At 35.1% G+C, this 72,089-nt stretch overlaps 1 protein-coding gene across 1 annotated transcript; it reads left to right on the top strand.

Annotated features, from left to right (window-relative positions):
• Nucleotides 1–35,841: 35,841 nt before the first annotated feature.
• On the top strand, nucleotides 35,842–70,312 carry LOC111390685 (actin-related protein 4-like). Its single transcript, XM_023015751.1, has 20 exons — nucleotides 35,842–35,945; nucleotides 36,027–36,118; nucleotides 39,432–39,578; nucleotides 39,669–39,742; nucleotides 39,907–39,987; nucleotides 45,992–46,052; nucleotides 46,194–46,243; nucleotides 47,503–47,557; nucleotides 49,400–49,477; nucleotides 49,592–49,645; nucleotides 49,926–49,979; nucleotides 50,054–50,114; nucleotides 59,507–59,558; nucleotides 59,852–59,918; nucleotides 61,820–61,882; nucleotides 61,996–62,058; nucleotides 63,284–63,346; nucleotides 68,809–68,873; nucleotides 69,740–69,808; nucleotides 69,937–70,312. The coding sequence occupies exons 1-20, from the start codon at nucleotides 35,933–35,935 to the stop codon at nucleotides 69,980–69,982; spliced, it is 1,308 nt and encodes a 435-aa protein (XP_022871519.1). The 5' UTR covers nucleotides 35,842–35,932; the 3' UTR covers nucleotides 69,983–70,312.
• The last annotated feature ends 1,777 nt before the right edge of the window (nucleotides 70,313–72,089 follow it).

Below are 72,089 nucleotides of genomic sequence, written 5' to 3'. Positions count from 1 at the left end.
CGTTCTGTTGATTTTTCCTATATTTCACATCATTTCCACCACGTCGACCTCAAGGATCCGACCTCCTAACTTAAAAAAGGCAAAATTATTAATTACGTGATGAATAACGGTAGAATTGACATAGATTGTAGATGTCGCGTTGGAGAAATCACAAGTCACCATCCATATTCATTGGAAAACAAAAGTAATGAGAGTATCTCTCAAATTATGTGAGTGAAATGTTCATCTAGAGACTTAAATGGGTTCAAATTTTGAAATATCAAGGCCCACAAGGCTCGTGACTGCTCATACTTGTGTTTATCGACAGAATGACACAAGTGACGTTTAACGACACCTGTATCGTTATGTTGATTTTTCCTATATTTCGCTTCATTTCTATCGTGTCGACCTCAAGGACCGAATCTCCTAACTTAAGAAAGTTGGAATTATTAATTACGTGATGAATAACAGTAGAATTGGCATAGATTGTAGATGTCGCGTTGGTGAAAATCACAAGTCAACACTCACATTCGTTGGAAAACAAAAGTAATGAGAACATCTCCCAAATTATGTGAGCGGTATGTCCATCTCACGATTTAAATGAGTTCAACTTATCGAATATCAAGGTCCGGAAGGCTCATGGCTGCTCATACTCGTGTTTATCGACAGAACGACACATGTGACGTTTAACGATACATGTGTCGTTCTGTTGATTTTCCTATATTTCGCTTCATTTCCACCGCGTCGACCTGAAGGATCAGTAAGAAAGTCAGAATTATTAATTACGTGACAAATAACGGTATAATTGGCATAAATTGTAGATGTCGCGTTGGTGAAATCACAAGTTACCATCCACAGTCGTTGCAAAACAAAAGTAATGAGAGTATCTCTCGAATTATGTGAGCGGCATGACCATCTCGTGACTTAAATGAGTTCAAATTATGGAATATCAAGGCCCGGAAGGCTCGTGGCTGCTCATACTCATGTTTATCGACAGAACGACACTAGTGACGTTTAACGGTACATGTGTCGTTCTTTTGATTTTTCCTATATTTTGCTTCATTTCTATCGCGTCGACCTCAAAGATCGAACCTCCTAACTTAAGAAAATCAAAATTATTAATTACATGATGAATAACGGTAGAATTGGCATAGATTGTAGATGTCGCATTGGTGAAATCACAAGTCACCATCCACATTCGTTGGAAAAACAAAACTAATGAGAATATCTCGAGCGACATGTTCATCTCACTACTTAAATGAGTTCAAATTATCGAATATCGAGACCCGAAAGGCTCGTGGCTGCTCATACTCGTGTTTATCGACCGAACGACACGTGACGTTAAATGGCACCTGTGTCGTTCTATTGGTTTTTCCTATATTTCTCTTCATTTCCATCACGGCGACCCGAAGGGTCAGATCTCCTAACATAAGAAAGTCAGAATTATTGATTACGTGGCAAATAACGACAGAATTAGCATAGATTGTAAATGTCGCGTTGGTGAAATCACAAGTCACCAGCTACATTCGTTGGAAAACAAAAGTAACGAGAGTATCTCCTGAATTATATAAGTGACATATTTATCTCGTGACTTAAATGAGTTCAAATTATCGAATATCAAGGTTGAAAAGCTCGTGACTGCTCATACTCCTGTTTATCAACAGAACGACACAAGTGACGTTTGACGGTATCTGTGTCGTTCTGTTGGATTTTCCTATATTTCGCTTCATTTCCATCGCGCCGACCTCAAGGATCGGACATCCTAATTTATGAAAGTCAGAATTATTAATTACGTGATGACTAACGATAGAATTGACATAGAATGTAGATGTCGCGTTGGTGAAATCACAAGTTACCATCCACATTCGTTGGAAAACAAAAGTAATGAGAGTATTTTCCGAATTATGTGAGCGGCATGTCCATCTCGCGACTTAAATGAGTTCAAATTATCGAATATCAAGGCCCGAAAGGCTCGTGACTGCTCATATTCGTGTTTATCGACAGAACGACACATGTGACGTTTAACGGCACCTATGTCCTTTTGTTGGTTTCTCCTACATTTCACTTCATTTTCACCCAGTCGACCTGAAGGATCGGACCTCCTGACTTAAGAAAGTCACAATTATTAATTACGTGATGAATAACAGTAGAATTGACATAGATTGAAGATGTCGCGTTGGTGAAATCACAAGTCACCATCCATGTTCGTTGGAAAACAAAAGTAATGAGAGTATCTCCCAAATTATGTGAACGGCATGTCCATCTCGCGACTTAAAGGAGTTCAAATTATCGAATAACAAGCCCCGGAAGGCTTGTGTTTGCAAATTATCGACTTAATGGCACCTGTTTCATTCTGTTGGTTTCTTTTATATTTCGCTTCATTTCCATCGCGTCAACCTGAAGGATTGAACTTCCTAACATAAGAAAGTCAGAATTATTGATTACTTGGCGAATAACGGCAGAATTGGCATAGATTGTAGATGTCGCATTTGTGAAATCACAAGCCACCATCCACATTCGCTGGAAAACAAAAGTAATGAGAGTATCTCCCAAATTATGTGAGTGGCATGTCCATCTCGCGACTTAAATGAGTTCAAATTATTGAATATCGAGGCCCGAAAGGCTCATGGCTACTTATACTTGTATAGATAGAAGATTTATTTTATGTATTAAATCTCATAATTTTTTTGGCAATTCCAGCATACTCGAAAATACAAGAGAAAAAAGAAACTGTGTCTGCACACACAAATATAGTCTGCATACTGCACAATTTTTCTGTCCATATATGTAATCTCGATTTCTATACAGACGACGCCAATCTGATGACCCAAAAAAATATGTCAATAGAATTGTGACCTCGTCCCCTCCATTTAGACATCACCTACACATTGAACACCCCATTAGAAAGAAAAAACTATTGGTCGAAAAAAAAAGGTTCGACGATCGTTTGCACTTCGATTGTCTAGTCAATGGCCAAACAAAATATAAAGAGTACAAGAGACTGGCGAGGGGGTTTGGCTAGAGGGTTGGTTACAAAAGACTGGAGAGGGGGTTTGGCTAGGATTAGAAAACATATCTTATGTAAAAATGGATTCACATATATATAGAGAAATGGATGAGTCAAGTGCACTAATGGGCTGAGTTCCAAGCCATTACAAAGTAATTTAATTAAATAGTTGACGGCACATCAATATATATGGAACGGTCTGTAACATCGTATGCCACATAATTTATAGATATAACAATACACAATTTGAATTTATTAATTATCAACATTTGTTAAAAATGTGTGGTTCATAATGTTGTTTTTAAACAAATACTATTAAATTATGAATGGTAGAGATTTTTCAAATTTAGTTAGTAAAGTATATTCGTTGCAATTTCCTCCTTTTCATAGACATTCTCCTTTTCATTGTCTTTCTTTTTTAATTTTGTTTATAATTTAGTGATTACCTTATATATGGCCCTTAATAAAGGGATAACCTAAACAGTGATTCCTATAGACCTTCCCTCAACCTTCGCATTGTGCCGCCCACAATCCCTAACCTTTGGAAAATTGGCACATGAAGGACAAAATAACAGAAATTGTCAATTCATCTGTTAGTTGACCAGAAAAATTAATTTTGACCACATTTATACAAATTCTAAAAGGGTAAAATGGTAAGTTTATATTTCCACAAATAACAATTGAAATAATGAAAAAAACCCCAAACAAAAAAAAAAACAAAAACAAAAAAAGAAATGGAAGAATACGTCTGCTTCTTTCTCCCCTCCACCCCGCCCCGCAAAACCAAACCAAACCCACACCACCCACCGTTGCAAACTATGCACCGAAAATCACATCTAACGAAGGTTGGCAACGGGGTGGGGCGGGCTCCCCTATCCCTAGCCCCGCTGAGCATTTTCCCACCTTGTACTTGCCCTATTACCTGTTTAAGGTGGGGCACGGTGCCTCGTTTATGTACCTGTTTAATTTTTTTTTTTATAATTTTTGATAATTTATTTTATTGCTTTTATTCATTCAAGTGAAACAATAATATAGTTATTAAATTTTTAAATTAATTTGTTTATTTTTAAAAGTTAAATTGTTCACATATATTTTGGTAAACTATGATTTTTATTGTTTATTTCCTTAGATAATCTAAGTTGTCATCTTCTATTTGAATTAATGAAATTTCGTATAATTTTTCAATTTAAAGTATTGAATTCTTTTAAAAAATTAAACAGGCAGAGGCGGGGCCCCTATTACCCGTACTCGCCCTGACCTACCTCGAGATGGAATTTTTCACCTTGTACTCAATTCGATTACTAATTAAGCGGGTAGGGCGGGACTTGCGGATATTGGGTTTGACGAGTATTTTTGTCATCCCTACCTCTACCACCATAAATTTCACATTGATGGCACAAATTTCTTCTTTCTTTGAGCCATTTTTATAACGATTATGGTATCTATATGTATCTTTATGTATTTGCATGAATATGTATGTATCTGTATCGATTTGTATAAATATGGAAGCTTTGAAATGGTAAATTTAGCCATACCCAGAGTTGGAGCTCTCAAGTTTGGTTATGGTCATTGTGATATTAACCTTCAGAACACTCTTTCAAGCCCAAACGGTGATGTAAAAACTATGGATTTTAGTATAGTGAAGAGGGTTGGAAGAAAAAAGTGGGTGATTTTTGGTGTGAATTGAGAGGTATACCGTTGTATATGTCGTTGAAGACGGCCATCAGAAACAAGTAGGGTCCTTCGAGTTGAGCTTGCCTAGGTGTAATATTTTGTAGCATTTGTTAACATAAATTCCACGTCAAGAATCCTTACTTGAAATGATGAACTCTCATTTTTTTGAATGTTTGAATTACCTTGATTTCCAAATCCTGATCAAAATGGAAGGAGATTCTTATCAACAATCTAAATGCCTAATGTTGTGAATTTGCATGCCATATATGTGGTTTTTAGGCACTTTTCTATTTTTGAGTCATTTTCTATACGAATTTTCATCATTTTCTTTCCTCCTCTTTTTCATAACTTCAATTAGGAGGTTACAAGGAGTTATTTAGGATTTGTAGGGAGTTAGAAAAGTTATAAATCTGAATTACATTCAAAACATTCCCTCCTATCCACTTTTAAAATCTTGCGGGTTGGGTCACCCCACATGGGCAACCTATGATCCGTATTTTCCAATATCTCTCACTTCTACATGATGGGATTGATCCGAATCACAAGTGACAACGAATATCACATGTTTGATACTTCTCTTAGTCTATCTCACAAAAATTCATGCGGTAAATAAATCTTGTGACCAATGAGTAAATTAAAGCTCATAGGTTTTATAAACCTGTTAAGGATAGATAGTAACTTTACTAGATGAATATTACATCTCGCTATAATCCAAACTTATTTTTCAACATTAATTCAAGTATTTCCGATCCCTCGAGTATTTATGGAACATACATGATGAATATAAATATAAATGTTGGTCAAAAAATAGTTTTCATTTCCTACTCGAACCTTTCATCTTTAAATCGGCTACTTTCCTATACATGTCCCATCAATCCAAATCAATTTTAGTCATTGATAACAAGTTAAAGTAGCAACATTGAAATAAAATCTCAAGAAATAGTCAAAAATCATAAGAATATACATGAGGTTATATAAACCTCAATGTCTCACACAATGAGAAAGCAATGGATATTCACTCATTTACCTAATATTGGTTATAAAAGCACACGTGGTATGAAACACGTGCTATGATGTTGTCCCATTCTTAAGGCGTTTGTCATATTTTTTATAAGCAAATAACATCATACAGATCCTAGTTCATGTGTTCATTGATACTACCTAACTTGAGTCTCCTTATATTCATTTCTCTAGGCAATCTAAAATCGATAACTCCATCTTACTATTAAACAAGCTTAATCGATAACAAAATTCATTTCGATTACTTGTAATCTCATCTTAATGTCTTATCAAGGCGATCGGATTATGTACACAACATGATCACTTTGTCTCATCTTAGTACATCTCAAAGTGTTTGAGGTGATTTTTCGTGTGAGTGAACCAATGTTAACCTGCTTGACATATTTTATACGTGCTTACAAATTATTTTCTCGTAATCGCAATGATAGATTATATAAAATTGTTCATCTTTGGACACAAAAAAACTCAAAATAAGAGTTTTTTGATAAGCTAAGAATCATATTCTATGTAATTCTAGAGACTCGACATTACTAACAAGTATATCTCTAGACATCTCCAGAATATGACAATTACAAAACATCATGGTATACCACAATGAAACTTTCTTTGCTAATGTCTCTCACAGAAATAGCATTGGATGTTTGGTTCGAACCTGATACTTGAAATTGTCAACACATTAGATAATGGTGTAACTATCATGAATCTCATATTTTTAACTAGCATCATTAAATACACAATATATATGTACCAAATAATCTCTTTAGTTGCTAAGATATATACTATAAGATATGCTTCTTACTACTCTATAGAGCTAGATTGCACAAGTCTAATAACTATTTGTGCTCAACTTACTCTCATCATTAGTAGACATTTGCTTATCTATTCTAATCACAAGTTATTTCTTCGACAACAAATAAAATAACTTACAACAGCACCCTACTGATATCGCAATATCCTTTCTAAGGATAACGTGGATACCTTCTAACTAAATTCATCGAATGACAATTATTAGGATATACATCATAGCATACTTCTAACCTCTAATTGTACTAAATATGGTTCTATGGATTTTTTTTTTTTGTGTTCTCTTATAGAGTCTTTGGACATATATGAAGACTCATACGACCACCTTCTGTTATAGAAGTATCAATAGTATATCAATCCACTTAAAAATTGATTTTAGAGTCTTTATAGTATAAAACTCAAGTTACAGGTAACAAGACTAGAATAATCTTATTAAAATAAAATGCATAGTTTGCTAAACACATGTTCTTCGTCTCAAAGATTGAGGACAACCATTTCAAAATGGTCTCAATACACTCCTTCTCATGCTTAACGAGTATAATGTCATCAATATTAAAATTAGAGTTACAAAATATCATCAAACATTTACTTAAAAATACAGTGATCTTCATCCGTATGACGAGATTTTGTACTAGATTTAAACACTATTAAATCTCAAGTACCACTATCAAGATGACTGCATTAGGCTACCAGTGTAACTATAAAGTTACCACAATACTTAAAGGCATTTAATATGAAATCTACAAGTCGATACATGTGGATCCCTTTGATCAATTCTAATTGAGAATAGAAATATAGTATTTAGGTCTATTTGGCACTATAAATTTTAAACATACTATCACGGCTAGCAATAATCATACAATAATGAATCCTACTTATAAGAAATAAGTTTATTTAACTCAATAAAATCATATTCAGTATAACATTTTTCCAAAAAAATGAGTTTTTATCTATCATAAACTCATTATTCTTCTCTTTAATTTTTAAGAACTCGAACGCTCGCAATAAACATAATGTCCAATTAGAATTTTCTCCATATCTCAAATTAAAATTATGCAGTCCATATATATACTTTCATCATTTTTCTTAAAATTCTCCACTGATTTTTTGAACCAAAAATCATTGACATTGAAGAGCTCTTAGCTCCCATTCAAAACCAAGAATCATTGAAATTAAATAGCTCTTGGCTTCCACTTGGAACCAAAAACCATTGAAATTATATAGTTCTTTGATAGCTCCTACTCGAAAACAAATTACCACCAACTGAATCAGAAGTTTAAACCAACACTTATGTATTCAAAAACTGATTCATCCATACGCATAATAACAATTTCAATAATAATCTCCAAAATTTTCTCCCTTATTAGGAAAAAATGTCAATGTCACATATTATGACCCAATATCCATCCAAAATTTCACGTAGGTATCTTTTTGGACTGTCATGTGTATATAAGATATACGTCTCGTCCTTAATAGACTTATCCCAAACTCATTATTAAGAATTATATAGTCAATTATAAATCTAAGATAACCCATATTTGGTTATCTACGTGTACAAAGCTTATATATATTCTAAAGGTACCAACATTAAGAGAGCTCTATTAAGTGATAGTTACAGTCAACCAAACACATAAATTGGACTGTATTATCTCAAGTATCATCACATTCAATAATATTCCATTCATTCTACCCAATAGACCATATAATTATTGGTAATTGAGCTCTATTAATGATCTTTATATTGTTGGAAGGTCTAAAGATGATCTATCTAATTGTCAGTCCCTTAAAGGCTAACATGTGCGATGCATGGCACGCCTTGCCCTCATGTCGAAATATTGCGGACAAGTGTGTTGATGGTAGGCACTTTGGGTCTCGGGAGCAAGGCAAACGTAGGTTTTCGACTTGTGGGCATTTTGTTTCAATTTGGCTGGTGTCAAAGTGTTGCAAGTTAGCGGAATTTAGCAAGGCATGAACGGATCCAAACTGCTGTTCAGTGTGCTGTTGTCAACAAATTCGGGTGTCCAGTCAAGCACAAGTTTGACATCTGTGTTTGGGAAGTTTTCATGGTCTATACTAGTGAAAAGTATGGGCAATTGCTAGGAAATGTCATGGAAGACAGTTTCTGGCAGTTTTAGCCTTAGTGGGTAGGTTAACCCTTTGGCAATTAAGGGAGTTAACTGCACACGAATTTTGACTTATGAATAAAAGGGTTCGGGCTGATGAGACACGGACTTGTTGTGTTCCAATAGTGTTTCCTTTGTTTCTTATATTATTGTGGAGTAATAAATGTGTTGGTTGTTTACCCGTAAAAATCTGTGTTCATTCCTTCACATTGCTGCCTTGATTATTTTCTCGTGTGCATTGTGCAAACTCGTGGGCTGACTATATGAGAACCTTAGTGCCCTCACAGGCGAAATTTGTCGAAGTATTCTCCCAACTTTGTCCCTGTGATAATTGGTATCAGAGACCAGTTGGTGTGGACAATAGGTTTCATTTGTAGGCATGGCTATAAGTCAGAATCTAAAAGATCGAGTTGCTACGTTGGAGGATTTCATTGGTGCTTCTATGACTGAGATGTAGTCAATTTCATTGCACAAATTCATGCACATAATGATGTGCACACGGAATTGAGGGTGTAGTTCGAAATGTATGCTAGTGGGATAGACAAAAAACTATCTTCGTCCATGAAAGATCTATTGGATCCTACTAATAGCTCGAAGGCTTAATTCGATGCCCTTGAAAGAGAAATTTCCTTATTGAAATTCGCCCTTAATAGTGCTACTGTGTGGGATTAGTGGTGGCAATGGGCTCGGCCCTTAATCTCACGAGCTCGGCTCGCACTCGTGGCTAGCCGAGCTCGTGTAGCTCGTTTTCAACGAGTCGAGCTCGGGCTCGGCTCGTTGAATTTTGGCGCTCGTGGGCTTGTCCTTTTTTTTTTTATAAAAGTTTTACAAATAAATGAAATAATAGAAAACACTTTTAAAAAATAAATAAAAAGTGTTAAAAAATACAAATAATTTAATGAAGACAATTTTTTAATTTTTTATTTATATCATATTGTAATATTTTTTATGAAGTATAAAATAGTTATATAATGAAGACGAATTATTTTTTGAAATATATTTACAAAAAAATATTTTTTTTTTGATTTCTTTTAAAGTAGATAAAATGTAAATTATCATCCTTTATCCGGGTTTGAGACGGGCTACATTAAGTAGGTGGAGTTAAAAATTGTACACGAACAACTTGCTGTAACGTGTACAATTTTTTTAAAAAAAGTTAAATTTAACGATTGAAAATAAAGAAATTTTGATTAATATAATTAAATCAAATATTACTTACTTGACACATTCAATTTCAACGTATTTATCTTGTAGTCGAAAATGAACGTCCTGTCAATCCTTCACGCACATTAACGCTTCCAAAACATCTTCTTTCAGTCGACTCCTGACATCGGTCAAAATCCTTTTACCTGCATTAAAAGTAGACTCCGAAGCAATAGTGCTAACCAGAGGTGTCAGCAGATCTTTCAGAATTGCAAAAATAATTGGCCAACGTCTTTCATACTTTCGCCAAAATTCAATTACTTCTTCTGAACTTTTTTTAATTGTTCTGTATATTGGCATATTATAATTGAAGTAATCAATTAATTTGACAGGCATCGCATTTTGATTTTCAACTGATATTTGATGAGATGCAAATGTAGAAGACATGACACTAGATGAACACATTGCAGTTGCATCATATCTAAATGTATTAATGCCTTGAGATAAATTCATTATTTCGACATCATCTTCTTCAATTTCAGCAGAAGGAATAGGTGCAGAGGGTACCCGACTAACATTCGCACCCATTCTTTCCGTATATAAATCATACATTCCACACAATGTTTGCTCTAAATTCTTATAGGTGATAGGTGTATCAAGTATTAAAGCTTTATTGATTTGATCAATTACGTATTTAGTTCCCAAAATATTATATCGGTGGTCCATTACGCATGCTAAAGGAAATAACATAGGCAGTTCTTCCCAATATTTTCTAAACTTTAATTTCATAGCAATTATAATTTCACTAAAATTAGGATCATTTTTATATTTATGGAATATTCTTGCAATTATATAAAAGAGTTCAAGCACCATACAGCTTGTGGGATAATAAACGCCGGATAAATCTTTGTGGTCTCATAAAAAGATGTCAAAAATCGTTTAACTTTCAAAACTAAAATCCAATCGGATTCATTTAACATATCATCATCATCACTTCTAACGTGTCTATTGTTACAAAAGTCAGTTATTAAATTTTCAAAACTTTCACATGACTTTAATAGCAAGTAAGTAGAGTTTCATCCATGGCCTACGTCGCTAACAAATGTTTTAGTAGTCGTCACCCCTAGTTCGACACAAAAATTTTCAAATGCTTGTTTTTACTAGGAGAGATCGTAATATATACTAATGCATTCCTAGTCCTTTGAAATTAATTCTTTATATGTTTTAAGTCATCTTGTACAATTAAATTCAAGATATTACACACACAGCAAATATGAAACAAATACTCACCAAAATCAAGTTGAAGTGTCCTACACAATTTATCGACGACTACCTTATAAACACTAGCATTATCAAAAATAAAATATCAAATTTTAGTCTCGCAATTATATTCTCTAACAATATTAATAATAGCATTATATGTATTATTAGCATTGTGAAGAAACTCAATAATTCTAAAACCAATAATTTTCTTATGCATACACCAAAGTGGGTCTATATAGTGTGAGGTTGTAGCTATGTATACTATTTTATTAACCATTTCCCATATATCAGAAGTTAAAGATATAACACTCCCATATTATTGCAAATTCATAATTAATTGTTGTTTTGAATTATTGAAATATTGTATTGTATCGGCACGAAGAGTATTTCGACTTACCCCAACGTACCTTGTTTGCAGATATTCTTTCACGATCGAGACAAAGTGTTGGTTGTCTGCAATAACCAGAGGTAACTCAGTGGTGGCAACAAATTTCACCATTCCGGTTCGAGTATTGTCCTCCGAATACACCCACGTGGATAGGGGTGAAGTTGTAGAACCAGCGCCTGGACTGCCACATGCTTTGTAGTGGCGGTTGAGATGGGTGGTACAAATTCCTTTTTGTCATACCAATATTTGTTGGCAGTATTTACATACTTCTTTAGATTCTGCAAGGCCGTCGACGACTTTTCCCGTTGAAATCAACTTAAAGTAATCCCAACATTTTGCTTTTTTTTGACCTTTCACTTTTCCCTCGCATCTGGAATGTTTAATTCTACATCTTCATCCTCATGTTCCGCTTCATGAACGTTAATATCATCCAAATCAATTGGATTGTGACTTTTCTGACCGTGAATGTGAACATCTTCAGGTCTAGGTATGTCATTTAGACCGATAAATTCATTTGGAAATTGACTTTGCGACGTCCTAGGCGATTCACCATGATGTGGTCCACATCCTGTATCGAATGAGCTCTCAACAAATAAGCGTTGATCCATTTGTTTGATTGTTTATGATGAAATTCAAATACAATAACTAGAAGAATATAAATGTAGTGAGATTGTGAGAATTGAGAATTGGATTAGTGATTGCAACGGGGCGGGTTTGGATAGGGCGTCCTCACCCCGCCTCTCCCGTCCCACGCCCTGCCCCGCCCCGCACCCACCCCGTCCGGCCTTCGACGGGGCAAGGCGGGGCACTTTTCTTGCCCCGTTTAATTTTTTTTTTTTTTAGTTTAATAAAATAGGATAACATTCAAATTGAACTTTTAATAAAGAATGCCCTTACTTTATGTAAATTTAAGTTTTTGTTTTAGGATAAAATTATTTATAGTGTAAAATGATTTTTAGAGAATGTGTGAATAAAAAGTATGAAAAAATTATAGGTCTACATTTAAATTATGTTATTAAAAAAATTGTGATAGAAAATAAGTTTAAAAAGTGACCGTTTTGGTCACTTTAATAGGGCTCAACTCGTGGCTCATCATTTGAACGAGCCACGAGCCGCTCGTGGCCTCGCCCACGAGCGGCTCGCGCTTGGGCTCGTGATTTTACGTGCTCGAGCCACCCACGAACCCTATTTTCACGAGCGGAGCCATCGAGCCGACGAGCAGCTTGACCCTTTTGACATCCCTATGCGGGATGCTGTAGGTGTTTTTAAAATTCATGTCCCTGAACAAAAGCTATTTAATGGTGCTTGTAATGTCAAAAAGTTGGAGAATTTCCTGTGAGATATGGAGCAGTACTTCAAAGCTGCTCGTATTCCAGAGGATGAGCGAGTAAACATCACTTCGATGTATCTTTCAAGCGATACAAAGTTGTAGTGGCGGGCTTGGGTAAAGGATGACGAAGCTACAAGTCGTTTAATGGTGCTTTTAAAATTCATGTCCCTGAACAAAAGCTATTTAATGGTGCTTATAATGTCAAAAAGTTGGAGAATTTCCTGTGGGATATGGAGCAGTACTTCAAAGCTGCTCGTATTCCAGAGGATGAGCGAGTAAACATCACTTCGATGTATCTTTCAAGCGATACAAAGTTGTAGTGGCGGGCTTGGGTAAAGGATGACGAAGCTACAAGTCGTTTAATGGTGCTTTTAAAATTCATGTCCCTGAACAAAAGCTATTTAATGGTGCTTATAATGTCAAAAAGTTGGAGAATTTCCTGTGGGATATGGAGCAGTACTTCAAAGCTGCTCGTATTCCAGAGGATGAGCGAGTAAACATCACTTCGATGTATCTTTCAAGCGATACAAAGTTGTAGTGGCGGGCTTGGGTGAAGGATGACGAAGCTACAAGTCGTTTACCTGTTGTTACGTGAAAAATGTTGCAGAAGGAATTGAAGGGTCAGTTTCTACCTTGCAACACAGCCTTGGTTGCAAGGGAGTCTCTTAAAAAGTTGAGGCAATTGGGTAGTGTCTAGGAATACGTGTCACACCCCCATTTACATAGATAACCATACCTCAGAATACATTAATCTATGTGGGAATGTAATTGATGATTCGACCTAAACATAGAATTCCACATATACATTTTTTTCCACCTGATAAAATGAAATAAGCATCCAATTATGTCCCTGTTGTTAATTCCTAATCACCTGTGATGATCATATAGGATATTGAAACCAAAGATCATAATCCAACACATATGTTCTAATGTTAGAAACATATCTATAGGCCATTTCAAAAGTTATACAATATAGAATCCCCAAAATTAACATAATAGACTGTAAGCTCCAAACAACAGCCCACAAAATAACCTACAGATCGTCATCCATGTACATCAAACTTTGGAAAAGCTTCACAGTTAGCCATTGTCTCTACGTAGTTTCATGCTCACCTACAATGCAAGGACTACATAAGCTAATACTTTGTAAGCAAAAAAAAATGTATGTCATGAGAATGAGTAATAATGATATAGGACACCATGTTATTCATTTTAAATATTATGCTAAAGATGCATCATATTTTGATATTCATCAAAGTCAACTCGAAATCATTTCATTTGAAAGTTTTCATTTTATTGGGCCCTTGACCCACCTGCTATGCATCAGATAGAGCTTTGCATAATATCAATAATTAATAATCAAATGGCCAATATGAAATCAACATCGACAAGTGGACCATTCTCTCGTGACCACTATAGGCCCATCCCCCTAACTACCTCTATGATCCCCAAGACGTATCCCACCCGACAGTGTCAATAATCATAATATCACAAGGGCATAGTCGAGTGATCCACCCTCCCGTGATCACCAAAGGCCCATCCTATGTCTACCTTTGCAATCACCCAAGAAGTAATACCTGTGATGCCAAAACATATCACATAAACATGTCTCACATATCTCGTGTCCTAGTAGTGGTCAATAAAACATTTATAAGGAAAATTCAATTTAAAATCATGTTTCACGTGTAGTATTTTCAACTATGATCACATGTCGTGCATGCAGATGAAAATGCCCATGAATGGCATATTTAATTAAAATAGATGTCAATAAGTTCTGCAACTCCATACTCAACGATTATAACCATCATATGATGTGCTATAAGCCTCTTATCAAAGTTATGCAAATATTCCAACATTGCCATATCACAAATACTAGAGTCTTGCATCATAGTTGGAAATGAATTTTTACTTACCTAGCTTTTGTGTGTGATCTTTCCATGGGATGTAAGTTAAGTCTCCTTTTCACCTAACATCAGAAGATAATCTATATTACCATCAAATATTAAAGACAACCCTCCATTTAATAACCTTAACACATGCAACCAAATTAGGTCCATTCAAGCCAAAACAATTTAGATGAAATTATAATTTTAAGTTGCCGAAGTCGTTACTAACTAGCCCAATAAATCTCGCTATTTCTCGAGTCCAATTATAACCCTCAACGTCATGCAATTGTTGTCAACAACCTAGTACTCCTTAGAATCTATATTCTAGGCCCAAGAGATGATCAATGGACATGTGAAGGTTGAAAGTACATCAAACATGTAAATGGACAGAATTTGTTTTTCAATTTTCATCATCGTCCAATTATTCTTCCAATCCTTTCTCACGCCCTTAACTATATCCAACGACTCCCAAATTTTTACCATACTTCTATAACATGTATGTGAAGGTAATCATGTCATAAGGTTGTGATAAGTGAAGGGTTTTCAGTCTCAAAAATAGTCCATTTTCCACGACACCAAATCAGGCAATTTTCATTGTGACAGTCTTTCGATTTTCCATTGTATTAGTATGCCACCAACAGAATTCTCGGCCACTAAAAATCATTTCTATACTTCTTGCTTGCATAAAAAAACATTCATACTGATATATATAAGTTATACTCTTACTATCATCCAAAATCAAGGGTTGGATAGGTAGAACCCAGCAACTATGAAATTTCTATCCTTACTTGTTTTCCTCAATATATTTCCAACAATTGTCACTCTTTTTGCCATAATAACGTCCCAAACACCAACCCCAACATAATAATCAAGTAATTTTAGAGGCTCAAAAGATTATAATACTCTCAAAGACAATGAAGACAACCTTCAAAATCGTGAGCTAAACTTACCTATACAGAAATTCAGTTGCAGCTCCTTGTTTCTGCTTCTCTCTATTCCTTTTTGCTTTCTCTTTCAATTGGTGGTCAGTTGAGGATAACTTGGGAGGCTAAACATGTTGATAGAAGATGTATATAGTCTTGAAGGGGTTGGGGACTGATTCTTCCTTAAGGATTAAGAAAATGTGGGATGCAACCAAGTTACCAAGTGTTAAGCATGAGGTGGCCTCTTCATGCTATATTTGACTTTTCTCTTGTACTATTTTGACCTATATTGGATTATATATATATGAAATACCAAGAGGCAGAGGACATGCTGAATACCTTAAGGATAAAGGAATTGGATGTTAAAATAACAAATATTCCAAGCATAATGTGTTCAAGCATGAGATGGTCTTTTGTGGTAAAAATCTGATTTTGTACCAATCATTTCTGGTACAAATCAAGTGTTCTTGACTTATTTTAATGTGTTTACAATCCATTTTACTTACCATAAGGTCCCAACATATTTTATAGAGCTAATTCCTTAACCGTTTATTCGATTACTTACTCGATTGGCACCCGATTCTCGATCGATTTCAACAATTCGCACCTCAATATTTATAACGTGATATGAGACATATATTATTATTTCGTGATTATGTCACTTTATCCCTCATGTCCCAAATATGTCAATTATCTATCTAGGGTTTAAGGGGGACCTTGATCAACCGAATGGAAAGTTTGAATCTCTATCAATACTAACTCCAACCTTTTCGATATTCTCATTACTTACCAAGCCAATCTCCAAATTTAGTTAACTCAATTTTCTATCATAGCCCAATGTAAAACTCACCACCTAGGTCGAGAAGTCGAAGACTATCACCACATAAAGATCTTAAAGTCTCGATAATTGAATGCATCATTTTAAAATAAAGCAATTAGGACATTGATGCAAATGCCAATGCAATTAGCATGAAATGCATAAATAATATTGGCCAAATGTATAACATGAAGCTTGGGGTATTACAATACGTGAAGGAATTCAGTAGCCTAATGCTAAATATCTGATGAGTGCTCTACATTCATGATAATTATGTCACTTAATTCATTATTTTGTTCCTGTTGAGAGCATTTTAGGGCATTTAATGTGTGTTCTGATGTTGTGTTATAGGTTAATGAAATTAAAAGAAATAAGCAAGCGTTGAAAAAATTGGAGAAAAGGGCCAATTATAAGAAATCCAAAGTTTGAGAACTAAAATACAAATAATCAAAAGTTGTGTCGAACATCACAATGGAAATCCGAGAGTGCTAAGAGTCAATTGGTTGAAGAAAGACATCGAAAGTATCAAATTTAGTCAAGGTATGATCATATATCAACTTCCAACCGAAAAAGTTATGCTCCGGATTTTCAATCTCACATTGAGACTCATTTTTGACATAGCAAACAATTGAATTAGAGAATGATGTCTGAATCAAATTTGTATCCCTTTGAGTGATCTTTCCAAAACATCTTGAATCACCTCAATCAAATACTGGGATAAAAAGTTATGCTAAAAATACTAAATGATATGCAGTTAGTCTTTTTGGCCAAACAGAGCGCTCATGTGACTGAAAAGAGCAGTAGGGGCGGCGCCCACAGAGGTGTCGACTATGCAGGAAAAGAATTTTTTATGTTTTGGATTCTTTTCTTAGCCTAACTCAAGCCTAATTTGTTCAAAAACTTTAAAATACTATAAATACCATTAAAAAAGACCTATTTTCTCTAACAATTGAGGGGGCAATATTGAAGAATTTAACCACACAATTCGAAGGAGGTAAAAATTGCAAACACCAAAGGGAGGCAAGAACAACATCAATAAGAAGATTGAAGATCTACCCAAAAGGTTAGTTTTTCTATCCTTTTCCTCATGTTGTTTATTATGAATTTCATGTTCCATATCATGAACTAAATAATTTATCTAGGGTTTGATGTAGCCGACTTGAGATTAGGGTTTGATGATTTTATAATTATTTCTTTGATTTTCCCACATATATTTAATTGTGTCATGATTTTATTACTTTCCATTACTTGATCAATAATTGAATGAATAGATTCTAGTCAATTCCAGTGCTCAAGAGAAGGAAATTTAGGCATTATCATAATATTGACATGACATAGTTTTTATGGATTTCGAGAGAGTATAAAATCTGTGAAACTTACTTCATAAAAGAATCGGGACTTTTATAAATTCTTATTTTCAATTCGAAATAGAGATATTGGAATTGGAATCTAGGATTAATTTCTAGCCAGTACTCGAGAGAGGGGAGAGGAATATATTAGGATGCTTGCTTTTAAATATGGGAAAATTATCTGGAATAATTGAAAATCGTCAAATCATAATTGAGGGTAAGGTGAAATCAACCCCTAGGCCTTCTCATATTGATAAATTGCCTTCATCAACTTTGTCATCACATTACATTAGTTTGAAACATCCATTCAATCATCCATTTATAATAAAGTAGAAATTACACAATTATAGTACTTAGTGAGAATAAAACTACAATTCATGTGGGTTCGACACTCTTAACTTCCATACTATATTACAAAACCTGACACCATACACTTGTAATAGTTTCACATTGTGGAAAACGCATGGCAATATTCAAAATATGTTCGAGGAGGACAAGTTTTTCAATTTTATGTTGGGATTACAAAGTTGGGTGTTAGCGGAATTGTGAAGGCAAGGAAGGAGTGAAGGACCTTCCTTCAGCAATGGCTACAACGGACTATTTTGTTGACTATAAGATGAGCAGCAGTTCCTCTGTTCAGAGGAAAGGCAATGATAAATAGGCTGTCACGTCGAAAGATGGGAAGAAAAATTTCGAGGCTCCTAAATCGAAAGATGGTGATCAGTCTCAACTAAAGTCAAAAGGATTCATCGATTGCTTTATTTGCAATGATCCCCATCATGTAAAGGACAGTCCAAAGAGGAAAAGCTGAATGCCTCAAGGATAGAAGGTTATGATGATAACTCAAATGAGGCCCCATCTAGAATTAATTCATTGCAATTCGTGAATGCCATTACTACACTACAGCGGTGACTTGATATACATTCATGTTACTGTTGATGGTAAAGAAGTATTGGCAATGATGGACATGGGTGCTACCAACAATTTTGCAGCACAACTTATGAAGGGAACTACTGAAATCACCCTTCGTGTGGGCCAGTGAGAGAAAAGTGCAATCTGATGACCATTCCCTTGGATGATTTTGACTTGATCCTTGGTATCGATTCTTTGTCAAGGTAAAGGCATCTGTGGTATACCACATTTGAATGGGTTGTACATTGCAGATGAGGGGAATCCTTGCTTTGTGCCAGCGAGGCCTCTTGACAGGAATAAAGGAATGCAGGTTCAGAATGATATGCAATCTGCAAAATAGCTTAAAAGCCAGATTGAGGAAATGAGAGAGGACTTTTGTTGCAGCCTTGGTGGAAATTAAATAAGATTAGGTTATAGAGGTGCCTGATTAGGTTATAAGTGTCTTGGAAGAGTTTATTGCACCCCCCCAAAACTTCCAAGAACTCTCCTACCTCATCTTACTGTGGATCACAAAATTGAACTCAAACTAGGTGCAAAAGCTCCAGCGCAGACCCCATATCGAATGGCTCCATCTGAGTTGGCAGAATTAAGAAGGCATAAGGAGGTAGCTTGATGATTTGCTTGATGCGAGATTCATTTAGCCTTCAAAAGCTCCTTACAGTGCCCCAGTTCTATTTCCTAAAAAGCATGATGGTTCCATAAGGATGTGTGTATCATGCTCTGAATAAGGTGAAAGTGAAGAACAAATACCCGACTCCCAATGTTGCTGATTGATTTGATCGGTTGGCAAAAGCTTCTTTCTTCACCAAGCTGGATTTGCAATCAGGCTATTGGCAAGTAAGGATAGCTGAAGGGGATGAAGCAAAGACGTGACTAGGTATGGTTCCTTTGAATTCCTAGTTATACCCTTCAGACTTACGAATGTACCTGCTACATTTTGCAATCTGATGATTGATGTGCTATACAAGTTTTTGGATAATTTTGGGGTAATATACTTGGATGATATTGTGGTTTATAGTCAATCATTGGGTAATCATGTTGCCTACTTGAAAAATTTGTTCTCATGACATAGATAACACCAACTGAATGTTAAGAAAGAGAAGTGTGAATTTTGCTATTCGGAGGTAATGTTCTTGGGACATTAGGTCGGTCAAGGAAAGATCAGAATAGATGAAAAGAAGGTAAAAGCCATTTTGGAGTGTCCATGCCCAATTAAGGTTGTTGAACTACGTTCATTTCTTAGGTTAGCTAACTATTATCGACGTTTCATTCAAATTTTTCCAAGAAGGTGAACGTTTTGACAGACTTACTGAAAAAGGATTGGAAATGGGAATGGACCAATAAGTGCCAACGAGCTTTCAAGAAGTTGAAACAGGCTATCTCTATTGAGCCGGTGCTGTAGTTGCCTGACTTTGAGAAGCCATTTGAGGTACACAGATGCATTTGACAGTGCTATTAGGGGTGTATTGGTATAGAAGGGCCATCCGATCACTTATGAAAGTTGGAGATTGAAAGAGGCAGAACAATGTTATTCAACTCATGAAAAGGAGATGACTGCGGTTGTTTATTATCTTAAAACTTGGCTCCATTATTTGTTAGGAACAAAATTCACCTTTCTAACAGATAATGTAGCCAATACATACTTCAGGTCTCAAAAGAAGTTGTCGGCAAAACAAGCTAGATGCAGGAATTCTTGGTTGAGTTTGATTTTGTGTGGGTTCATAAACTAGGCAAGCAGAATCAAGTTGATGCACTCAGTCTGAAATTCATGGAAGCTTATGTTTTGGCTTTGATGATGGTCGAATCTAATTTTCTTAATAGAATCAAACAGTGGGCTGAAAATGATGTTGCTTTTGCGAAGTTATCTCAGGAAATCAAAGATAGCTTGGTGAGACGGTATTGGGTTGATGTGCCCTTGGGTGGGGGACTAAGACAAGAACTGTTGAGGAAAACTCATGATCTAGAATAGGCAAGCCATCCAGGCATCAAAAGGATGTTAGCTCTGCTCTCAAAATCGTATTACTGGCCAAAAATGGGTGAAGAGGTCTAGGGATATGTGAAATCTTACTTGGTGTGCCAACAAGATAAAACAGAAAGAAGAAATGAGGCAGGTTTGCTAGAGCCTTTGCCAGTTCCAGAATGACCTTAGCAGTTGATTTATATGGATTTCTTCTCAAGTTTCCCGAAGGTTGATGGGTTTAAGTCCTTTATGGTGGTGGTGGACAGATTTTCAAAATATTTGGTTTTCGCTCCTGCTTTGCACGAATGTACAACATATGTTGCTGCTGAATTTTTCTTCAAAAACGTTGCAAAGTACTTTCGAACACCTGAGGATATTGTGAGTGATCGGGATTCCTGGTTTACAAGCAAGTTCTAGATCATGTTGTTCAACATGATGGGCTCTGAATTAAAGTTCTCTACAGCAAATTATCCGCAAACTAATGGTTAGACGGAAAGGATAAATGCATTGTTGGAAGAGTATCTCAAACATTATGTGTCAACAAGCCAGAAAAATTGGGTTGCCTTACTTGATATAGCTCAGTTTTGCTACAATCTACATCAACCCTCTGCAGTGGGTATGTGTCCGGCTGAGTTGACTATACGGTACATGCCTAAGACACCGTTGGAGATCATAAAACAAAGAGGATGCAGTGTGCATCCAGCTACTTTTTGGTTTACTCAAGATAAGCAAAAAATGATTGAGCAAGTTAAGGACACCTCGCAAAGGTCGCACGATGGATTAAGAAGTATGCTGATCAAAACATGAGGGATGTGTAGTTTTAGGTTGGGGACAAAGTGATGCTGAAATTACTCTCCAAATTTGGAAAAAGATCAGTAGCAAGACCGTGCATCGCAGACTGGTTCAAAAGTATGATGGTCTATTTGAAGTTATTAAACGTATTGGAAGGGTAGCATACCAGCTAAAGCTACTTGATCGTTTGAAGGTTCATCCTACCTTCCACGTGAACTATTTGAAGCCCTTTAATGAAAATTTGATGGGAGAAGATCGTTTCCAGGCCAAGAGGCCCCTCCTATGATCTAGAAACAATATGATAAAGAGGTGGCAAAGATTTTGGATCATTGAACAATGGGGGCGAGCAAGAAAAATAAAAGGACTTATTATCTAGTCTAGTGGAAAGGTAGTTTGAGGATAAGATGAAGGAGTATCTTGATTCTTTTCCAACAAGGACGTCAGATTCTTCTGGTGGAGGAGGTTGGTCAGTCCTTTAAAGGCTTACATGTGCGATGGCATCAGCACGCCTTGCCCTCATGCTAGAATATTGCAGACAAGCATGTTGATGGTGCGCACTTTGGGTCTCGAGAGCAAGGCAAACATGGGTTCTCTGCTTGTGGGCATTTTGCTTCAATTTGGCTGGTGTCAAAGTGTTGTGAGTTAGAAAAATTTAGCAAAGCATGGACGGATCCAACTTGCTGTTCAGTGTGCTATAGTCCACAAATTCGAGTGTCCAGGTCAAGCACATGTTTAACATGTGTTTTGGGTAGTTTTCAGGGTCCATACTAGTGGAAGTATGAGCAATTGCTAGAAAAGGTCATGGAAGGCAGTTTCTAGCAATTTTGGCCTTAGTAGGTAGGTATAATCCTTTAGCATTTAAGGGTTAACTACATACGAATTTTGGCTTATAAATAAGAGGGTTCGGACTGATGAGATACAGACTCGTTGTGTTCCCTTTGTTTCTTGTATTATTGCGAAGTGATAAACGAGTTAGATGTTTACCCGTAAAAATTTGTGTTCGTTCCTTTACATTGATGCCTTTATTGTTTTCTCGTGTGCATTGTGCCAACTCATGGGCTGACTAAGTGAGAACCTCAGTCCTGTCACAGGCAAAATTTGGCTAAGTATTTTCTCAAACTTCGTCCCTATGATACTAACTGATTATGCCCAAAGTATAACCCGAAAATTGCAGTACAGTTTTGGGGTATCGTATCCACTGGGAGATGGAAAATAATCCAAAGGTCATGGTTCTCTCAAAATTTGTAATGATTTTACGGTTTGAATGAAATCAAAGTTTACGTAGTGAAATTAAATCGATGTATATGAAAGTGAAGTGTTGAAATTTCCCCAAATGATTTGTCTCATTCAACATCATCAATTCATATGTTTTCACTCGATTAAAAACATTAAATGTAACTTTTTAATCGGAAGATATAACATTAAGCACAAATTCAATTCCATGGTAATTCTAGAAATCAAGTTTCCTAAAAACAAATTCGCACAATTAATTATTGAAATCAGATTCAAAAACGACCATATACGAGGCATAAGGCAGTAGAGAATCACACTAATAATTTTAAGTAATTGAAATTGCAATTCAACAAATATTTCGAATATTTGATAGAAAAAACATGGCTAAGTCTATGGAAATTCTAATAAATGTTAACTAATATCAAAACTCATTCAAAACATGGAAATTTGATTCTAAAACTGTTTTAACAATGAAAAACTCAATTACATGAATTAAAGGATGTTGAAATCACCAAAATCGATTGAGTTCCTTTGTAGTTTCACCAAATTCCTTAATTTTTCATGGAGTTTCTTGAGTACCAAGGTGAAAAGAATGGGTCTGGAGGCGTCTCTCTATGTTCTGAGAAAATTCGGGATTTAAAAGTCGTGAAAAATTCAGTTACCATAAAAGTTTGACTGAAAATAGGAAATTGAGATTCGACCCTGAATGAACCGTGCGTATGCATGGTTTTAATGGTGTGTATGCACAGCAGATTTTTTTAGACCTCAATAGTAGATTTTTGGAATCTTGCGTACGCAAGGCCTGCTTGCAGGCCTATGCGTATGCATAATATAAATTTTTCTCCGCTGGACAGCTTTCAGTATTTTGAACATATCTTCATCTCCTGATGTTCAATTGAGGTGATTCAAGTTGCATTGGAAAGCTAACTCAAAGAGCTGCAACTTTTTTCAAATATCATCTTCCAATTCAATTATATGATATGTCAAAAAGGGGTCCCAATATTAGGCTAAAAATCAATGCATAACTTCTTCGACTGGGAATTGATGTGTGATCATACTTTGACGATATTTCATCCCTTTAGATCTTTTCTCATCCGCTTGACCTCTAACACTTTCAAATCTTCATCATAAGATTAGGCACAAGTGTAGAGTATTTGCACTTTAGTCCCCGAACTTCATTTCTTCAATTTTTGACTTCTTTTCTTATTTTCCTTGGTCCAAAACTTTAATTCTTTAATCAATTGGTCTTCAAATCTTTTGCATTTTCATTTTGCCTTTCGGTTCAACTTTTGGGGAATTGCAATTTAGTCCCTGAACTTTTGCTTTCCTCCATTTTGGTTCTTTTTCACTCTTTTCTCCTAATTTTCACTATATTCATTCATTTGCAACCTAAATCAAACTATAAGGTACTTAGTGCATTTAGGCATCAATAAATCATACAAGTGCAAGTATAAATGAATGAATTACTTAACAATTTGTGATATTATCATACCCCCAACTTGCTTATTGCTAGTCCCCAACGATTTTTAATGTAAAACAAAACAACTGAATTAGTGGATCATGCTTCAATTCAAATTGTTAAGTCTTAATAACAGTCCATGCCCTTTTCAAACTCAACACCACAAGAGATTAACTATGTGATGATCATCAAGACATCAAAAGCACTTACAAATTGTGTGAGAATGTGTCAAGCCATATCTATCTTACCGCCAACCCTAACACATGCAACATCGAGTGTGTCTCGAACTAAAGGTCCAGTCCCATAACTCACGGGTATCAAAGTGTTTAGTACAGAGTTTCTCTCTATGGAGTTAGGAAAGATGTACACTCAGAACGTGGAGGCTTAAACATTTATGGACAAGTAACAAGCAAACATTGATCACGTGATAGGCATACTACCAATTGAGAATTCATCAACATCTTACCACAGGCCGACTTGAGATCAAAACAGTCAATTGAAAGGGTGTGAAAATGGTTAAGTTGGGTTATATAAAGAGTAGGGCAGAATGAATTTAAGGACTTCTAAGTATCTAGCTAGTCATCTCAACAAGTATTTCAATATATCAATCCTTACATCAATGCATTCTCAACATTTCAATCCCCAACAACAATTTTTTTTCTTTTTTCTTTTTTTTCATACTTTTTCACCTTCTTCTTTTTTAAAAAAAGTTTCTCTTCTTTTCGTATCTTCTCGCTTCACCTAAGTACTTATCAATTCTTATTACCTTTCTCTTTCTTCTCACATAATCATTTTATACCCACTATACACTTGGAAGCGCTAAAGGTGGAAAATAAATGTTTATAAGCTTTATTCCAATGTGAAAAGATATGAATAACTTAGGTGCATGAAAAGAAATAATATGTATGTGTATTGGCTCAAAGTGGTTACTAAGGGATTATGAAAAGAAAAACTAGTCTGAAAGCTCAAATTCAATCCTAAATTGACTGTTATCATTTTTCAAGGATAATTCATCGTCTTACTACAGACCGTGTAATGTTATTATCAAGAGTTTCCACTTCACATAATTAATGAACAATTATTACCATTTTAAGTGTATGTGGCTCTCAGTCCTCATCGATTCTCTCACAAGAAAGCTCTAGTAGGAGATTCCTCTAGTTAAATGTGTTAAACTACCATCTTACCACGAGACTTGTGTACACAAAAAGAAATTTAGCAAGTTTCCTGATATCCAAATTTTCATAAACACAATCAACTCCTAATGGCATATTTTGTGCTACTAGGTGATAGACATGTAGCAAGTTAGAAGTCCAAGCAAAAATTTTCACCATTCCATGATTACACAATTTGCTATGCAATTCACAACAAAATGTATCATCCTCTCAACTAAATGTTACATTGTCCTCTATGCATAAACATATCTTCAGAAAAAAGAAAGGTATCACCTAAGTACTGCAGTGAATTAACTTGAGCTCGAAGGATGGGAAGCCTGAAAGATCTCAATGGATAAATAATGTAAGGAATAAAAATAAACCTAAAAATGAATTCAAAACATAATAAAAAGGAAAATCTAAAACTAATATCTAGAAAAGCAAAGTGAAGGATGAACTTGAGTGAAGCTAAGGGTGGTAAACAGGGTTTGCAAGAAGAATTTCTTCCGCTGCAGGCATAGGTTGCCCATAAGCTATTTTGAAACGCTGTCCATTAACTTTGAACACTCGAACATCATTAGGATCCTCAATTTCAACTGTCCCATTTTCAAAAGCTCATCTGACCACAAAGGGGCCAATCCACCTAAAACAAAGTTTTCCAGGATTCTTGTGGAGTCTAGAATCATACAAATACACCTTTTGATTTGGTTCAAAAGTCTTTCTCAAAATGTTTTTATTATGAAAAGCTTTTATTTTTTCCTTGTAAATTCTAGAACTCTCATAGGCCTCATTTCTCAACTCCTCTAACTCAGCCAATTGAATTTTCCTAAGCTTCCTTCTCTCTTCTAGGTCGAAATTAAAATGTTTAATAGCCCTATAGGCTCGATGTTCAAGCTCCACAAGTAAATGGCAAGGCTTTCAAAAAATGAGTCTATATGGTGACATGCCTAGGGAAGTCTTAAAAGTCGTACGGTGCCCAAAGTGCATCACTTAATCTTAAAGATCAATCTTTACTATTAGAGTTCACCATCTTTTCCAAAATTGTTTAATTTCTCTATTAGCCAATTCTACATGTCCACTAGTTTGAGGTGGGTAAGTAGTGGAAATTTTATGAATGAATCCATATTTTTTCAATAGTGCTTCGAAGAATCAGTTGCAAACGTGTATGCCTCTGTTTCTAATAATGACACGTGGTGTGCAAACCTAGACAAGACATTTTCTTTGAGGAATTTAACAACCATTTTATTGTAATTAGCCCAACAAGCAACTACCTCTACCCATTTAGACACATAATTCACTGCCACAATAATGTATAATAACCAAAAAAAGGTGGAAAGGGTCCCATAAAGTCAATCCCTCAATAAACAAATACTTTTATCACTAAAATGGGGTTTAAAGGCATCATATTATGTTGAGACACAACACATAATTTTTGACATCTTTCACAAGATCTACAATAGGTATTAGTGTCTTTAAATAACGTAGGCCAATAAAAGCTACATTTCAAAATTTTTGCAACAGTCTTTTTTATAGAAAAGTGGCCACTACATGCCTGGGTATGACAAAAACTAAGTATGCTAGGTATCTCTTCGTTGGGGACACAACGTCTTAAAATTTGGTAAGGGCAGTACTTAAATAAGCATAGGTCATCCCAATAAAAATTACATACCTCAACCAAAAACTTTCTCTTATCCTATGCACTCCACTCTTTCGAGATTTTACCTGCAGCCAAGTAATTCACAATGTGAGTAAACCATGGTAGAGAAGAAACAGAAAATAAATTCTCATATGGGAATTCATCTTTGATTGGCAAGGTGTTTGTATTATCTTCAAAGATCAGCCTTGACAAATGGTCTGCTACGACATTCTCCACTCCTTTCTTATCTTTGATGGAGATGTTAAACTCCTGCAAAAGTAAAATTCACTGTATTAACCTCTCCTTAGCATCCTTCTTTGTAAGACGATACTTAAGGGCTGCATGATCTGTGAAAATTGTAATAGGAGAACCAATCAAATAAGATCTAAACTTGTCGAGTGCAAAGACTACAGCTAGTAGTTCTTTTTCAATTGTGGAATAGTTAATCTAAGCATTGTTGAGAGTTCTACTAGCATAGTAAATGACAAATGCTTACCCTCTCTTCGTTGTCCTATTATAGCACCCACTATATAATCACTCGCATCACACATAATTTCAAATGGAAGGGACCAATCAGGTGGTTGCATGATCGGTGCAAAAGTGAGTTTATTAATTAGTGTTTTGCATGCCTTTGGGCATTCTGGGGTAAAAGTGTAGAAGGTTACACAATGGTCTAGATATGGATGAAAAGTTTTGTATAAACCTCCTATAAAAACCTGCATAACCTAGGAATGATATGATATCTTTAATGGTCTTAGGTGTAGGCAATTTAGAGATTAGTTCAATTTTTGATTTATCGACCTCTATTCCTTCAGAAGAAATTATATGTCCTAAGACAATTCTTGAGGGAACCATAAAATGGCATTTCTCCCAATTCAAAACTAATAATTTTTCCACACACGGGGTCAAGACTCTCTTCAAGTTAAACAGGCATGCATCAAACGAGACTCCAAACACAGTCAAGTCATACATGAAAATTTCTATGCAATCCTCTATCATGTCAATAAATATGCCTATCATGCATCTTTGAAATGTGGTAGGGGCGTTACAAAGCCCAAATGGCATCCTATGAAATGCGTAAGTACCAAAAGGGGCAAGTAAATGTGGTCTTCTAAGGCTATTTCGATTTGATAGTGACTAGAGTAGTCGTCCAGAAAAAGTAAAAGGGATGGCCAGTCACACGTTCAAGGATTTGGTCCAGAAAAGAGAAAGGGAAATGGTTCTTGTGAGTGGCAGCATTTAACTTCCTATAATCAATGCATATGCGCCATCCAGTCACTGTTTTTGTGGGGACCATTTCACCTATTTCATTTTTTACCATTATAACACCTGACTTTTTAGGTACTATTTGTGTAGGACTAACCCATTTACTATTTGCAATAGGATAAATGATACTTGCATCTAACAGTTTTAGCACTTCATTTTTCACAAATTCTTTCATTGTGGGGTTTAGCCTACGCTATGGATCTCTTTTAGGGGTGGTTCCTTCTTCCAAGTGAATCCTATGTGAGCAAATTAGACGACTAATACCCTAAATGTCAGCTATGGTCCACCATAATGCAGATTTATGTTCATTCATAATGTTTAAAAGTTGCTTACATTGCAATGCATCCAATTTTGAAGAAATAATCACAGTAAAAGTATCACCTGGTTTTAGGAATTCATGTTTTAATCATGGGGGCAGCAGTTTCAACTCCAGTTTGGGGCTCTTAACGTTTGATGGTTGTTGTCCTCCTGTCCATTCTGGAAATTCTTCAAACTTAGGTTGCCATGGTGATGTCAGTAGTCCTAAGATTTTGCAAAAATAGCACAAATGTTAGCAAATTTTTTATCATTAAAACTTGCTGGAATTGCAGAATTAATATATATATGTGTGTGTGTGTGTGTGTATTCAAGGGGTTAGAATCCATAGTTTCAGATGCTTCCTCCTGAGTGAGTGCCTCAATCATATATGTGTGGTAGCACTTATCATTTTCCATTAGTTGCTTAGCAATGTGGAAAATGTTGACTTCTAAAGTCAATTTCATTAGACTATTCCTATAATTTATAAGAGCTTTAGCAGTGGCAAGGAAATGTCTACCAAGAATAATGGAAATTTTATAATCAACATTCACATCTAAGACTAAGAAATCAACAGGGTAGTAAAATTTATCAATTTGAACCAACACATCTTCAACTACTCTCCTAGGTCTTACAGTGGACATATTAGCTAGTTGTAGAACCACAGAAGTGGGTTTAATTTCACCTAGATTCTGTGGTTTAATTTCATCTAGACCTAATAGCAAGTATATGAAATGGGGCATGAGATTAACACTGGCTCCTAGATCAAGGAGAGCTTGTGCAAACTCATGGTTCTCAGTGATGTAAGAAACAGTTGGACAGCCGGGATCCTTATATTTCGGTGGATTCTTTGTTCAATCACAGCACTTACCTGTTCGATCAAGAAGGCAGTCTTCTTGGCAATGTGTCTCCTTTTCACAGTGCACAAGTCCTTTAGCATATGTAGGAACTTGTAAAATTACATGCAAGAGTGGTAGACTGATTTTTACTTGCCTAAGGTGTTCTAGGATCTCACTCTGTTGATTGACTGATTTTGGGGCTAAGCTTAAGAGCTTGAGGAAAAGGCACTCTAGATGGATTTCCTACTACCTCATCATTAGGTCTACTTTTTTCAGACTCTCTAAACTCCTTCTCATTTTTCCTAGGTTTGGAAGTTGGTTTTATAACCTTCCCAGATCGAGTGGTGATGGCGTTCACTTCCTTAAGTTGCTCTCTCCCGAACCTAAGGTTTGAGCCACGTGTTGTCCCTTAGGATTTGGTTGAGCCTATGTTGGAAGTTTTCCACGTTCCCCTACAGCTAAGGCATTGGTCAATTTAAATACATGATTTTTTATCTCCTTATTTTCCTCTACTACCTCGTTAATCATAGCCTCAAACTTCTGATTGGTCTTACCTTATTCCTCTACGAATGCATGTAGGGTATCTTATAAGGAGTTCCTAGAGAGTGTGGGTTGATATGATGGTGCACTGTAAGCTCTATTTGATTGGGCAGTTTGTTGGTTTTCAGATTTCTAGCTGAGATAGGAATCGCCACTCTGGGTTATAGGTCTCAGAGAGAAGAGAATAGGGCTTCTTATATGTGCCGAAGGCATTACAATGTTCTTTATAAACCCCTCTCATCTCAATCAAAGTAGTACACTCTTGGGCTAGGTGATCTAGTCTACTGCCCTCAAAACAAGGTCCTAAAGATTCAACACGGGAAACAATTTGTGCAGATTTAGACCCTTTAGCACATAAGGTTTCAAGTTCTTTTGTGAGAGCTTTCACTTTAGCTTTAAGACTATCATCTTCCCTAAGTTGATAGACACCTGTACTAATGGAGTTTTCTATGGGTCGTGACCTATTAGTACTATCAGTAGGTCTAAGTCCAATCCAAGTATGAGCTTTCTCAACAAGGCATCTAATACTCTATGGCCTCATCTGAATCTTTTTGTAGGAAGTCATCGTTACACATCATCTCTACGAATTGATGCTCCCTAGGTGTTAATTCCTCATAAAAGTAACTCACTATACGTCAGCTCTCATAACCATGGTGGGGGGTAAAAGGGTTGTAGTTCTTTAAATCTTTCCCAGGCGTAATATAGGGTCTCACTATCCATTTGAATGAAAGATGAGATTTGTTTCTTAAGGGCGCTAGTCTTATGGTGGGGAAAGTATTTATTAAAGAATGCTTACTTCATTTCAGCCAATGTACCAATCGAATGTGGTCTCAACGAATATAGCCAAGTCTTTGCTCTCTCTTTAAGTGAAAACGGGAAAATTTTTAACCTGACTGTATCTGTTATACCATGTTGATTGTGGAAGGTTGCAACAACCTCATCAAATTCCCTAATATGCACGTATGAATTTTCACTGTCAAGTCCATGAAAAGTGAAAAGAAGTTGAACCATTTTCGATTTTAGTTCCATACGTGGCATATTTGACAGAAACATAATACATGATGGTGTAGATGTGCGCGTGAGGTGCAGATAATCGTGCAAAGTCCGATAAGGCTCATCGCCATGCTTACTATCAGACATTGTGTTATGTGTTGAGGTGTTCGTGGCAATTGATGTAGTAGTAAAATAAGGATTATATCGAGATTCAAACATTGTAAAATGTGCTCCAGTAAGACTCCCTTGATCGCCTCAATCCCTACTCATCAAACACAAAAAAAAAATAATAAATAAAGAAAATGTGTAAAGACAAAATAAAAATAACACTAAAAAAATTAAATCAATGAAAAGAAAGGAATGATGTCACCCTTTTCGATCGATCCCTTCATTATTCATACCGTCTTCCCGGCAACAGTGACAAAATTTTATTACACCCAAAGTATAACGCGATAATTGTAGTATAGTTTTGGGGTTTCGTATCCATAGAGAGATGAAAAATAATCCAAAGGTCTAAAAGGTGATGGTTCTTTCAAAATTTGTAATGATTTTACGGTTTGAATGAAATCAAAGTTTACGTAGTGAAATTAAATCAATGTATATGAAAGTGAAGCGTCGGAATTCCCCAAACCGATTTGTGTCAGTCAATATCATCAATTCATATGTTTTCACTCGATTAAAGATATTAAATGTAACTCTTTAATTGGAAGATATAACATTAAACAAAAATTCAATTCTATGGTAATTCTAGAAATCAAGTTTCCTAAAAACAAATTCGCACAATTAATTGTTGAAATCAGATTAAAAAACGACCGTATACATAGGCATACGGCAGTAAAGAATCACACCAATAATTTTAAATAATTGAAATTGTAATTCAATAAATATTTCAAATACTTCATAGAAAAAGCGTGATTGAGTCTATGGAAATTTCAATAAATGTTAAACTAATATCAAAACTAATTCAAAACATGGAAATCTGACTCTAAAATTATTTGATAATGAAAAACTCAATTACATGAATTAAAGGATGTCAACATCACCAAAACCGATTGAGTTCCTTCGTAGATTTACCAAATTCCTTAGTTTTCCATGGAGCTTCTTGAGCACCAAGGCGAAAAGAATAGACTTGGAGGCATTTCTCTGCGTTATGGGTCGATTCAGGGTTTAAAAATCGTGAAAAATTCAGTTATCATAAGAGTTTGATTGAAAATAGGAAACTGAGATTCAGCCCTGAATGAACCATGCGTATGCATGGTTCTAATGGTGCGTACGCACAGTAGACTTGTTTAGGCCTTAGTAGTGGATTTTTGGAATCTCCCGTACGCATAGTATAAATTTTTCTCCGTCAGACAGTTTTCAATATTTTGAACATATCTTCCTCTCCCGATATCCAATTGAGGTGATTCAACTAACTCAAAGGGCTACAACTTTTCTTCAGATGTCATCTTCCAATTCAATCGTATGACATGTCAAAAATGGGTCCCAATATGAGGCTAAAAATCGGTGCGTAACTTCTTCGACTGAAAATTGATGCGTGATCATACTTTGACCTCTTTCCTCATTCGCTTGACCTCTAACACTTTCGAATCTTCATCATAAGGTTAAGCAAAAGTGTAAATTATTTGTACTTTAGTCCCCGAATTTCATTTCTTCAATTCTTGACTTCTTTTCTTATTTCCCCTGGTCCAAAACTTTAATTCTTCAATCAATTGGTCTTCAAATCTTTTGCATCTTCATTTTGCCTTCTAGTTCAACTTTTTGGAAATTGCAATTTAGTCTCTAAAATTTTACTTTCCTCCATTTTTGTCCTTTTTCGCTCTTTTCTCCTAATTTTCGCCATATTCATTCATTTACAACCTAAATCAAAATATAATGGTACTTAGTGCATTTACGCATCAATAAATCATGCAAATGTAAGTATAAATGAATGAATGAATTGCTTAACAATTTGTGATATTATCACTAACCATACCAAATGGGAAGAATGAAATGAAATGTAGAAGAAGTTATCATGCGATGAAGTTTCGAAATTTACAAAATTTCAAACAAAAACAAATCAAATTTTTATACAAACTTGAAAACCTCAAAACTTCTTCATTTTAAATTCAAATTTTAAGTTCTTTTTATGATTAGAAACATTTTTGAAAATACCTTTCTAACCATAATAATTTTACTACATAATTATCAGTGTACAAAAGTGGTACACTATCAAAAGCTGCCATAAAAACTACGTAAGGATTAAACATGTATTAAATAAGGAATTCAACATTATAGCTTTGATATCAATGTAAAATTTCATAGCATCCTTAACATAAATTCCAGGTGAATAATCCTTACTTGAAATGATAAATTCCAAGATCTTTTGAATGGTTGAATCACCTTACTTCTCAAATCTCTAAATCTACAATTTTCTTGCACTTAATGGCCGCAATCCCAATCATAATGGAAGGAGATTATTATCCACAATCTAAACGCCTAATTTTGTGAGTTTTCATGTCATATATGTGGTTTTTTGGAACTTTTCTATTTTTGAGTAATTTTCCATAATAATTTTCATCATTTTCTTTCCTCATGTTTTTCATAACTTCAATTAGAAGGTTGCAAGGAGTTTATTTAGGAGTTGTAAGAAGTTTAAACAATTATGGATTTGAATTACATTTAAAATAATCCCTCTTATTCGTTTTTGAAATCTTGTGAGTTGGATCACCTTACATGGGCAACCCATGACCTGTATTTTCCAACACTAGGATTCAATGTTGCAAATCAAGGATGGCGAGGCACTGGGAGAAAATACAAGGCAAATTACTTGTCTTCCATTCCAAGCACCATGTGCTGAGAGGAGACAATACATTTTTGAGATGTTTTCCACCCAATAGAAGTTGTAAACATATTATTTGGGCAAAAGGCTTTCGATGGAAGCAAAGATATGGTTTCCATTTAGATTTGGGAAGAAGGATGGAGGGACTGATAGCGACGATAATGGTAAACAATGGCATAAGTGGTAAGAATGAGTTAGGCATAAGAAGAAGACGAAGGAACAAGTGTGGTAAAGAAGATGAAGTAAGCATCGTGGCAAATTGAGTGTAACCAGGGTGAAAAAGAAGAAGAAAGTATACTCTCTTTTATTTAAATTTTTTTAAGTCTTTATATCATTACTTTAATTTTTTATGTGCAAAAATTTAACTTACCATTTTACCATTTTAAATTTGTCTAAACGTGGTCAAAATAATTTGTTAGGTCAATTAATGGATGAATTGACGTTTTTCATCATTACATCCTTTAGTTACGAATTTTTCAATGGTTAGGGACCATAGATGACACAAAGTAAAGGTTGAGGTAAAAATTGCGAAAAATAAAAAGGTTTTGGACAATTGTTGCAATTATCCCAAAAATAAAATAACACACTCTCCACATAAGTAGTTTTAAGGGTATTTTGAAAAAATGAGCACAAGTGCAACAAAGAAGGCTGTGGATAAATGCTGTATTTGGAAAGTGGGAAGCCTAGAAGGAACAAGAGAAATGAATAATACTATTCAGTTAGCTGCAATAGTTATACCGTTTGATAAATTATGTGGTATAATCTTAATAATTAAAAAATAATTATAAAAAATATTTTTATTTTATTATTATTAAAGTTATGCCATTTAAGATGACTCTGTTGACTATAAATAATACCACTTAAGAGAGAGATATTTGATGAAAAAAAGAGAGAGAAAAAAAAAATCTTTCCAAAGTCTTTGTGGTTTTCATCAGTGAAAAAACCCTTGTTAAATAAAGGGAAAAACACTAGCAGCGGCTCCAAACTTTTATAGTTTTTGCAAACTTTACCATAATCTTTATTTTGTATCAACGAAGATTCCTAACTTTTCATAAATATGTAGATGAAATCCAAATACCGTTAGTTGACTAGGAATCAAAATTTGACCAATTTGGACCAAATTATAAAGGATATAATAGCACTTTATATTTTTCTCATATTTTTAATAAATTAAAAAATTAAATAAAAAACCCCAAAAAATAAAAATAAAAATATAACCCCACTCCCTTCCACCCCATCCCTCCCCCAAATCAAAATGTCATTGTCTTCTTCTCCGACAAGACCTATCGGAAATCGTCGTTGCTGTCACCACCACCGCCTCTATATTGAATTAGTATACCACCCACTCAATCAACCCTTCTCCCGGTGCATCAGTATTTAGTTTCACCACCAACTCCAGTTTGCAAAGATCCAACTTCACCACCTGTTCAATCGCTTCCATCAACAATTCCTCCTATCTTGGTGAAAGGAACCTATCCTACTCTTGCCTCCTCCACCTTTGACATTTGAATTTTGAAAGCCCCATAAACCCTTCCATTTATGCACCACCACTTTCTCCGTGTCCAATACCATCTGTTCCCTCATCTAAGAAGCCAAATACTCTTCCAAGTCCAATTATAAAAGCACTGCTTTCACCTTCAGCACCAAAACGTCAACAACCTTTTACGGCATCACCAGTTCCCAACTTTGAAAATGCACCACCACATCCTAAACAAACTTATTGACCAAATCCTCTTAATATAACTCCTGTTTCTCCAAAGCCAGAGTCATCTCCTTCTCCTATTGAAAAAGCATTGCCAGCTTTTCTGTATCCACTAGAGTTGGTTTCTCACTCTTTTCCTACAACTGCATCGATTTGATAGAAAGAAAGTGACAGCGGCGATTTTCGATAGGTCTTTCGAAGAAGAAGACCTCATCAGATTTTGATTTGGGGGAGTGGCATGGGGTGGAGGGGGAGTGTGGTTATATATTTATTTTTAATTTTTGGGGTTTTTAACTTAATTTTTTTAATTTATTTAATATGAGAAAAATGCATGGTACAATTATATTCTTTTTAATTAGGTCAAAATTGGTTAAAATTTGACTTTTATGGTCAATTAACGGTCGAATGGATGGATTTCAGTTGCATATTAATGCAAGATTAGGACTTTTGGCGACACAAAATGAAGGTTATGATAAAATCTGTAAAAATTGAAAATGCTTGAGACCACCGTTGCAATTTTCCCTTCAATAAAGTCGTCCGGTGACACATTTTACCTTCATAAACCCCAATTGAATCCCCAGTCTGTTTCACAAGGCAAAACGACGAAGGAGCAGAAAAACCCACAATTATGTACGGGGGAGGTCAGTAGATCTCGTAGACTCTCCTATACGTAAATGTATACACATAACTTGGGCATAATTTTGGCGTCTTTTTTGCTGCAGATGAAGTTTCGGCTGTAGTGGTAGACTTGGGTTCGCATACCTGCAAAGCTGGTTATGCTGGTGAAGATGCGCCGAAAGCTGTTTTTCCATCTGTGAGCTTACTAATTCTCTTATAAAATTTCTTTTGCCCTTTTTGACATTTTGTTTTGGTTGTGGTAGCGCTATGTGGTTTTCTGGGAATGATCCTGGAGTTTTTCCAGCTGTTTGTGTTTGAGTGCTCGATTAAGAAACTAACCATTGCCCAATTTAGACTAGTTGTTTGAAGTAGGTGGAAGATGAACCCTTTAAATGTAGTTGAAAATTTTGAACTTGAAGCAATACAGGTGTAAAGAAGCACTGAAAAACAGTAACCTGAATGTTGTGTCAACAACTTGCAAACACAGCTTCGCACAAACTGACACTGGAATTTACTGCAGCTGAAATAAGGAATTTATGATACTAAACCCCCGTTTGGCCCCCATTTTTTCAAATTAAAATGGGGGAATAGTATTTTGTTGGAGAATGAGTGGTTGAAAAAGAAGGAAATGCAAAATATTATTGTATGGAAGATTGTATGATTGAAAATAGGAGCGAGAAAAATGAAGTTTAATTCAATGGTGGCCAAAACGGGCAAAATTCAAAGTAAAACAGAATAGGGGAGGGATTAAACGATGTAAAATAAGAACGAGGAGAGGACTGAATTTAATCACTTCAATTAACAACCATTTGGCAGAAAAATCACTGACTGATGATTCCCCTTTGCACATGGGTCACATATATATACAACCTTAAAGCCGAAGCAAAATGTGTGTTTCCCTATTTTAGCATCAATATGTATTTAACTAAACTAACACAATTTAAACTAAGCAAAACGGCTTTATATGTATTAATGATAAACGACGTCGCTTCCATATTCAAATCACAGTTACTTCTATTGGCTCTTCCCTTCCGGCTCTTCTCTTCCATTTTGCCTTGAGTCCCTTACTTATATTGCCATTCATGACACGTTGAATGGCAGGTGAAAGAATTTTCCCAGATTTTAGTGGCCTTTGCAATATATAGGCTTTCCTTTGGGAGGTAATCTATTATCCATAGAGTTTTGGTCTCCTTGGGAGGGAAGATTAACTCATATCCAATAGGTTTTCTCAAATTTATTTATTTTATTTATTTTCATGTCTAAGCTCATATTTGGGTAATGTTTATAGATAATCAAACCACTTTTTATCTATATCTACACTTTCGTTAGACCTATAAGGGTTGCCCACTTGTCCAACTCTAATTTATATTGATTTAATAACTTAAACTGTACAAGCTTTAAGTTTAGGATGCCAGGTAGACTTATAGATGTTCTGGAGTTACTTAAGAGAGACTTTCTGCAGGGTGAGGATGTTCAAAAAGTTAATTATAGCTTGGAATTTGTAGCAAGAAGTAAAGGTGGAGGTAGTTTAGGAATTTCAAATCTTAGAAAATAGTTCGCTCTGCTTGGAAAACAGCTTCGGAGTTTTCCTTCGAGGGTAGAGTGGTAAGAAGGCAGTATGATTTGAACCAAAATGATTGGGATTCCATAAGATCTTTGAGAGGCTCCCTTGGATACCTTTTGAAGTTCTTATCTTTGCAAACCTGGCCCAAGATGAAACGCTTGTTGCAAAGGTGATTTCTCCATCCGGATTATGAACAATTTTTGTACCAGTAGTATTAGAATTGTTGACAAAAATAACATGACAATGAATGAATACACAGGGGAATTTATCGATTAAATGCTTGAGTTAATTTGTCTGAAACTGAAGCTCAATTAATTGCTCGATATATAGGAGGCTTGAAATTAGTCATTCAAGATCGACTGGTTCTCCAAGAGATTTGGACCATGACAGACGCAGTCAATTTAGCAATGAAAGTGGAAAATCAGATGAATGGAACTACAGCCCGTACTCAAGGAAATTTTCGACGCCTTAAGCTATTCAACGAAGATAATTTAGTGATGGTTCATCTAAAAAAAAATCGTTTTCCTGTTGGCACTTACAATAAACTTAAAGATAAGAAGATTGATCATCTTCGCATTCTTCAAAAAATTGGCGATAATGCTTATTAAGTTGATCTTCCAGCAGATATGAACATTTTCTATATTTTTAATGTTGTTGATATTTATGAATACTTTCCTCCAGATGAATTTTTCTTGCAAACACAAAACTCTAGGGCGAGTTTTCTTTCAAGTGGAGGGGATTGATGTAGTACAACTACAATAGGATTCCTACTACAATTGTATTTTAGGAGTTTATTTTCTTTTTAGTTTTATTGTGTTAGGACTTCTATTTTATTGAAAGTTTTAATTAGATTAGAGTTTTATTAGTTCACTAGTTTCCTTATTTCAATTTCCTAGTACTATTAGGAATAGGAATAATTTGCCTACAAATATAGACGCTATTGTACAATTTTCAGTTAATTATTCATTATTCAATCAATAGAAGCATATTATTCCTATATCGTTTTATATTTCTTTCATTATAATTCTTATTACAAGAATTCAAATACGCTTCCGCACCAGAATCATGCAACTTGCTTATTTATTGCTAATTCAAAGGGCGACAACTTTGCTTTAGGCATCATTCTCCAATTCGATCGTTTGCTATGTCAAAAAGGGTCTCAATATGAGGTCAAAACTCCGGAGCATAACTTGTCGGTTGAAAATTGATTTGTGATCTTATTTGATTAAATTTGATCCCTTTGACATCTTTATTCATCCAATTGACTCCCAACACTCTCGGATCTTCATCACGAGGTTCAACACAACTTTTGATTAATTGCATTTTAGTCCCCGAACTTTGGATATCTTACAATTTGGTCCTTTCATTCGCCAACTTTTGCCTATGTCCTTCAATTTAATCAGCCTATATCACAATATCAAAATACACATTAAAACGCTCTAAAACATTCTCAAGGGTAACAAAATAATGAATTAAGTGACATAAATATAATGAGTGTGGAGCACTCATCAATGTGGTTAAAAAGAAGAAATTTTTTTGAATTTGCGTGTAAAATTATTTTTGGGAGAATGTGTGGTTGAAAATGATTTTTGAAAAAAATAAGTTTTTGGAAAAATGAGTGCCAAACATAAGCTTAATAAATTCAAGTTTCTTGTTCAAAAGAAAGAAAAAAGGATTTGCCGAACTTCAAACAAGAAAGTGATAAAGAGTAGAGATCACATCTAGAATCTGTAGGGATTAACTTGAGGTCAGTCTCACTTCTCTTGCAAGGTATTTCCTGGAGAAATATGAAGGAAAGAAATTGTTGGACTAATTTGTATGGAATAGGCGTCATTTCTAGCTTCCACATGTAATGTGTTACTCTTAAGTCTTAATTATTTATAAATCCATAGGATTTTAATTTTTGATTGCAAACTCTTTCCTTTGTATTAATGTCTCGGATCAGGTTGTCGGATCAATTGATCAAATGGAAGTTGATGATCCTGATATTCCTGACAAGAATTCAGGATCTGCCCCAGATACCAAATCCAAGGGTAATCGCAAATTTTATGTCGGATCTCAAGACCTGGGATTCCGCCGCGATCACATGGAGGTTAGCTGGTTTAGTTGCACACATTTTTTTAAAGATTTAGTTTTCGTTCTATGTTCTTGTGTGCTATCATAGAGCCCAATGAAATATCAGGTGCTGTCACCCATCAAGGATGGAATAGTTATCGACTGGGATATGGTTGAAAGCATATGGGACCACGCCTTGAGGTAATTCTTTGTTCACCTCACAAATCTTCATGATTTCCAGCTTTTTAATGCTTTAGCGGTAGCTTTGTCCAGTTGTTGAAGGCTGCAGTTCTCTGTTAACAGGTTTTATGCATTTTAGATATTTTTGACATGTAATTTCATAATTACAATGTTTTAAATTGTAGGAAATGCCTGTTAATTGATCCAAAAGAGCATCCTATGCTACTTGCTGAGCCATGTTCTAATACCCAACAACAGAGAGAAAAGTAAGCTAACTTAAAGTCTGAAATACTTTAGTGGTTCCATGACTTGTACTCATGTGTCTGCATACTTTCTTGTTTTTGCTTGGCATTTCGATATCCCGCTCCCATCTAATACAAAATAAAAACCATCAAGAGCATGAGTCTATGCAGTTGTTCTTTGTTGCATTTATATCTCAATTAAGTGATTATTTGTTTTAAATATTATAATTTTTAGCTTGCATCTTGTTAATTTGTCCATTGGTAACTCATCTTTCTAGTTTGCCTTTGGGGCAGTTAATCGTCACTTTCTTTAACATAATTCACTTCAAAATCACTTTCAGTCTGATGTTGAATCAAAATTAATTGGGGACATGTTAGGAAACAAATGTAGCATTTATTACACATGGGTATCTAAAACACTTAAGATTTAGGTGAAATGTCCTTGAAGAGGTGGGTAAGATAAGTTTTCTAAGTTTGTAATTTATGAGATATGACAGCGAAGAGTTTCCAGAATAATATTTGGCTTGGAGATGAGAAGCTTAAAACTAGATTCCTTAATCTATGAGTGGATAAGTTGAGATGTGAAACAAAATTAATGTCTTGGGTCAAAACAAGCGCACAAAAGTGTTCAGTGCAGATGATATGAAAAAGAAAAATAGGTCTAGTAAGATTCCTTAATCCTTATTGGCCTGCTAGAGACTTGAGCTCTTCATTTTTTTATGATTTGTTAGTTAGAATTTTTGATACGAAGGGGTTGCAATAAGTTCATTTCGATTTTGTCATAATCTCCAAGTAATAGTAGCACATTTACTAGCATCAAGTTTATTTTTTCTTCTACCATATTCTGGTAATAATTTTTTTTATCACTATAAAACATTTAATATCATTTTGTCACACTGCGTGCTTGAGTTTTTGGTAAAATATGGCATTTTGAGCTCTTTTGGCCTTCCTTAAATCCTAGAAACGCATTTCAAACTGTTGCACTTTCTCTTCATTAGTCCGTTTTACTGCTTGACCTGCACCAGATCTAATATCTGTGAGGAAACCATCCTGTTTCTGCTTCACTCAGTTATTTTCCATCGTTTGCTTTAATAGAGCAAGCTTCATAGGTAGAAGACAGAAAGTAGAAGCTGTAGAGATGCTAGATGTAAGATTTATGGTTGAGTAATTGTTTCCATCTTTTTGGGTTCTTCAGTGGCAGAAATTTGTAGCTGTCTATATGGAAGTTTCTGAGGTCCGTTAGAGAAGTTTTAGCATACTAGGTGAACTATATGTAACACAAGTTAGGCTTAAGGAAATTTGAGTTCACAATGAAGAAACAATCTCATTTTCTAAAAAAGTAAATTGGTGTATGATGAAATCTTAAGTTGAGATTTTTTGGAAGGTCATATCTTATTATTGCTTTGAAGTCTTAAACCAACATTGAGGAATACTTGATAAACATAGCAACTGAGGGAGTGCACTAGCGTTTCTTTTTGAGATGTTTGCTAATTCCTATGGATTTAACATGTTCAGTAAAAGTTGTGAGACGAAATGTTCAAAAAGCAACTGCAAGATAAGTCATGTCGCTGATTGGAATAAACCTCCAATATATGTTGATGAGATCAATTCGTCTCAAGAAAGTGTGACTATAATGACTCGGGCCTCTGTGCTTAAGTCGATATAACATATATAGTCTGCTTTGGGAGAATCTGAGTCTATTTTATCCTTCACGGATTTTTATCACGTCACCAAGATTCGAAGTCAAGAACTATGTCTTATGAGAGATTTGAGTTGAATCCTGATACCAATTGAGCTTGGTCATTATTGAGAAGTTTCAATCTTTTCAGGTTCTTCAATGGCAGAAACTCATAGTTGTCTGTATGGAAATATTTGAGTTCTAGTAGAGAAGTTTTAGCATACTAGATGAACTAGTTGTACCACAAGTTAGGCTTAAGGAAAGTTGCGTTCACAACGAAGAAACAATCTCCTGTTCTGAAAAAGTAAACTGGTGTATGATGAAATCTTGAATTGAGTTTTTTTGGAAGGTAATATCATATTATTGTTATGAAGTCCTAAACCAACATTGAGGAATACTTGATGAAACATAGTAATTGAGTGAATGCTCTAGCATCTCTTTTTGAGATCTTTGCAAATTCTGGTGAATTTAACATGTTCGGGTAAAAGTTCTGAGACGAAAATGTTCAGAATGCAACTGTGAGATAAGTCGTGTCACTGATTGGAATAAACCTCCAATATATGTTGATGAGATCAATTCGTCACAAGAAAAGTGTGTAATGACCCCGGCCTCTGTATCAAAATCATTTCATCATAGGCGTTGTCTGCTTTGGGAGAGTTTGAGTCTATCTTACCCTTCACGGATTTTTATCGGGTCACCAAGATTCAAACTCAAGAATCATGTCTTATGAGAGATTTGAGTTGGATCCTGATAGCAATTGAGTTTGGTCATTATTGAGAAGTTGTTTCAATCTTTTTAGGTTCTTCAATGGCAGAAACTCGTAGTTGTCTATATGGAAATATTTAAGTTCTAGTAGAGAAGTTTTAGCATACTAGATGAACTAGTTGTACCACAAGTTAGGCTTAAGGAAATTTGAGTTCACAACGAAGAAACAATCTCATGTTCTAAAAAAGTAAACTGGTGTATGATGAAATCTTGAATTGAGTTTTTTTGGAAGGTAATATCATATTATTGTTATGAAGTCCTAAACCAACATTGAGGAATACTTGATGAAACATAGTAATTGAGTGAGTGCATAGCATCTCTTTTTGAGATCTTTGCAAATTCTGGTGAATTTAACATGTTCGGTAAAAGTTCTAAGACGAAATGTTCAGAAAGCAGCTACAAGATCAGTCATTTCGCTGATTGGATAAACCTCCAATATATCACAAGAAAAGTGTGACTGTAACGACCTGGGCTATATGCCCAAGTTGTTATATTTTATGTATTGTCTGCTTTGTGAGAGTGAGTCTTATTCTTCACAGATTTCTATCGCATCACCAAGATTCAAACTCAAAAACTCTGCCTTATCAGAGATTTAAGTTAAATTTTGGTCCCAATTGAGCTTGTGCTAGAGACCTGGGTCATTAATAACGACCAGACCTACTTGAGTCTCTAATTTACATGTTAACGACTTGACTTCTATGCTCAAGCTATTAACTTACGTACTGTCCGCTCTGGGAGAGTCTGAACCCCTCTTATCCATTACAAATTTCCATCACGTACACAAAATTCGAACCTAAGATCTCTGCCTTATGAGAGATTTAAGTTGAATCCTGATACCAATTGAGCAAGTGTTCGAATATTGGGGGGACGCAATATAAATTCTTTAAGTATAATATGGATTTAGATTCTCCCAAAGCGCTTGGGCACAATAGTCCGAGTCGTACAGTGACAACTGTTATGATATAATTGTTTGGTGCAACATGTGAAGTGCTAAAAAAACCAGGTGAAACCACTTGGGGAAACCTTAGATGCTATAATATGCATATTTTTTAAGGTAAAGTACTACACTAGAACTTCTGTTTTGGAGCTTGATTTTCGCGCTATGAAAACCATGGAATATTTACTGTTAATAGTGAACATTAACTTTTATTAGCTTCAGCGAGAGCTTTGCCATCGAAATGTTGACAGAAATTTAAAAGAGCCTTGTTCCAATCACTATGGTTGATTTATGTTGCTACCTCCTTATATTGATGGTATTAGTATCATTGTAAGTAGCTATGGTCTGGAACATCGACATTATCTTTGCATATAATGGATTAATGCTTTTTGATTGGGAGGGCAGTTTAGATGGTCAAGCGATTTGACAATATGAACATTAAGAAGGATGATAGCTGACTTACTTTTTGTTAAGATAGTATTGTTGCTTTAAGTTTTGGAGTTGCTTCTCTAAAGTAATGCACAAAGATATATGTAGGCTAGCAAATGAAAATCGGATGAGCTACTTGTTGTGCCAATTTAGAATACTGTGCAGGTTGAAGGACCAAGGAAGGGGAAACAGAAAGAAGGATCGGAAGGATTGTCTGAACATCCTATCAATCATGAAAGGTTGAAATTTGATAACGAATAATAACTTAGGCAGGAAAACTAGGTGGCCTTCTAAGGCTATTCACATGACTACTGCCTTCAATCTGGCTCTTGATTTTGTTTATGACCTAAATTCTCTAAAAAACTATCTTCACTACAAGTACAAGTACTAGAGTTTTTTGTGAACATAACCTAGGGTATTTTGTTGATTCTCATATCAGGACAACATTGATGGTTATACTATAGACAGCTCATTATCATTTTATTTTTGTAACATAAGCTTATTTGAGATTTTTCAGTAATATACAAGAATTTGAATGCTCATGTTTTCCTAAGATCCTGGAGGCTTGTTTCCCTTGAAAACTATTGCACTCTCTCTTTATTAATCTTTTGTACAGCAGATTAATCGCTTCCATTTGCACACAGCTTTATAGTATTTTGAATTAGACTCTCTCCTTTTTGTTTTTAGCGATCTGCATTGAATGATAGTCGCAGGTGATTGGGTGGACATGAAGATAAAGTGATTCTTTCTCATGGCAGTAATATTTGCCCAAAACTATGTACAATACCAATTGACTGATTCTTGTGAGGAATATTGAGAATTTAGAGCCCATTTAGGGTTAAGATTTTGCCTGGGAAGCTACTCATGATGCATTCCTCTGGGCCCTTCACTGTTCAGGAAGGGACCATACTGATGATCTGTCGCTATAGTGTCTAGCAGTGTGGAATATTCATGGTATCTTGGTTTGTTTTGTTGAAATCTCATGGGCTCTAAGTCGAAATTTTGAGGAACTCCTGCTGAGATGGTTACAATTATGATGGAGGAGCTTTGAGGGGTTTAAAGAATTATCTGTATATTAAAGGTGTCATTTTTGATACATCTAATCTTGGCTTACTCAAGGACAATCATACATCCATTATTTATTCCTTATATGAATTGTTTAATATCGTGCTCGTATTGAGTGACTTCGCAATCAGGTATAGAAGTTCTTATGCCATTATACCAATAGTTATCAATGGAAAGGCACCAAATATATTTCCCTCTTTCTTTGAGAGTTGAGACTTCTCATGGATGGGAAAACATTTATAGACTTTATGCGGTTTGAAAGGGCGTGAGATAAGAATAAAGAAAAGGAAGGATTTTGTAATGACCCAGTTTCTATGCCCAAGCCATTAACTTACGTACTGTCTGTTCTGTGGACATCTGCCCACTTATTCCTTACGGATTTCTGTCGCGTCTCCAATTGGTATTAGGATTCAACTTAAGTTTTTTCTTGAGAGAAAGGTGATGGATTCGAATCTTAGGGATATAGAAATATGTGAAGGGTAAGATGAGCTCATGCTCTCCCAAAGCAGACATTACATAAATTAATTGCTCGAGTACAGGCCAAGTCGTTACAGATTCTTTGGTCAATTGTGAGTTAGTTAAGGTGTACTAAGTCATCTCGATTTCAGTCTAAAAGTTTTGTAAGTTGATGGTTGTATAAATATGAAACGATTATTCAATATTTTCTCCTCTCTTCCTCTGACTTTCTTTGTACTGAGAGAAACCATTTATAGACTGTGGTTTGAAGTGGCGTGGGATAAGAATAAGGAAGAGGAAGGATGTTTTGTCCATCACTTAAGGTTTACTAAGTCTTAAGGTTTACTAAGTCATCTTGATTTCAGTTTAGATGTTATGTCAGTTGATGGTTGGATTAATTTGAAAAGATACATCAATATTTTCTCCCCTCTTCCTCTTACTTTGTCTGTACTAAAAAACCTTAAGCACTTAACAGTCCACTCCCATGAAATTTTGCTCTCATATAAATATGTGAGATCAAATTTTGAATTCAAAAGAAAAAAAGTAAAATTAATTTATTTTCTGTTGGCATTAAGACTGCAAAACTTTAATGTCATTGTAATCTTCATTCCCCGTTGATTATGCTGTATCTTGTTCTGCAGCTGACATTTTATTGGTTTTTACTTATGCTAATTACGGACTGTTGACTTGTTTGACAGAGCTGCAGAGATTATGTTTGAAAAATACCAAGTTCCTGCATTATTTTTGGCCAAAAATGCTGTGAGCTCTCGTGATCCTGCTATCTGATTTAAAGGAAAATATTTTTGAGCACATTTATAAAACAATTGTTGCATTGCTTCCTATTTATTTGAGACTCTTTATATAACTATTTACTCACTATTTGCTATTTGCTTGCGCCAGGTCCTTACATCCTTTGCGTCAGGCCGTGCAACCTCTTTAATCGTTGACAGGTTCCAGCTCATACACAACTGTTGAATTATCACCTCTTGCCTTCTGTGTTACATAATGTTTTACTGACAGTGAATTCCACTTTAGAACAGTATTATCGAGCCTTTTGAATTTTTTGCTACCAACAACCTTACCTATTTCTTGGCAGAGGGTTTACCGCACTGCATATTAAGGATTGTGTTTGCTGCCATTAATTTAGTTACTGATAGGCATGAGTTGAATGGTTGCTTTAAACTGGACTGGGGCTCTATTGATGCTCAATTCCTGATGACTTGTGCTCTTTTCTATTACTTATTTATTTTTTCATATGCTTTGGATTACCTTTGTGCCCATAGGGTTTATAGAACTATACAGGTCTTATCCTGAGTACAGAACTGTGCATCCACAGATAATACATAAGTATTTTTGGCAAAACTTAAACTATAATTTAAGCTAGTCAATCATATTTTTTATTTATACATTTTGTGGGGTCCACAACTGCAACCCACTTTTTATCTATCCATTTGGTAGGACCAGTAGCTTATAATTACTTAAATTTTAATTTAAGCACTACCAAACATGCACTTCATAGGATCCTTAACATACTATCCACTCATTATTTACACAATTGGTAGGATCAACAGCTTATAAGAACTTTAAAACACCAACAAATATTTTGTAAAACTTGTCCCTATATGTTATACATTGCTTAATTATATAATACTTGAAGATTACTTAAACTTTATTTATTCATAAAACCTATCTTTTGAGCCGTAAGGCTTTCATTTGTTCAAAAGCGTCAAAAATAAGAGGGAGTAATGCTCCTGTATTTAAAGTTGCAACTGAAAAATTAAGTATAACCTGCATAGACAAGGTGATAGTGAAAATGAAAAGGTCCATACAAGGAGAAATTAAAGAAGACATGCTATCCATGTTTTTGTTCTTACGCCTTATTCTTTCTGCATGCAATTTTAGTTTTTACTTTATAGCAATAAAAAATTCCTGTCATCTATTTTCTTTCGTCAATTTTTCATGTGTGATTTTAACAACCCTGAGGGATAACTCAGTGGTTAGGCCTTGGGTTTACTTCCCAATAGTCATCAATTTGAGTCTCCTCAGGGCCATTGAAGTGAGTATTCGGCTATAAACTTCACGGTCTCGTGGAATTAGTCGATGTGCCCTTATGTTGGCTCGAATACCCACAGTCATAAAAAAAAAATAAAAATTCATGTGTGATTTGAATAGAGTACTTACTAACTCATGAAACTGTTGCTTGATTCAGTGGTGGAGGGTCAACTACTGTGGCTGCGGTACATGATGGATATGTTCTTCAGAAGGTACTCCTTTTAACCAAATGTGAATTGTTGGTTAAATATTTTGTTTTGAACTGATTGTATTATTTTGGATATGAGCTCGTTTCATATCAAACTGGAAATTATAATTTGCGCATGCATTTTCTCTCTCTTCAAACATATTTTTCTGACATGATAACATTATGTCCTTTACTCTTTGTTAGAGCTCCTTTGTAACTCTATCGAGTTAGAATTTGGTCAAAATGGAATTACATGAGTTTAATTCAAAGTTTGGGTTCACATATCATAATTCTAAACCTCAGATGGTTCTCGTTTATCTCATATTTTGTGAAGTTACATTGTAGTATCAAATAGTTAACACGATTATCTGGGACTTACTCCATGTACTAAATTTACCCAGTGATTCAAATTTCCCTGTGGAACTCCTTTTGAAATATCAGCTCCTGATTAGTAAATTAATATTGGTACATATTGCAAGTTTATTAACTATTACTGAATGAAACAATGGAAGATATAGCATAAACTATACTAAGTTCGTCAGAAATATACTGAATAGTACTAGTGTAATTGTGAAATATATTCGTAGTGCTATAGTTACTTGATATCTTCATCTTTTTGTACTTACTTTATTAACTATTACTGAATGAAACAATGGAAGATATAGCATAAACTATACTAAGTTCGTCAGATATATACTGAATAGTACTAGTGTAATTGTGAAATATATTCGTAGTGCTATAGTTACTTGATATCTTCATCTTTTTGTACTTACTTTGTTAAAAAATGTAGCAGTTTTTCCAAAAGCTAAATTTCAGCTTAACTTTCTCTAGGGACTAAATTAATTTGTTGACCAGAAGCTTGGTCTATCTATTTTGTTAGAAAGGTCACATTTAATGATAAAACATGCAGGTGCATCGTTTGTGATTTTCTGATTGATGATACATACGATTCTTCTTTATCATAGGAAACCAAAACTACTAAAGTTGGAACATAGTCGGATCTTTTGTGCATAACTTATTGTCTTTAAATAAAATAAGGCATTTAAGATGATGAACAAATATCTCTTTTTTGCTATTTTATTTCTTTAGTTTTATTGGAGGAATACAAATGTGATTTGTGATCAATGGTTGAAAATTGAAATGAGAATTTTTTATCATTTAATAAGCAAAAATTTCTTTGTATATGCCAAAATTTGGTAATAAGAAGTTCTGATTATTACCTTCAATCTTGGGAAGATCTTCATTTCTATGCTAATTGGGTTTCTTGTTTCATCAAATAGATGATTTATGGTCAGTCCCAAGGCATTTGCTTTTCCTTGTAAATTATTCTATATCTAATGGAGTCATGACCAGTCATCCATAATATCAAATAAATCAATTTACCAAGAGCTAAAGTCATAGTGATTCTTCTATTCAACTACTACGACTATTTTTGAGCACCTCATAGTATTTTCGGGGTATCTAAAGATTCGATTATTTCTATGTGATTTCTCTTGCACTGACCCCTCCAATGGATTTTGAAGAAATTGGCCAATAAATTGACCTAGGGAAATCCATGAACTCAATTTGATTATTCTTTGCCACCACTTCACCCAAAAGCTATTGTTGATGGCACTAGTGCAATTCTCCCTGTATCACGCCAGAATCTAGCCTGTGAATCCACCCAAGCGAACTCCCTTTGGGCTCATCCCATTTCAAATAGGCTCCTGTATTTGGAGCCTGTGAGAGGCTCTAAAGGTTATGAATGTTAAATGACCAACTTCATGCCTCGTGCATAACTTTTCAACACCTGAACCAGCTAATAACATTCATCTCTTTCATTTTCAACCTTCTAATGACCTTCTACTTTTCTCTGTGTTTGCTATAGGCTGTGGCAACGTCTCCCATCGGGGGTGAATTACTTACAGATTGCTTGTTGAAAAGCTTGGAACACAAAGGCATTTCCGTGAGTTTGTTCCCATCTGTCCTCTTTCTTATGAAATTGCATGATGACGTAATTACAAAGATAACCTGATTTTGTAAATAAGGTTTTTCCCCCTCTTTACATTTGAAACTGCAGATAAAACCGCGATATGCATTTAGAAGGAAGGAAATTCGACCTGGAGAATTCCAGGTTTACTATCCTCTATCAATATTATTTCGTCATTTAATTGAGTAACCTTCACTTTTTGTCACCTAGCTGAATGTGATGTATGACTTAGTCTATGCTTCTAGTTTTATTGAAAGTTTATGAATTCTAAATTCAATGTTTCATTTGCTTGCAATCACATTTCCCCTTGATGTTTCCTGTCTTAATGCAATGATACATCTCAAAAAGAAAATATCTCACTGCAGTCCTCTATTCTGTCTGTTTTCTTATGACTGATAATTGTTTTTTCCCTTTTATGTCGCAGACAGTGGACCTTGATTTTCCAAATACAACTGAAAGTTACAAACTCTATTCCCAGGTTGCTGACTGACTTGAGCTTTCTTTAGTTGCTACCCCGCCTTTTCTGCCACTAATTCTTTTTATTTGTCACAGAGGGTGATTGTTAGTGACATTAAAGAATGCGTGTGTCGAGCACCAGATACTCCATATGATGGTTTGAACTTCTTTCAGCTGTTTTAATTTTCTTTCTGATATACCGACTTCCTCAGTGACATAGTTTTGTCATTGATTTTCATGACTAGTAACTTTTGGTGGGCTAAAAGTTTTAGAACAATAAAGTGAATGACCGTTAAGTATTTCCATCACAAGTTCTCCTAAAGCAAAAAATAAAATCTTAACCTATCTACTATGCTCTTGGTTTGCAGCATTGTAATGTCAGCATTCATGTTACTCATTTTCTATAACATTTAATATACCGTAAGTAAACGGTGTCAAGTTTTGTGATATAAAGATCCATATTGAACCCACAAGGATTAAAATTCAATTTATTACTAAGTACTATAATTGTGTAGCTCTTATTTTATCTAGAAATTGAATTATGAGATCGATTTTTGTAACTAAATTTAATGATTATTGTGATGAATTTAATGAATGAATGCAAGTTTAAAGAGTTAATCAATAGTTGAAAGCCTAGGGTTATGTGTTTCTCAACTATATAATTATTTCTAATCAATTTTCTCAAGTTTATAAGTAAGAACCCTAATTTAATTATACTTCTTATATGGAGTGTCGAGTAAAAACTATTCCTAGAATTCAATTCCAATATAGCTATTCCGAATCGAATAAAACTAAGAATTATCAAGTTCGTGGTTCTTATGTAAATTGCTTCAAAGGAATTATATTTTCTTTTGAAATTTATAATTTCCTAGGTTGTGTTATTCTAAGATCATTCCTAAGTTTCCCTGTCTTGAGTGTCGAAACTTAGACAATTAATTCATTCAATTAGTGATCAAGTAATTGAAAACATTGAGAATAAACAACACAAATAAACATAATTGAAAAATTTCAAAGAAATAAATATAATAAAATCAAAACATAGTCTCAAGTTTTGGTTACATCAAATCCTAGATTAGAAGTTTAGTTCATGATTATAGAAAGACATAGTCAAATTCATAATAAAAAACATGTAGAGAAGCAGAAAGATAAAACTATTTTTGGTGGTTGAATGGATCTTCTTCTTGCTTTCTTGATGATTTCTTGCCTCGTCCTCTTGAGTTCCCCTTGAAATTGGTCTTTGGGGTAGTATTTATAGTATCTTGAAATCTTGGATGAATTGGGGATGAGTTAAGCTTTAAAAAGAGTTTTAAAAAATTAAAACTTATTTCTGCCCCGATGGTACCCAACCTTGGTTTTGCAGCGCTTCAGCCGCCGCGATCTCAATTGAACAAGTAATGTGGTGCCTATGTTCTATAATTTTCTTCTGGGTTTGGATGCGGGTGGATCTGCATCTGATTATCGAGAATGGGCATCGGGCAGCCTAGTCTATGGTGCCTTGGCACCTAGTCATGTTGCATTTTTCTATTGAGCCACGATGCCGCTTCTTCCTTTGATTTCTTTGCCTTTTGTTTCTTCTTATCCTTAACTTATTTCAGTGCCTCATCAAAATCATCTTTGGTTCATTTTCAAGCTCCACAATTCACCATTTTCACCAATCTACCTCACCTATAAAACGTTAAAACACATTTAAACTTTCTAAATACTCATAATGATAACCCAATTAACAAGGTTAAATGGCGTTAAAACTACGAGTGAAACACACACATCAAACAGATCCAAAATTAATACATTGCTAGTCCTCGAGCAAACGCAAGAAAAAGGAAAAGAACTAACAGAACACACGAACAAAACTAACAAACAAATTCACATAGAACAAATTTAGTTACATATCTTGCTTTTGTGGCTCAGGATTGAAATCATTATATTAGATTTATGAACTACTTCAAGTTATAATGCAAAACGAAATTCTTACTCATTCAATGCAAAACAAGTGGGTGAAGAGTCAAATGCAATGCTGTACATTCACAAGTTGGTTTAATTCCCGACCTCAAAAGTCAAATATATCATTTCTTCATTCATGATATTCACACTCTCCCAAATTTGTTTTCTTTTTATTCTCTTCCCTAGGGTGTAGTCTTAATGTTGATTTTTAATTATAAATTTCTCACACCACTCTAATCTGGTTTAATCTAATCGGCAATGCTAACCATTTATGCACGTGGTGATTCTCCCAGTTATGAGTGCTTCGGCAATCAAGCTTATACTAAGCAATTGAAACCCGCTAGTTATCTAAGCCCTCACAATTTAATCATAATTGTCCATTTAATTGCTTATTTTGATATTATCTTTCTACTTAAGATTAACCTCCCCATTTTTCTCTTCTTGACCTACCCCTGTATCTTGACCTACCCCTGTAACTAGCTTTTAGTTAATAACTCCCCAAATTTAAAGGTCAAAGCATACTGGGTTTTGAGATACCCTAACTCGAGTAAAAAAGGTGTCGGAATGAGGCATAAAGTCAACTAGTGCAATGTTCTTTTTCTTTACAAGGCAAGCAAAAATAAGGGGTTAGATCCGTAGCATACGGTCATGCCCTAGTTCATACTTGAAAGTTAAGACACTATACCATTTTTTTTTTCAACATGCACGAAATTACCATAAGCCTAAATAATCTCTTTTACCTACTTGAACACCCCAAATTATCATATATTAGGTTGAGGATGTAGTGAATCATAGGTTATAGGATTGGGCATCTAAATTCTCTATTTTCAACCTATAAAAATGAATCAACCTATTCATGTACAATACTACAATCAATTCACGTGGACAGATATGTTTCACATGAATAAACAAAAATTTAACCCAGAACACATAACTTATTTATAATTCATAAACTAATACATGTTTTTAGGTATATGTGTCATGGTCGACAAGGCTATCCAACTCACACGAACTTGTAAAACAAAAATAAAATTAATTTTCACAAACAAATCACGCAAAATAAGAAATTTCATACAAAAACAACTAAGCAAGTAGACAATAAATATTTTACCCTCCAAACCTAAACTAAACATTATTTCTAATGTGAAATTAAAGAAAAAGAGGACCTTCCCTGAGTGAAAATATTGGTTATCTTCATTGCTATCGACATCATGGTAATGCGATGGTGGATTGATGGATGTTGAAAGTTACTTCTAGCTTCTCCTCCAAACTTGAGATCTAACCTACAAGAGAAGCAAGCTTATTAAGAAACTATTAATAAAATTATAAACTAATTATCTAAAGATAAGAGATAGAGAGAGGAAGTTTGGGTTGTCTTTCAATAAGCGCTTCTTTAATGTCATTAGCTTGATATTGCTAGAATGCCTTTGGTTGGATCTTCAAAAGATACTTCGTTCATGTTTCCAAACTTTTTAGAACATGGCCAGTAGGATTAGGAAGCAGCTTCAGCTCTAGTTGTGCTGCATTTTTCTATTGAGTCATGGCGCTATGGCTCTGTAGTTTCTTCCTTTGATTTCTTTGCTTTTTGTTTCTTCTTCTCCTTAGCTTATTTCATTGCTTTATCGACATCATCTTTGGTTCATTTTGAAGCTCCACAACTCACCATTTTCACCAATCTACCTCACCTATAAAACATTAAAACATTCATTAAAACTTTCTAGATATTCGTAAAGACTTAAAGCAGTAAGATGATTCCCGTGTTTCTTAATTAATTCATAACCATAGTACAACTCAATTTATAATACAATCGGGGTGAGGGAGAAAGGAAAGGAATCTCCTAAATTAGGAGAGAACAATTATCTTAATTACAATCTTCTAGCTATGGTAATGTTCTAAATATGGTACAAAAAATATGTTACAGTCTCCCAGGATTTCTAGACTCTCCCTCAAGATGGTAAATATTAACCATATCCAACTTGCAAATAAAATCATCAAAACTTTGTTGGGTAATTCTTTGGTAAAGATGTCTGCATTCCTTTGTAAGAACATAGGTCATACAAATAACACCATCATCAACATTTTCTTTGATAAAGTGCATATCTACTTCAACGTGCTTAGTTTGATCATGTTGTATCGGGTTAAGAGAAATGTTGATAGCTGCCTTATTATCATAATAGAGCTTGATTGAGAGTTTTATCATGGCTGATAATTCTTCCAAGAGCTTCTTTAGCCATAGTCCTTCACATATTCCTTGGGCAGCTGCTCTAAACTTAGTCTCAACACTGCTCTTTGCGACTACATTTTGCATCCAAGCATGCTTGTTTCAATTAGGAGGTCATGAATGTATTTCAGTTGTGACACATTAATACTCCCTTTTGATCTTGCCATTTCCATTCCTGAGAAGTATCGCATTTGTTTCAGGTCTTTTATTTTAAATTCAGTTGCTATATTTCTCTTGAGCCTTTCCTATCTCCATTTTTTTTAATGATCGTGGGTGTCCGGACCAGTTTATTTGTACTTCGACTAATTTTATGGCGCCCTGAAGCTCACAGTCGGGTACTTACCTTAGTGGCCCTGAGGGGACTAGAACCGATAACCCTCTCCTATCTCTATTGTGTCCTCTTTTTAGAATTATATCATTCACGTATACAATTAAAATCTTCTTTTCATTTTCTGATTGTTTGAAAAACATAGTATGACTTGACTGCCATTGTGGATAATCTTGGCCTTTCAATACCTTTGCAAATCTATCAAACCATGCTCTTGGTGACTGTTTGAGACCGTATGGTGATTTCTTGATTTGCATACTTGATTTTCCTCTTCCTTTTACAAAATCTTGGTGGTAAAGTCATGAAGATCTCTTCTTCAAGTTCTTCGTTAATAAATGCATTTTTAATGTCCAGTTTTTGAAAAGGCCAGTCCAAGTTAGCTGATAAAACAATAGAACCCGAACGGTATTTAATTTTGCCATTGGTGCGAACGTATTTGTGTAGTCAATGCCATATATATGTTTGTAGCCTCTCGCAACGACGAGCTTTGTATTGCTTTATGGTTTCATTAGCTTTATACTTTACATTGAAGATCCATTTGCAGTCTACTGGTTTCATTCCTCTTGGTAGATCCATTACTTCTCATGTATCAATTTTTTCCAAATCATGCATTTCTTCCTTCACTGCTTCTCTCCTCTTGGGAACTTTCAAGGCTTTCTGAATATTTTTTGGAATTTCTATACTATCAAGGTTAGATGTGAATGTACGAAATCCTGTAGATAGAGCATTAGAAGATATATATTTTGAAGTAGGATGGAGAGTACATGACCGAGTTGATTTTCTGAGTGAAATAGGTAGATCTGTATTTGAAGATTTGGGCTTATGGGTCTGGAGCTATTATCGGTTCCAATTCTCTTGGTTCTTCAAATGTGAGAGTTTCCTTTAATTTTGGCCTCATTCAATAAACTAATATCTTCCTGTCATTTTGTTTTTCTATATTTCTCTCTGAGTTCTAGTTTACCTCTATACACAGCATATTAGAACGGGGTGATGTGACAAGTTCAATGTTTTAAGTAGGCTGAAAAGAGATATCAAAGTCCAAGAACTGATCTTCTCTCAAATTCTCTCCTTGAAGAGAGGGCTTTTGGAAGTAACATATCTTCTCAAATAATGTAACATCAGGACTAATAAATATTTACTTTGTTAATGGATCATAACATTTATAGCCTTTTTAAGTAGGGATTTATTCTATGAGAATGCACTTATTTGCATAAGGATGAAGTTTGTTTCGAAGATGGGAATGAATGTGAACAAAGGTCGTACAATCAAACGCATTGAGGGGTATATTTGAGTTTAGGTGAGAGGTAGGAAAGAATTGTTAAAGTTTTTGGATAGGTATTGATTTTTAGCTTCGACAATCCCATTTTGTCAGGAGTGTTAACGCACGAACTTTGATGGATTATCCCATGTTTTTGTAGATAATCTCGAAGGGTTATTTCAATACCATTGAAATATTTAGTACCATTATCAGTCCGTAAGATTTGAATTTGCATTTGGAATTGTGTTTGAATCATTTGATGAAAATGAATATCGGACAAATATCGGTTTTTTCTTTCAATAGACAAACCTAGCAAACTCATGTATGATCGTCTATAACTGTGACGAACCATTTTGTGTGAGTTCGGTTCGGAACTCGTGAAGGACCCCATAAATTGTTGTGAATCATGGCAAATGGTTTCGATGGTTTATATGTATATTTTGGGAAAGATGTGCGTTGGTGTTTTGCAAGTTCACAAATGTCCCACTAAAAATCAATAAATGTTTTATTCGAAAAAATGGAAGGAAATATACGTCTTAAATATTGAATGTTAGGGTGACCCATTCTATAATGCCACGATAGAATATCGCTCTCTCTAGAGACGAACATAGAATCATAAATTGCAGTTCGACATTGCTTATTCACATCAGCCTCTTTAAAGTAATAAAGCCTCTCACATTTTTTAACACTGTCAATCGTCTTCCTCGATGATAGGTCTTGAAAGACACAACAAGATTGAGAAAATTTAGCGGAGCAATTGGAGTTTTTAGTTAATTTGCTGATAGATAAGAAATTACAAGACAAGTTTGGAACATGAAGAACTGATTTTAAGGTTATAATTCAGAGAAATGAATACTTTTTTCTGGAACAAATGAGAGTGATTCATCTGTAATCTTAACTTTGATATTGCTAGCACATGGCGAGTATGACATGAACAAATGATAAGAATCTATCATGTGATTGGAAGCTCCTGAGTCAATAATCCAAGGAGTATTATATTTTGAAGAGATACTTAAGGCTTTCAAAAATCTACCTTTGTGGGCTAAGGAACTTGAAGGAGTGTGTGTAGAGGATTGACTCGACTTTGAAGGTTGGAAAAAGTCTGATAGAGTTGCTCCAGCGGTTCATTGTTGAATGCTCCACCTTTCATTTCTTTGGGGTTCCCTGCTTGATTGGCAAGGCTTGATAGCATTTTTAATATTCTGTCTTGGTTTCCAATCAATGGGCTTCCCATATATATCCCAACACTTTATGTTTGGGTTTTCGACAATGTTTGCACCAAGGTCATCCCGTTTGTTTTTGGCCTGGTCCATGAGTAGCTCCCTTTGATAAAGCTCCAATTCCAGGCCCAAATCCAGCAAGCCCAACTTTTGAGGACCTATTATTACTAACATTTCCAAAATTGCCCAATCCATTAATAGGCCCATAACTAGAGTTATTAGGTCCAATGTAAGTTGGCCTAATACCAGCCATAGAAGATGAAAACGGCTCAAGCTGTGATGGAACTAAATCATATTTTTCTACCTAACAACAGAAGATAGAAGTGCCGACACCTCTACATCACCACTCGTCCCTGTCTTCATCATTATTTTTCCACAACTCCTCCCTTCTCACCTCAGCGAAGACTTGTGTCGGAGGCAGTGGTCTTCGACCCAGAATTCGGCCTCTGACCTCGTCCAAGTCACGATTCAGGCCTACGAGGAACTCATACACTTGGTCATTTTCTAGCCTTTTCTTGTATTTTACGCTGTCTTTTGAGCATTCCCAATCTTCTTCGCTGCTAAGATCGAGTTCTTGCCAAAGAGAGGTCATTTCCAAGAAATAGTCAGTAACATCTCTTTCTCCCTGTTTTGTTTGCCATAATCGTGTTTTGATTTCAAATATTTGGGATGAATTTTCTGAGTCCGAATACGTCTTCTTGATAGCATCCCAAACGTCCTCGCGATCGGCAAGAATAAGGATGTTTTCCCAATCGAAGGTTGCATGGAATTTACTAACCACGTTGTAACCATCTAATTTTCGGATTTCCACTTTTGCAAAAGGGTTGTATCCGTTGGTTTATGCATTTCTCTGTCAGGTACCCTAGTTTTCCCTTACCGTCGATTACCAACTTTATTGATTGTGCTCATTCCCTAAAGTTTCTTCCATTTAATTTCTCCACAGTGAGTTAAAAAGGAGGCATTATCTAATCCAGTCGAGGCCATTGTAGAATTGCTCTCTGCCTCGCTGTATGAGGATTCGGATGTCATGGAGCTTCGGTTGTTAACAAGGACATGTGTCATTGACTCCAACCTTGCTTTGTTACCATGAAAGCAGGAAGATGATTCCTGTGTTTCTTAATTATTTCATAACCATGGTACATCCATTTATAATACAGTCGGGGTGAGGGAGAAAGGAAAGGAATCTCCTAAATTAGGAGAGAACAAATATCCTAATTACAATCTTCTAGCTATGGTAATGTTCTAAATATGATACAAAAAATATATTACAATCTCTCAGGATTTCTACAAAGACAACCAAATTAACAACTTTAAATAGCTTTAAAACTATGAGTAAAACACACACATCAATTCACCAAATTCTTTATATGGTAGATTATTGTTATCTCCATCTATTAAGGATCACTATCTTCCATGGATTTTGTAATAGCATTAAAGGAGTAGTTATATTGGTTGTTTAGGATTTGTTGCTTTAAATCTCTAGAATTTTGACTACTATGGAAATTGACAGGACCACTGATCCGATCTGCTATGTTGTAGTCTTGATTCTATATTGCTTTTTGATTCATTTCCGTAATGTGTTACTGATACCAATTTATGCGTGTTTTCTTATCAAAATTGTGGGATTACATAATAAAAAACTTTTCCTTGTGTCAGGATAAAATAAATGAATAATAGATGTAGTCGTGCCTGCACTCAAAACTTCGTCCTGTTTCCCACCCTTCACCCTCCAAAACTTACCCCCCTTCAGCTTGCTTCATGTCTTCTGGTCACCAAATCAGCCACCACCTAGCCAGCATGAAGGTACTGACATTCTGCTCTCACCATTGCGATTCACAGTCCTCTCTCTCTAATTGCCAACGACTTCTCCACGTACCTGTCTGTAGATATTGTGAGTCCACGTCAACATTCTATCCACCAGCACCTAAAACCATCATGCCTGTCCTTGTGAAGCCATCAACACTCCCAGTCCACCAACAATCGAGCCAGCCATAGTTGAAGTCTTTTATAGTCTTGAACCACTATCTCTAGTCACCGACATCATCTCCACCCACCAGCACCATGTGCTGTTTGTCTTAGTCACCATATCCTCACATCAGTACCACCATCCTCAGCCTTTACCAGCCTTCACAAAGCCTCCAAACCTGTTGATAATCAGGCAAAAATGGGTCCCCTCAGATTTCATCCACCTTCATTATATTCACCATCTTGTTCTCAGACTTCTAAATAGTTGAACTCCAAAGTACGAAAGAGAAAAAAAAGTACAAAAGATATAGAATAGAAGTTGGGGGACATGAGAGGCAGTTGTTTACCTTGCAGCAGATGTCATTGATTGATTATGGTCCTAGAGATGAAAGGTTTCCTTTTCCCATACCGTTCCCTTGGTGGCTTGTCAATATAGTTTTTGTTCTACTACTTGATTTATTTAAGTGGTCCCATTTGACAATGATCTGCTGTGAGCTGTGTATTGTACTCGGGAACTTTTTTTGTTTTGTTATATAAAAAAAAAAAAAATTACTTGTTTTACATTTGAAACCTGTACTTGCAAAACTAAAATTGCTGATACTTTCCTTCTTCTCAGAGAGTTCGTATTCAAATATCCCAATGACATCTTATGAGCTTCCTGATGGACAGTAAGTTTCGTATCAAGTTGTTGGTTTTGTATTTTTTTTTCTTCATATGATTAGGCTATTCGATAATTAAAGATGGTTCCTAAAATCTTTATATTCTAGTATCGCTTCATCATTCTTTATCCCCAAGTAATAGTCCTGGATATGGATGCATCTTAGTGATGGTCTCATGTTGATTTACCTCATTTCTTGACACATGATTATGGACATTTATATTTCGGATTGAACCATTTATTTCCCCTCCTTGAAATTTTATATAAAGTTGTCACTAACATACTCTTATCTTCTGCTCATAGGACGATAGAAATCGGAGCTGACAGATTTAAGATTCCTGATATTCTATTCAATCCATCATTAGTTCAGGTTGCTGTCTGGATATGCTGCTTTTATGTTTTTTAAATTTCTTTTGATATTTCCTGTATTCCTATGTGTAATAAATGTCAATTCTTAAATGCAATTACCATCACAATTTCTTCCAGGTCAGTGTGCTTGCTTGGAGGCTGATTTCAGTGTTTTGCTAACTAATTTTTCCTATTTCTGATGGGTATTCTTTGGTGCTTTAACGTCTGTATTTTTTGGGTTACATGTGTCATTCATGAAGATGCTCAGACCTACTCCCCTGCAATTATGAAAGTCTTTTCTAAATCTTCTTGCTAATGCTGTTGTAAGATGTATTAGAAACTATGTGCCTGTTTTTAGGTTCAACCCATATATAATTGTCATCTGTTGGACTGGTCTCAATACCTCTAGACCCACATCCAGAACTTCCTTAAGAACAGTTTAGGGCCAGATCTAATCTGATAAAGATGAAGAATTGGCAGTTACGAGTACTGCTCAAGCAAATGTTACATGGGAGTACTTAAAAGCCTGATTTTATGAACCATTCTCTAGGTCGGGGTCTGGTAGTAGAGACCAAATAGATACTTACTTTAGGAAATGAAATTAGGATTTACTTAGGAGATTTTCTAGTATTTTCCTATTTAAATCCTATATAAATGGGCCTTATGCAGTGTAATAGTTATACTTTGCTATTGAATAAATTGACAGTTTCTCTTTCTAAATCCTCTCTATTTTCGCCCTCCTCTTTCTCCTTCCTCTTCCTCTCTCAATCTCGTTCCTTTTTAATTCTGTCACACATCAGGTAACACTCATAATTTTGTTTAGTTTGGTTATCATGCTTTTGAAGAGAACTGGGATTTGAAAGGTGGCCTCTAAGTTGACAACAGGAATGGCCCTGTATGGGCAAATCTGATGGGCGTCTTCAGTGAAGAAATTGGTCTTCCCTAGAACAGAGCCTCAGTTGGGACCTAGACCTTATGTAATTGATTATTCAATTATCAAGCATATGATTGGAGATTATGTTAGAGGGAAGGGAAGGAAACAATATTTTTCAAAATGAACCTTTTGTTTGTCTTTGGTGGTCTGTAATTTTGTTTTTGTAATTGGGTTGCATATTCTATTTGATTTTTTGGTCATTATGGGTTTAAATATGCTAATAGAAAATGTTGTAAGTGTAATTATGGACTTGTTTTTCCTATGGATATGAAGGCTGGTCGTGATTTAAGGACGCCTCCTATTTTAATGCTTCTGGTGCTATTCATGGCATTAGTACTTTGTGCATGTTCTCTTTGCTTGCTATGTTAGAAGTGATGGTGGACTCTCAAGAACACAGGCACTCAAACTCACAATTATACTTCTAGAGAAAAAAGTTTACTCTCTTGAATAATGTATTTCTTTACTATGTTGTGTTGCTTACAGTTGCTCAAGTAAACAATCCTAGGACTTGTGTTTATACTAGTAGTAGAATCTTACATGCATTCTAGGCTAGTTTGTTTGATGTAGATACATGAATTCAATTGATTCGTGATCTTACTAGAATATACAATGTAGAATACTAAATGTTGATTACTAATATACATGAATTCTCCAAATTCTCATGTTAACAAGCTAGATTTTTCTAACGTGCTATTCTTGCACCTTATATGTATCATAAAATATGGATTATTTAGGAATACCTTAATGTTTTTTATAAGTAATTGATCATTTTGAATGTCTTTGACTCTTGATACTCTTATGCCAGGCTGTCAGTTCGTTGTTTTTTCTTATTTTGTGTTTAAATATTATATCTATTGTGTATTCTGCACTTCAATGTGGTTTACAGATTACTAAGCACATTACTGATTTTCTGCTTCAAGTTCATCCATCTGAGGTTATCTCATCTTTGGTTTGGTTTGACATGCTATATGACATTCTGGTGTTCTCAGAGTATCCCTGGCATGGAAACATATGCAGAGACTACTACATCTGTTCGTGGCTTGCCGCAAATGGTACATACTTTTTCTTTAAATCCCGTGGTTTTGTTTCAAATCTGAATTTTATTGCTATGGTTTCCTTTCTGTTTCAAGTTTAAAACAGTTAACTCGTTTGGAAAATATATCAGGTTATTGAGAGCATTAACAAGTGTGATGTTGACATACGCAGAGAACTATTTAGCAGCATATTGGTAAGATTACTCCTTTTGTCTAAAACTGTCTTCACCATTTATACTGTTTCAGGCAAGGCTGCTAAATACTCTTTTTGTCTTTCTTTCTTGTTCGCTGTTAGATTATTATGTTATTTTTTCCCTCTATATTATTCCATTCTTTCATTTTCTGTGCTAATTGGGTCATTTAGGTTATGCATACTTTTTCTTCCTCAATATGTAGAAGTCCATGCATGAGATTTTTTCTTGAGTTTCTGTTCTCTTGTCTTGCTGTCTTTTCTTTCCTTCCTTTTCCTTTGCTACCCTTTGAAGTGAGATCGGCATTGGTTTTTCCTTTGAGCACGAGTTCCTTAAGGTTTTCTGTCAGTTTTCAAAGAATATTCGAGGTTAGTTTTCATCTCTGAAGCACAACGTGCACCAGACAACAACATGCTTGGACCCTTTGGGACACAAGTCCAACTGGTTGTGTGACTCATCCAATTTGGTTGTTTCAAGCTTTCGACACCGAATGAATACAACCTCGACATGCCTCAAATATGTGTATGAGATATCATGCTGAATGCCCTATTCGTGTGTTTCAAAATCTTATAATGCGTAGGACTACGACAAGTTCAAATGACTTTGCCAGTAAAAAAACTAAAATCAAAACCAAAAACAAGAATTTTATTGAATTTATAAAGTACGGAGATAAAGAACAATATTTAAATATGTATATTTTATAGTATTTTATTTGATGTGTATGTGTTAGTGTTAGTTTTTTGAGAAGTTACAAGTACCTTCCTTGCTTCATAGGTTTCTGGTTAGTTCTAAACAATGTGGATATGTTGAGGCATCAATGGATACTGTCAACTATATAAGTGTAGTACTATGAATAGTAAAAATAGCTCTTCTTAAATTTGTAATTTAAGTGATTGATTTTTCAGCAATCCATTCCTAGTATGTCCTGCACTCTTTGCCTTTTAGATTATTACTATAGAACATTAAGCCGATGCTTATATCTTAATTATCTACTGATATATTTGTGTTCCCACTTTCATGATACTTGACACCCATTTATATGGTACATCTTGTATAACCAAATGTGTTGTTTTATTTTGTCCAAGTATGTTGAGAAAGTACTGCTGTGGGTGATTGTTATCATGGGATAGTGTGGAGTGAATTATTTTGATTCCACTTAAACCAAATTCCTATAGCCGCTAACATTTGGTCACATCAAGTCCTGATATTCATCAATCTCGTTATGTAGCTTGCTGGCGGCACAGCTTCAATGCAACAATTGAAAGAACGTTTGGAGAAAGATTTACTTGAGGTACAATCTCTCTTTGCATGGCTTCTGATGGAAATCTCTTGCGTGTTTTATTTTTTTGTATTGGGCAACCAAAAAAAAAGTATGATGCTTGTATAGAAAGAAAAGCAGAAGTTCATAATCACTCTCCAAATGAGGATACAACTCTGCTCAATGAGTTTCTCCCTATTTATCTATTACTCTGCTCGTCCTTGTGCAAGTACCTATTTGTATGCCTTTATTGTTCTCTCTTTCTCACACATATTGTACAGAGTCTGTGAAGGAAAAACTAAGCAGCTGTACTCGTGGGTTTTGAATATGTCCGAACATCTACCTCAAGTATAGTATTTGTATTTATATATTTCAAAATAATTTATCTCACTGAATAGGGAGTTGGTTGTGTGAATTCTTTTTTGGTAGTGTGATCCAATGTTTAAAAAGGCAGAACAAGGTACCGAGGTGTTTTTCTTTAATGAGTTGAGGCGGATTGAGGCTCAAGCCTCTCTGAAAACTTAAAAACTAAGTAAAAAAATATAAGTTAATACGATATAAACATATAATAAATCATAAATAATCTTGAAAGTTCTCCATAAAAATAGCACCCAAATAAAAAGACAACCTATTAATATAATTCTATAAAAAGGAAAAGGAGATGAAAAAGAAAGGAAAAAATTGAAAATACCTATCAGATTTTTAAGATGACTGGAGTTTGTTGCCTTGAAATCTTATTGAATAAACTTTGTTTTCTTGGAGAAGGTGAGGCGTGGGTTTATTAGGTCAAACATGTAAAAGAATTGATGGGCCGAAAATTGTTGTTTTATTTGATATGGAGCAAATTAAAAAGCCCCTTACAATTCACGTTCAGACTTACAAAGAAAGAGCAAAAAAGTCAAATGTCAGGGCAAAACTTAGTCACGTGCCTCGAGGCATGCACCTCATTCAATGAGGTGTCTGCCTCAAAAAAATAGCATGAAAATTAGCACTCTGAGGCACTACGAGTGCACCTACGGCCGCTTTTTGAATCCATGACCATAAGTCTGATTAAATCGAATGTATAATCATAGTCCATGTATGCAGAGTGTGAGCTTAATAAAATGAAAATTGAAAAATAAAGCCCTTTATAGGGTGTCATTAGCTTCACATACGATGTTTCTAAGTTACATTTTACATAGTAAGGTTTTACAGCCTAGTAATACAAAAATTAAATATTAATTGTCTATAAGGTTCACTTGTAAAGTAGGTCAATCTATCAAAAATAAGAAACTACTGAGGTTATATCGAAAGGGTTAAAGTAGAATGAGACCATGAATGAATGAATTAGATCATGGGAACTATGAACAATAGAAGGCATCAGAAATTGTAGATATATTGCTTAAGATACCATTGTAAATAAGTGAATCTTAAGTATAATTTTTTTTTTTTTTTTCAAATGTGCTAGCCTGTTACTTTTTTTGCACTCATGTAAAATTGTTATTCTCTCTTAGATAGAGTCTTACCCTGGGCAGAATGTTTTTCCTACCTAAACTTTGATAGTCCTTGGGGTGGGGGGTCAGGTCGGCATAACCCTTACTTGTAGATTAATAACAGTGTAAAGTCTAGTAGTCTAATAGAGAGGGAGACTCGCTTCTTTACCTCCATTGGTACGACTAGAGGAGAAAAAGATGAAGATATCAACTAAATCATAAATTTAAATACTTACCTCAATTGCATGAGATAATAGGAAGAGAATCATAAATAAGGAGGTTCCATCTCCCTTACTTAATTGACTCATAAAATTTTGAGTAACGAGGGTAAAATTACAGAACCCAGTTTTTAGTTTAGGGAATTTTTTGATGATCTAGGCATAAGATACCTTACAAATTTTGCTGAGGATTGTTAGGATGCACCCACTTTCTATGCTTCATCAGCTAACTAGTCTGACCCTTGAGTGCCTTTACGGGAATTGACTCGTATTATTACTTAGTGATGTCCTCGTGTGAAATGCTTGATCAAGAGTATTTTGCACCCTCTACGGCCCCCGATCATTATGACAGATACACTGAACTGCCATTAATGAGTCAGAGTTCAATCAGTACATGATTAACACTTGAACGAAGACGTGACTGAATCTGATGATCCACCAAGAATTGCCCTGACTTCCATTTTATAAAAAAACCATAGAAGGCTACAAAAACTTTAACTGAATCATCTCTTGCAACATCACCTGCTGCAGGCCTTGGATTTCCCTTAGAGCAACCACTCAGTTTATACCAATCGTCAGCTAGTTTATTCCATCTGACAATTATAGGCTTTTCTGATTGTTGGTTTGGTCTAGGAGAAGCCAGTCTATGTGCAATCTCTAAATCTCCTTCCCAGTTTTCGTATTTGAATAACCTAGCTTCATGCGTTAGAAATATCATATTTTGAACTCTCCAGATTATTCTGTGCATCCATTTTGATATTATGATGTTTGGCATGGCTGTTCACTCCATATAAACCAAGGAATTAACTGAGGTACAGTAGTTTGAATATGGACATAACTCACAAATTGTTCAGCCAAACCTGAAAACCTCACTTGTTTTACATGCCTCGGTAGAAAATTTAATGTCAAAGAGCACAGCAAAATAGTTCCGGATTATGTCAGCAATGAGGCTTCTGATGACGACGCTTTAAGGATTCCACCTATGCGCAGAAGTTGCATATGGAAGCCAGCTGGAGGGGCATTTTTTTAGAAAAGCTGTAACTGGGATCCTATTGTTCATTAGTCTCCAATAAAAGAATGAGATAATCTTTGTTAAGCATTCTAAATAAATCGCCATGAGGTCTGGGTGCTTTTAGCTTCTCTTCTAAATTTCTAGACACTCATAGTATCACCCGTTAGATTCAATCCTAAAGCAGTGATCCCTTCTATCCAGGAACACCAACACTGATGATATGATGAACAAGATCCTAAGGCAATGTGTAATGCAGCATTTGTTTATTTCATGTGCCATAGAATGAAACAATCCTTTACTTGGCAAACCAAGGAGCACTTGAGCAAAAGCATGCATCTTCCTCCAGAAAAGATGCCTAAAAACGATGGTTTGCATTGCCCAATTTCCAAGAAATTTTCAGTTCGCAAGAAAGCCACTCTCTTTATGTATTTCTGCTAGGGGGATTCATTATGTTTGAGGCATATATGAGATGGATGAGTCCCTTTTAAATCTCCATCATAGCTTCATAGAAAAAACTTTTAGTAGATATGAGAGACGTCGAAATCCATCCTCCATCATATGTTAGATAGACTTCCCTTCCCTTTGGAAAAGTTTCTAGTACTCTCGGAGTATGGAGTACTTTGTATTCCCTGCACTATTTAATTGACTTTTGTATTAAATAATTGAGATCCGCTAGTTAATTGGGACCCAAAAATGGATGAATAATGCATGTTAATATTAAATAGTGATAGGAAGTGCTAAGTTTAGGAGTACTTGAAACGCTTGCCGTCACTTCGGTCCAATAGATGTGCGTAATCCATCAGCTTCACCCCATAAGAACTTTGCAATATACTCCCAAATTTTCAATTCCAATCCAAGGAGGCTTGAATATCTGTAGAATGTAGATTGGCATGGACAAGAGCATGTATTGAACGAGAGTAATTTTTGCTCTTGTGGGACAGAATTTATTTTCCCAGCCTGTTATTTTCCGTCTAATCTTGTTTAATAAGTCATCATAGAGGATGCCCTTCTTAGAAACCTTTTATACATAGGAACCCCTAAATATGTAATGACACATATTGATGTTTCAAGTTAATGAGAGAGACAATTTTACTAACAATGGGGGAGACAATTTGTATTATGACGAAGACCCTTTAATTTTTATTTACTTTCTGCCCTGAGATCGCTTCACATTTAGAAAGAAAGTAGAGAGTGATCTTTTAACCGGTTGAGAAAAATAATAACATCACCGGCAAAAGCCAAATGTGAGGTGACCATTATTTTTAATAAATAGAAGTTATATGCAAATCATTTTTTGTCACCAATGTCTATGAGGGGTGAATGAGTTTGGTATTTGATCACATGAGCATAAAAGGCCAGTTCTCTAAATCTTGTGTTACAAGATATTTGTGCATAAGCTGTACTCACCCGTAATTCCATTTTAGGATTCACTTGCTTAGTACTTTTATAGTGTTTACAATCTTATATATCAACTATAATCGTCTATTTTACTTTTCAAAATCTCATCGAATAATTTCGTATACTGTAGATACCCATTTCACCTAAACTCTTCTATACTCCAATTGGAATTTCATTAACACCATTTTTGATTTAGCATAATCTTCTCTGTAGAGTTTGACAGATGTACAGGTCCAAGCTATTCCTTCCATTAGCTAATTTGCTGAAATCGTTCCTCGTCTTTCTATCTATTGATTAATTTGAACTTTGTAATGCACTTAGCCCGTGTTTGATGGCCATTATTGGGGATTTTCAATGTTTTGAATAGTGTATTTTTGGAGAATGTGTGGTTAAGAAGTAGGAAAAATTTTTGGGTTTGTGTGTAGAATATTTTATTGTGTGAATGTGTTATTGAAAATGAGTGTAGAAAAAGAAAAATGTTTAGAAATAAAGAATGTCAAAGAGGGGCTACTATAATTGTATCATTTTTCTCTTCGTTAGGATATGTAAACAGATTCTCCATATCCTTGGTTATAAGTACTAGATAACTATGCTTCTTATATTGTTCTTGGAACTCTCAAATCACTCTTGGCTTCTCTTTAGCTAATATACTTAAACAATTATACTCATTTTTACATTATAATATATTTTCTTTAGCCATAAAAACCATTTGAACCTTCTGATTCCACTCTTGTCTTTTCTTATTAAGTGGACTCTTGAGCATTTGATTATTCTAAACCTCTGATGCAACCAGCGACCTCATTCCCCAGAACGTATTATCTCATCTAAATCTCTTTTTCTCCCTTCAAGACTCCATCTGTAGAAGTCATTTATCCCCCTAGAGGTTCTGCCATCATATTCCATGAACTTTAACTTCTTTGGCATTTCTTTTGCTCTTCTTAATCACTACATTGAGCGTCACTGACCTCTGCTTGTTACACTTACACCAAGAAAAACCTTACAATTCTTGCATCAAGCACCACTAACCTATGTGGTATTTTTAGGCTCTTGCTCTCACTTGTTACACCTCCAAAAGAATGATCTTACTATTCTTGCATAACATCCTGCTTACTTCCCCAGTGAAAATGAAATGTATTTGAAATTTTGTTCACTTCTAAAAGTTATTAAGTGAGCCTCTCTTGTTCAAACACATCACTTCAACAAAACTTCCAATCCATGAAGTCTAAAACAGCATTTCCTTTATGACGTTATCCATGAAGCGACGATGGTAGTAAGCATTATCAGAAGTCAGAACTACTTTTATTCATTGCATATGAGGTTGATTTGAGGATTGGTGATTTCAGCCAATTGGTAATATTAATGGCATCTGATTTCAGTGTTTCCTTATTTTTCCAGGAATCTCCTCAAGCAGCAAGAGTTAAAGTGCTGGCAAGCGGAAATGCTACTGAGAGGAGATTCAGGTTAGATATAATTGGCTTACTGCCACCCCGTCTCCTTGCTCTGAATCTGTCTACTGCTTTAATATTATTTCAGAATTCCAACGCCCATTACAGTTTCTCAAATGCCTTCTCCTGTGTGTATTACTCCTTGAGTGAATTTTATGCAATTTATTCTAGGCTATTAACAATTTTTTCCCCTTTGATATAAAAAAATAGTTGTCTTGAAAGCTAATAGAAATGCATAGCATGACCTTATTCACAAATTTGCAGAACATGGTGGTGGCTGCTGTTGCAGTAACTTGAGTGTAATATATTCCACATTTTTTGACAGTCTGAGCATCATGAGCGCACGTAGTAAAAATGTTTCCAATAAATTATCAGGAACCGAACATGATATTTTGGTCTGCAATAGTGTTTAAGCTAAACAATGTCAGTTATGAAGAATTGAAAGAAAGATATGCCCTTATTTTCTGAAGAATATGAAGACAACTAGGGACTGCTTTCATGGGGGTAAAACAGGGTTTCTTGCTAGAGAAGCAGACTGTATTTGTTATTAGAGAGTGCTGGTAAAAAATAAATGTCACTCTTAAAAATTTGGTGTCTCAAAATGTCGATCTGTAATTCTTTATAGTGATTGTTAACAAGGTACAATCAAAACGTGTGAATTATTTGACGATCTTAAGGGCACTGTTGGAGCAACACCATCTTAAATGCGTGTGCTCTTAGAAAATTGGATTTCCAGTAGAGGGTTTTCTTGAGAAGAATCGAACTAGATCACTGCCACCCACCATCAAGAAGAATTTTTTTTTTTTTTTTTTTTTTCAGAGAATGGTTATGGAAAAATATTCCTCAGTCGATGTTACTAAATAACGGTTTATGTATTGCAGTGTTTGGATTGGAGGGAGTATATTGGCATCACTTGGTTCTTTTCAGCAAATGTGGTTCTCAAAGTCTGAGTAAGCAGTCATTATCCCCTCACATCTATATTTACTATCGACCTTGCTTCTTTTTTAAAAATTTGAACACGCTTATATTCTTTCTGTATCATTCGGCTCATGACAATTGCATTCTCGTTTTTTGCTAGATTCGAAGAGCATGGAGCTTCGTATATTCAAAGGAAATGCCCGTAACCTGCATGCACGACTTTAGTTGTAGTCATAGTTTCATGAATTTCCAATAGAGATTCTTGGATGGTTATTTTTGTTAACAGCATGATGGAGAGATGCATGCTTGTTGTCTAGAATTAAATCATTAGTCTGAATCAATCAATTTGCCTCCGTCCCAATCACATACATTAGACGTGAAGGATGACTTTGGTATTAGATGGGGGATTTGTTTTGTGGGTTGCTGTGCTTAAGAAGGTGAACAACGATGCCCTATGAAAGCAGATATGTCAATTTCTCTGTAATTTTATCACATCAACATCATTATAATCTCTCTTCCTATTCTAAACTGAACAAGAATTCTTTTCTAATCTAAAAACAAATATGTTGGCCAATATTCTTGTCTAGGCACTGAACTTACGGTGTGCTCTATTTTGGTTATTTTCTTACGAAATTAGCATTGAAATTTCAATTTTTACCTCGTTTTCGACTCTTGGAAAAATAATTCAACTTTGCACATGATGAGTTCTATGTGAAATGATTTTAGTGGTTGAGTTAGAATACAACTGACACGTCTAACTTTGATTTTAACTCTATGGATTGTAAAATGAGTTCTTTTTTCTTTCCCAGATTGTGAAAATAGTTTTTATTATACAATGGTAATTTATTCCATGTGACATGCGTTGCGTGCAAGTTTCATTTGTTATCAAAGGTGGAGTTGAGTATCAATACGGGGATGAGAAATTAGAATTTCACTATTAATTGACCAAGGAAATTAAGTTTGGGGGCCAAAATAAAGCATATCCACAAGTTTAGGGCCAAAACAAGTTTTTAATCCAAAAGCCATTTGCATTTGCTAGGACTCTGGCACTTTAAAGTTTACTTATTAGGTGGAGTAGTGCTCTCATAAGCTTAATACAGCTATTCGAATTCTTGGTCAAATGGCTTTTTTGAGATGTGAAAGAATTGGATCATTGAAGTGTCATTGAACGTAATCACATAAAGAAGAAAAAGACGAAAGAAAAAGATTGGAGCATCAAAGACATAATGATCTTGTTTATGCTACTTATAATTTGCGATGGAAGAATATGTATATAATCTGAAACTGTTTACTACATCATGAACTTATTTTAATGTTTTGAACTCTATTTGATAATGTTTTTCTTATCTAATTACTTATAGACTTTACTACAACAAGAGATATTAGGATCGAATTGGCTATGAGCATATTGATGAGACAAACTTTTGGACAGATGAAGAAATACAACCTCAGAATTTTGGGTATGTAGAATTAGATAATGCTATTTATGAAGAAGATGCAGCTCCCAATATTCATGATCATGAAATTGATGCTTATGTTCAATGTTCACAAGTTTAACAATCTTAATTCATTATTTGTCATGTTAGTCAATTATCTTTATCTAATATATTCTCTTATCTCTGTACTTTAATAACAACAGGTATAATGACGAGTTTGATACTCCAGAGAAGTTGTTTACATTTTATATTATTCGTTATTTTGGTGGCTCAAGTGATCAAGGATTAAGGCTTATAGATGAAAATGATGAAGATGAAATTTACCTATTGAATAAATATGTAGGTATAAACGAACATTGACTTTTCAAGTTGTGGACAAATATGCTGACATTGTGTGTGCGTGCATACACAGCAACATGCAGAAGATTTAAGTAACAAGGCCATCCACACCACATGGGCATGGGAATGGGATGGGAACGCAGAAGGTATTTATTTGTATGGTAAGTAATCAAAGCGACGGACACCATTCAATTTCCGAGCTTTTTACTATTTCTACCGTGTAATTTAAATGAAGTCAGCAACCAACCTTAACTTGTGCAACATAAAGTATGTCTCAAGCTAAAAGTTCAACCCCATAACTCACAGGTATTAAAATGTTTAATACCTGATTTCCCTCTATGGAGCTAAGAAAGATATACACTCAAAACATGGAAGCTTAAACATTTATGAACAGGCAACAAACAAACATTGATCACATGATAGACACCCTATCAATTGAGAATCCATCAACTTCTTACTACAAAACTACTTGGGATTAACGCAGCCAGTGCAAAAGGGTTTAATGAGAGTTAAGTTGGGTTATATGAAAAGAGGGACA

The sequence above is a fragment of the Olea europaea genome, unplaced genomic scaffold, assembly GCF_002742605.1.
Source record: "Olea europaea var. sylvestris unplaced genomic scaffold, O_europaea_v1 scaffold705, whole genome shotgun sequence".
NCBI classification, from domain to species: domain Eukaryota; kingdom Viridiplantae; phylum Streptophyta; class Magnoliopsida; order Lamiales; family Oleaceae; genus Olea; species Olea europaea.
The sequence above is the reverse complement of the archived record's forward strand: the minus strand, read 5'-3'. Positions and strand labels throughout refer to the sequence as shown.

Coding starts and splice junctions, on each gene's coding strand:
- LOC111390685 (XM_023015751.1), top strand. Junction 39,743..39,906: donor ATATGGGACCACGCCTTGAG/GTAATTCTTTGT, acceptor TTTAAATTGTAG/GAAATGCCTGTTAATTGATC. Junction 62,059..63,283: donor AACTATTTAGCAGCATATTG/GTAAGATTACTC, acceptor CTCGTTATGTAG/CTTGCTGGCGGCACAGCTTC.